This window comes from Nannobrachium achirus, assembly GCF_963921795.1.
Source record: "Nannobrachium achirus genome assembly, chromosome: 15".
Classification (NCBI taxonomy): Eukaryota; Metazoa; Chordata; class Actinopteri; order Myctophiformes; family Myctophidae; genus Nannobrachium; species Nannobrachium achirus.
Genome location: NC_137822.1, coordinates 48,065,501 through 48,137,589, shown reverse-complemented (window position 1 = coordinate 48,137,589; position 72,089 = coordinate 48,065,501). Strand labels below are relative to the sequence as shown.

Here is a 72,089-nt window from a genome sequence, read left to right as displayed (position 1 = left end):
CCGTCTGCCTGTTCCTTCCTACACGCTTTACGTGTCTCACATGGCATCCATGCCCAGTGGCGTCAGTTCAGCAAAGGCTAGGGTATGGCAAAGATGGGAGTCCTCATGGAAAATAGGCATTACATTTTGGATAACACGGTTCTATTGTGAAAATAGCAGATCTACATGCTCACAACGCCGATCGGCTATTTTCACAATGTCTGAAAAAGAAAAAAAGTTTTTTTTAAGTTTTTTACACAGGTTTCTACGGTTTCTTGGGCTGGATATGGCAGCCTGGAACGGTTGTTCAAGTGCAGCTAAACTTAGCATGTTAGTAAACGTGCCACAATTAACAATAATGCATTGCACCTGTGCAGCTGACCTGCGGAACCTGGGAATATACCATTTTGTCAAGATGGGGTTGTCAAGATGGGGAGAATATAATTATACTACTTTGATAAAGTGACCATTTTGTTAAATTTAACATTTTACTGTTATTTAACAACTTAATAACCAGCACAGATAGACAAAGAGACATTCATGGATTTATATTTAAAAGTAACTTTTATTTCCCCCCCCTGGACCCAGGGTATGGCAGCTGCATACCCCTGCCATACCCAATTGACGCCCCTGTCCATGCCACTGTCACAATGCCCACCCTTCCTGTAGCGCTGGCCGCTGTGCAAATGAAACCAAACGGACCCTTCTTCCCTCTGGGTACACACAGGCTGTGTGTGTACTGGTGGCGTACACAACAGGTTGTGCATACATCTGGAGCACACAGTCCCTTTATCCTGCAGATGCTCGCTGATACGTCCATGTGGACCTATCCAGGGACGTGCTGGCCATTGGGAAAAGCGGGACAACTCCCGAACGGCCGGTTCATTCCCGACCGGTCCAGGCCGGCCATTTGGAAAAAAAATAAAAATAAAATGTCGGCCTTCGTTCCATTTTGGGGGCTGGGTGGCCATCAAAGTAAATCGTCACTGTCAGGCAGAAACCTCGTATCTCCCAAGTTTCAAATTTATACATTTTTTCGTCATACAAGGGCCATTGCACAAAAGTAGTGAAAACAGCAGATCTACAAGCACACAACGCCTCGCGTTGTGTGCTTGTAGATCGGCTGTTTTCACTAGTTTAAATCATTTTTAAAATGATAAAAACAAAACAAACGGTTTTGGACATACAAGGTTTCCACCCAACAACAACAAAATATAGGCCTAATTCATGTAATTGGCCCACTGGCTTGTCACTTGTCATGATCTGCAATGGGAAATCTTTCAGTAGCAGCAGCGCTAGAGAGAGATCTCTCTCTATAGCGCGCAATGAGGGCCTCTCCAACTCTTTGCTGAATCAGGGGCCCAGCACGTCCCTGGACCTATCACACGATGACAGGAGAAATCTGGACTTAGCACATGAGTGGAGGAGGCACTTCTAGTCTGGGATTCTCAAAGTGGGGCCAAAAACGCAAAAGAGAAGAAAGGCTGAAACTTTGACACGGAATACTTGGTGTATTTCTTACAGCTCACATAACCTCGCCTACCACGCTTTCTGGGGGAAAGCCTGGTGTTCGTTCACTACAGGCCGTTTCGCTTTGATTTGGTTCCCTCCGTTTGTTTCCCCAATCCCTATGAAAATGCTGGAGTAGCCTAGTGTAGTCTTGCCAGTCGCTACGAGTTGGACTAAAAGATGCATATACCAAACACATTTTTCAAAAGCAAAACTACTCCGCATCAAGGAGTTTATTGGCCCTAAAAGTATGTCCTTGAGCGCAGGGTAATTATTTTGGGTTAAAACTGAATCCGGTTTGATAGTTCCGGCAAATTGTAGTCCTTTGGGTACTACAACATGACGTATTGTGGTTTCCGCTCCAGACCGGTTACAACCCCGAAAAGTGAAGTGATCCCAGACTACAGCTCACAAGAGTTTTGATTGAGTGAATACTTTATTAGCATTTAGCAGGGGGAAAAAGCACAAGAAGGCCTTCAAACCCTTCAAAGCCTGATTGAAACCTACAACCCCACCCGTTCACTCAGATCAGCCAACACAGGTGCTTGGTCTGCCTGTTTTCTTAGATTTGCCGACTATTTCTTTCCATGTGATGTATTGATGTTGATGTATTGATGTTGTACCTTGCTTATTGTAAGTCGCTCTGTATTAACTCTTCCCACGCTTTGAACGTTCACGTTCGCCCGATTGCGCAAGACCTTACCGCCAATACGGCGCTCGTTCGGTTCGTTCGTCTGATGACTGTAAGCTGATGAGGGGTCGCGCGGCCGTCTACTGTAAACACATTTTCCGCGGTGATGGTGTAAAAAAATCCATTATGCGTTAGATCAACGGAGAACAATTCACTTCCTTGTTGATTTCCTCTGGCTGTAAGGCTCTGGGGCCAGTGACTGGTCTTCTTCTTCTTCAACACATAACAGGCAAATTCACATTCATTCTCGCATGACGCCGCCCTCTGCTGCCTGGCAGACCAAAGTGCACTATTGCACAACCAAAAAAAATAAAAATAAATAAATAAATGTCTGTCTGTCTATCTACTATAACGTCGCAAAGGTAAGCCGCTTTTTGATGGCGCCAGACCCAATAAATAAATAAATGATCTGGCAGTAGGAGAGTTAAGAGCGTCTGCTAAATGCTTAAACTGTACATTGTGATGTGCAGATTGACATTCACGCTGCGTGGACCCCTGATAGGAATATATGAATACCAAGGACCCCAATGGAAACAAGACCGGAAGGACTTTTTGGGTGTAATCCTTTTAGATAAAGCGTTCTGACTAATACTCGTGCTGTTTTACATTTCTGTCTAATAAAAATATACAATCAATCAATCAATCAATACAGATTGTAATGATAGTTGTCCACTTTTTGGAAGTATAGTCTATTAGTTTTTATTTTACTCCGTTTTAATCTAAAGCTTGCTGTTGTTTTTACATCAAAAACGATGTCTCTCTGTCGCTGCATGATATTGTCTCTCTGTGTGAACTGTAACAGTTCAAACATGGTTTCAGGTGAATTATTCCCACGGTGAAAACTGTTTAAAGACCTTTTGTCTTTGTTTTCCTTATACATACACACATCCCCTCCTCCTCTGTTATTCCACTCCACTAACAGAACACACACACACACGCACACGCACACGCACGCACACGTACACGCACACGCACACGCACACGCACGCACGCACGCACACACACACACACACACACACACACACACACACACACACACACACACACACACACACACACACATGCAGCATTTCCTTGTAAAAGCTTTGCTGTGTGAGTGTGATGTCACAAAAGTAGTCCTTTCTTTGTTTCATTTATTATTTGGTCAATTCACTATTTGCTTTTTGCAGCATGGATTTGAAGAAATCATGAAAAGATATTTCATGAACAAAAACTCGAGTGCGGGCGTTTTTGTTCATGAAATATCTTGAACATGAATCCAATGGATGTGTGAATACTTCCCCTACATGCAGCATGGATTTGACACCCTATAATATAATCATTATATGTCAACTATGTTGGCTAATTATTATCAGTAATCATGTCTCGATAATCAGGTATAATCGGGCCTATTTCAACTGTGTTGCCGATTTCTTTTTTATGTTACTGCAATTGTGTCAATTGTAATACAAATATCATGCAGGCCAAATGTGTTGGCTAATTGTTTTTAAATGGTGTTAGAAACACATTAGTGGCGTTTCCATAAACTTAATCGAATTAGGGAAGCGAATTATCATAAATACGCATTAAGACAAAGCGAATTTAGCATGTTTCCATTTGCGGGTGTCATTCGAATTAGCGACGTCGCAAGAGTTGATCGGGCTGATTTTTTTCAGACCGAACCTGAGCACTGCACCGTCTGCACGTCTGACTGCTGTGACTCGGTCGCTGTCTAGTAGTGGGAAGAAGGGATTATCAGTCGTCATCATCATGGCCCCAAATAACTTTTAAATATATTACAATTGGCGACGAGTCTCTTACGAAATTGGCAAGAGTTCCTCTCAATACATAAAGCTACCGATTCACCGGGAAAACCGCAGTCACGTCGTTGCACAGTGGAAGTTTTAGCGTCCTCTGGAAGGTCAGGTGGCCGATCTGCAAGCTCTCAACGCGGCGCGGAGACGTGGATGCCAGCTGCTGTGCCTGTGAGCTTGTAGATTGGGCACTTCAGGCACGCAACACCGTGGGATGAGGAAGGGTTCGCTCGCCACCGATGGCTTGAGGTGAAAACGGGAGGAATTTACACATGGTCCGTGTCACTCCGTGTGTAACAAACAACAGGTTTGTTTTGTGGGCTAACGCTATACCATGGACAAAGCGGCAGGGGAAATGGACCTAGAACGTCATACTTTATTCGAATGTATTGTCTGATCCGTTTCCATTCACTTTTGCGCATTTAGTTTATTCGATTAAGCCTCAAAATCCTCCTCCTCCAAGCGGATAATCTTTTTTGCGGATAATGAAAGTTTATTTGCATTTTGAAGTGTTTCCATAAAAACATTTTGCGACTAAGCTGTTAATGCGCAAAAAGTGGCTTTATGGAAACGCCACTATTGACTGCCAGGCATATCATTCATTAATTCAGTCTCCTCTGACAGGGTTTTTCTGGTAAAATCATGCTCTTTCGACCGGAGGGTTAGCGACTCACTCCACGGAGCTGAGGGTTAGAGTCGGGTGTCGAAAAGATGACATGTAGTAGCAGCAACACGCTCCCGTTTTTTTACACCTTTATTTTCCACGGCTCCATGAACGTACCATGTGATGCATAAACAGAAGCTACCGGTCGCGGCAAACTACGTCCTTTTCTTTCACCCGGAAAATAAAATATATAACCGCGATCTTCTGTGCTTTTGTTACGGTCCGTAGAAAAGGGCTTGTTTTGACCAAGAACCAAAGAACACCATCTGGGAGAAGATTTTCCTGAATTTCATGACATTAGAACAGGGATTTATTTATTTCCTTATTTTTTTGGATGATGTCATTTCCAGATGCATCATGGGTAGCATTTATTTCCATTTGCATTTTGGACCGGAAATAGACCTGATATAAAATCTCTCCTCTCCCCTCCCTTCCCCTCCCTTCCCCTCCCCTCCCCTCCTCTCCTCTCCTCTCCTCTCCTCTCCTCTCCTCTCCTCTCCTCCCCTCTCTCCTCTCCTCTCCTCTCCTCTCCTCCTCTGACTAAGCAGAGTATTTAACTAAAGCCTCCTGCCTCCATCCATAGGGCCGGTCCATTAGTGCCTCCCAGATGGGGGGGTCTGACCCTCCTCTGATTAATAGAGTAGGTGAGGGCACCCACCAGCCGGCTGTGTTCTTCTTCGTGTGCTGTATTGCGGGAGGCTCCGACCACATTCTCCCATGTATCCCTGCGGTTGCACGTGACCGTTGGCAGCCAATAGCATCCTCTGGTGCCTTTACAATCTATGATGGCAACACCCATGCCAAGGACCCATATTGTGTCATTTGCACTGCATAGAAACCAATGGCTTGGCTTTGTCCATATCTTTTATACAGTCTATGGTCTGCTGCCAAGACATCCACTGTACCTGTCTTACTTCCCACCAGGAGTCCAGTTGTCCCCATTTAAAATGAAGCAAACACAGAACTAAAGGTTCCTATGATTGGCCGCTAGTTGCGCTGTTGTTCTGGCACCAGAGGCAACATGTTCTCCATAGGATTCCATTCATTTCCCCCGAACTTTTACAATTGATTTTCTTACCTTAATAAACATTGTCATAAATACTTTATGGTTCCTGTAGCTAGTTTAAAGCCCTCGTTTCAATCACCGTGATATGCGTTTGGTCAAAATATGGTCCAATTTATGTTATATTTGATGTTATAGCAGGGTATGCTGTAGGAGGGGCTTGTGATCATAGGCTTGTGATGATTCTTCTTCATGTGCTTTATTTTCGGCAAAGCTCAATAGCATTCCTTGGGTACCATTAAAATAATGATGGCGGTCTTGGCAGACACCCATATGAGGGCAAAACAAGCTTTGTGGCGGTCAGTGACACGTTCCCACCGTCCATATTTGTTATGGTCTATGTGTCTTCCGTCCATATTTGTTATGGTCTATGTGTCTTACATTCACAGACTGCAGCCAGAAAGCCACTCATTCCATCCACAACCTGTCATAGCCTACTTTCATTTGAAATGTGATATCAAACTATTGGTGTTACAATTGCATGATATTAAATTTAGGAGTTGTATTTAAGCAATATTACACGAGAGGGTGTGCCTTATCACGGTTATCTGCATGGCACGACAGTCTTGCTGCAGGAACGAGCCGAAGGCAAGTTCCGTAGGCAGGACTGAAGGGACAAATAACCGTGGTATGGCACACCCTGGAGTGTAATATTGCGATTATACAACTGTTGCCCTTAAAAAAAATCCTCGGTTCGAAGTGAAGCGGTGAATTCTTATTCTATGTGTTCTAGAGCTATAAAATCTGTGTTCTAGATCTATACATTCTATCTTCTAGATCTATACTTTCTATGTGCTTTAGTTCTATATTTTCATGAATTCTGAATGAATGAATGATTTTGTCTGGAGGGACAAATTGTCATGTGAAGCTTGACCAATCCTCAATTCTGCATGCATGGGACAGACAAAGCGACACATTGGAAGCGGCTTTCACCGCTTAAAAAACATGTCAACTTCATTTCATTGTATTTAAGATATACAATAGGAATTTGTAATTTTTTAATGCCACATTTAGCTACTATGTCCCTGAACTTCACATGAAAACCGCTAGCCTAGCCGCCTAGCATAGATAGTGTGGGGAGAGAGGAGCGCTTGCTCTCTTTTATGACCAACGCAGCTGATTTCTTTATTTGAAAAGACAGTGCAGTAGTGCTCATTATATGCACGGTTGGAGAGCCTGTTTTTCATTGAGAGGCTGACTACCTGTTGTATAAATAGATCATATATTTCATTCGTTATTGTGGGCTCACTGAAATGTGAGACCATAAGTTCTCACAAATCTTTATATACGGTTATTCTCCTAAAAATAACTTTGGCCTTTAGCCAACGAGGAGCAGCGCTCTTGGTGACATCACCACCAACAAGTGTGACCTGATATAAATAACAACAACACCCACGTGAAATCTTTTGTTGTTTTTTCTCTCAAATCTTTAGATCGGGAATCTGAGGGATTGGATGTAGGAGATAGCCTGCTTCCAGACCATAGACCCCGCCCACTCTCAGAGTGGAATCTTTCTCTGGTCTGGAGCTGAGTACATGAATCGGGATTTATTTTCGGCTGCTCCAATGAGCACGGGGGGTGGGGGTGGGTCTAACGAATATCCAATCCACGCAGCAGTTGAAACGATTCTAACGAAGTTCACACACACAGGCAGGCTGAGGAAGGCGCACACACACACACAAACGCGGGCGCGTTGATTTCACCAAGCTGTTAATGTTGATTACGTGTTTCTGGTCGCAGTTCTGTGTGGAAGCAGTCACTGGCACAGACAGAGACACACACACAATCACACACACACTCCGCGACCGGTGGTCTCGATCACCGTGCGTCGCGGTCACTCGCGCGCGTGCACGCTCGCAAAAAAGTCCCTCCCCTGTAAATCGCTCAGAATAGGGCCAGGTTCAGACTACTGCGTGAGCTGAGTCTGAGATCAGGCTATGTAGGAGAAGTAATGTTTGGAGTGAGATCTTTATGCCCATATATGTATGTTGGAGTGAGATCTTTATGCCCATATACTATGTTGGAGTGAGATCTTTATGCCCATATACTGTATGTTGGAGTGAGACCTTTATGTCCATATACTGTATGTTGGAGTGAGATCCTTATGCCCATATACTGTATGTTGGAGTGAGATCTTTATGCCCATATATGTATGTTAGAGTGAGATCTTTATGCCCATATATGTATGTTAGAGTGAGATCTTTATGCCCATATATGTATGTTTGGCAGATCAATTGTGCCCATATATGGTGTTCCATGTGAGCCCACACTGTTTCGTAGGAACAGTATTTCTATTTTATTCTGATTCCTCCCACCTTGTCTATGAAACAATATGAACATAGATATCCCACAACCTATTAGAATTAGAATCGCCCCAAAAAATAGTGTGTATGCTGGTTGGTCCGACCGTCCATCTGTAACTCCACGTTCAGCAGTTGCTCAATTGTCTAAAAAACACAATACAAAAATCAATAACGCATGTACCTTGCCCAACATCAACTTTATCACCTTCAGATGTGTCTCTACTTCTCATAATCCCCAAATGTTTAAAATATTTTCCCAAATTTTGGCCTGTAGGCGGCTGTCCTGTGATGCGATTTACATCACAAATGGGCGTCAACATCACAGTCTGTCTGCTTCACACCAAGGGGCTGTAGGCTAGTATTCATATAACGGTAAACATACCAATCGTATAATGGCAAACATATTCATTCATATCAGGCAAGCCTATTAATTCATAGCAAGGCAAACCCTTGTTTGATTGATTGAAATCTTTATTAGTCAGAAATGTAAACAGTATGTGTGGTAAGCTATTCATTCTTATAAACGCAAACATAATTATGAATCATAATATGTTCCTATGATGGCAAACATATTATTTCTTGTGAGGGTGAACAACATATGTATTCATGTAAAGGTATTTTTTACAGTAAAAAAAGAAGTGTTTTTCGTGATTATAAATGATGAGTGAAGTTGAGGTGTGGGTGCTATGAAACAAATCAGCACAAATAAGCTTTTGAGAAAAAAAAAACTAAACTAAACAATGCATACATTTAGTAGGCTAATTATGGGCTTACGCTGACTTAAATATAGAACATAATTCAATCTGATTTAAAGATTAGGAATTGGTGTTTTATATTTGAATCGGTGTGTAGGGGAACTTACAGAGGAATTCTGGTGAGCTAAATAACTGTAATTGGTTGCTTGCATGCATGCATGCATGCCTATGTATCGTATGCTCGTGAATGTGTGTGTGCACATTTGTGTTTACGTGTTTGTGTGTGCGTGCTTGCTTACTTTTTTCTGATTCATTTAAAATTAGTGAAAATAGCCGAATGCCAGAGAGCGGACCCTACTGAGCATGTGCAAAAGAAGTCTCATCCCTTGTTGCGACCGCAGGTCGCATTTACTATGAAAACCTGCAGCTCATGTGCGTCAGTCAGTCAGTCACACGTGCATGTCACACTCCATATATGGCCAAGACAGAATGAATGTGCAAGTGTGACTCGCGTCTCGGCAACCACCCTTGTAGATTAATTTTGTCCTTGTCCCTTTTATGCCCATATATGGAGATCGCTGATGTCATCAATGTTACCCATTTAGGGCCTAGAATTATTGAATGCTTTAACCAGTGAAAAATAGCAGATATACAAGCTCGTGCCACGCTGCCAGCTTGTAGATCTGCTATTTTTGAAAAAGTCGTGAAAATGTGTGCAAGTCTTTGAATATATGTATTTTCAAAGCGAACGATTGTAACTCAAATTTTGCTTCTGGGTGGTCCCTGGAACTAAATATTTTGAGATGGGGGTCCGTGGCCAAATACATATCATTTTGGGGGTCCTTCACATTAAAACCACTGACATAGTAGTCTCGAACAGACTAACTGAGCTCTATTAAGTGAAAAGGACCTTTTCTTTGACGATGGCTGGCCAGATTGCTGACATAGAAACATAGGGTTTTTCAAAAAACCTTAGAAGGATTCAAAAGACACTTATAGAATCTGGTCAAAATTCAAATGTTCACGATTTTTCAAAAATAGCAGATCTACAAGCTCGCAGTGCTGCACTCAGTGCCGCGCTGTGAGCTTGTATATCAATAGTTAAAGCATAAAATAATGATACACAATAATGTGTACCCGTTCTGAATGGGTTAAGCTAGGGTGACCATTTTTTCAGCCACTCAAACCGGGATGCAAAACACTGTTGCCTAAAACTGGGACCCTAAAAGCAATGCGCACGTTACCGCGCACGCGCGTGCCCATTCTCTAACGTTCGTGCACGCGCACACACGCACCGCAGGGTTGCATACAGGCAGTGAGTGATTGACAAACAGGCTCAGTGTTGAATTCAGACACGCAATGAATTTGTTCCTTTTTTCTGATTGGTTAGGTGAGCATGTTTTCATGAAAAGAACATGATAAATGTCTATGCAACCACTGAAAACAGCTACTATTATTTTAATTCTGGCGAAAACCGGGACAATTATGTAGTGAATGTTGAAAACCGGGACATATTAGTGTTTTAGAGATATTTGTCGGGACACCGGGACACGTAGCTTGAAAACGGGACTGTCCCGGGTAAAACGGGACGTCTGGTCACCCTAGGTTAAGCCCATATGTGGGAATGCCCATACATGGACTTATTGTGTCAGTCTCTGTTGTTTTCAGCGCAACCTTGCCCTTTCTAAGTCTAAAGGCCCATTCCCACTGGGCCAGATAACAGATACAAAAATCTCTTTCTCCAGATATGTTTCCATTCAAAGTGGATGGTAGATACAGGTAAAAAAAAATATCTACCACAGATATTTGCCACAGATACTTTTGTCTGTGGTAGATATTTTTTTTTATCTGTATCTACCATCCACTTTGAATGGAAAAATATCTGGAGAAAGAGATTCTTTTATCTGTTATCTGGCCCAGTGGGAATGGGCCTTAATCGTTTCTGCCGCCAGGCGTGGTGAGCTTGTAGATCTGCTATTTTCAGTATACTTTTGTAGGAAAGCGTGGTGTTATTTTACGAAAGAAAACGACATATAAAAATGTGAATCTTGGAGATAACACGATATGTTTCAATCTGATAGAAGTGTGTGTGTGTGTGTGTGTGTGTGTGTGTGTGTGTGTGTGTGTGTGTGTGTGTGTGTGTGTGTGTGTGTGTGTGTGTGTGTGTGTGTGTGTGTGTGTGTGTGTGTGTGTGGTGGGCCGCATCCAGTGAGGAGAGGAGGGTTCTGGGGAGGCAGCGACTCTCTCAAGCGTGTCCAGAGCTTGATGGCTCCCCTGACATGCTCTCTCTCTCTCTCTCTCTCTCTCTCTCTCTCTCTCTCCTCTCTCTCTCTCTCTCTCTCTCTCTCTCTCTCTCTCTCTCTCTCTGAGTGCTGTGAAATTGCGCTGCTCTCTCTACAGCTGAGGACTCGCCCGAGACAAACGGCCTTTTAATTCACACCACAAACACACACACACACACACACACACACACACACACACACACACACACACACACAGAGGTGAGGGCCAGGCAGCCCCCCCCCCCCCCCCCCCCCGAGGGAGGGCCCACCAATCAGCCATCCATCATAGTAACCTCTCCCCTGGGACCCCCCCACCCCCACCCCCCACCTCACCACTGCCCTGCGCGTGCGTGCGTGCGTGCGTGCGTGCGTGCGTGCGTGCGTGCGTGCGTGCGTGCGTGCGTGCGTGCGTGCGTGCGTGCGTCCATGCTCTCATGGTATGGCTGTAGATGTGTGGAAGCGACAGAGAAGTAGGCATGGAACGATAGGAAAAATATCAGATCACGGTTATTGTGACAAAAGAAATCACGATTTACGATATTATCGCGATAACCAAAATCCATTATCCTGGGGCGGAACATTTGCCAAAGAAATAGCAGATCTACAAGCTCACAACGCGCCGCAACGCATGTGCACACTCTCAGGGCTCTATTTTGATTGTCTTAAGTAGCAGCTCTTATGCCTTAACTTAAAGGTCTGTCCATACTGTCTCCGACCACCAAACCTAACGTCGTAAAGTTCTGGTTCAACTACAGAATGACGTCACTCGCATCTTCTGAAAAGCATTACCCCGAATTAGAGTTCGGAAAGCTGTACGTCGGAGAGTCTGAACTCTCAGACGAAACATTGGTGGTCGGAGACAGTATGGACAGACCTTTAACTTAAAGCATAAGAGCTGGTACTTAAGGCAATCAAAATAGAGCCCAAGAGTTATGGTGGTCTTTGAAATAAAATAAACTGTGCTACATGAAATAGAACAGAGCCTTCATGGATATCATTGGTAACACCTTTTGAGAGAAGTGAGAAGAGACCCAGCTTCTCTCCAAGATGGCTGCTGTGCACAGAACCTGTTCTTCCGCGTGAATCAAAACAGCATCCCGGTTTCGACAATGGAACAAGGGGGGATCACTTGTTTTCGGTGGAGATGACGGAGGCACACGTTATATTATAAACACAATCTGATCTAGCAATCATGATGACATACGCTATTTATTATAATCACTAATTCACTATGAAGTGTCTTTAATTATAATTAAAGTAAAAATAGTCAAATAACAAACGAGGACAAATTGTTCTGCCCACAACCTTATCAAACCAAAATGCCTAAACTACTGTAAATGTAGGCCTAATATATGATAATGGTTCTTAATTAGTCCCAATTATTAAGTATAATACTTGACCTTATAAATATAGAATGTTTATGATTATATATGTTATGAATTATGAAACATCGCATAGTCGAGCGTTGCGACGGTCGTATGAGCCGACTCAGCGCCGTTACCGACTTATGTGCCGTCTGCCGTTACGGACAGAATAGTAAATCCTCATCCCCCCCGAATTTCGTCACCTCCACGCGGTCCAGGGGAACTCCGGTTCAGCCAATCACAAGCTTCCACTGCCGATACCGGGTTGCTGTTTTGATACACGCTCTTCTTCCCTGTCCTGATCTGGGTGATCCTGGCACTTCAGCACTCTGGACAGCTCCTCATAAGGAGACGCTTGTTTCCATTCGGCAACTGATTGAGGAACAGCAAACAAGGCGTTGCATGGCCGTACAATGGAAGGAGAACAGGATCAAAGCAGGTTGTTTAGACTCACATGCTGCCTTTCCCACCACAGGCCCTTTGTCTGTCCCTCACAATCCATCCTGTATGACTGGGTTGATATGGACGCAGATAGACAGCTGTTAGAACAACCAACATGCAGGGTAAAATACATCCGCCTAATATACCTGGCGGAGATTATTTTTAATGCTGTACTTAGGCTGTATTTACATTTCTGTCCAAAACAGGCATGCCAAGTTCAAAGTGGTTTAATAGTCTGGCCAACAATCTAGCTATGCATTGACACTGGCAGGCCAACAACAAGAGTTTATAGTGTCCAAATAAATATAGCAATCTGTTAAATTGGTTAATTTGCTCAATATTGTAAGACGCCAATTGTTTGTCATGAAGGTCTGTCCAGCATGCTATGTTGTTCAATGTCTACATTTTAACTTGGATCTTGCTGTAGCTATCCACATATTTCCAACGTCCCATTTGTGCAGAAGGTGAGCGGCAGTTCCGGTGTCGCAGCCGAGAGTTGATCTACAAGCTCACAACGGTTGCATCTGCAACGCAACGTGAGCTTGTATGTCAGCTGTTCTCTCGATGTGTCCCACACATAATGCAATGATAAAACATTGACAGTCTTTATGTGAACCTGCTCATCTGTAAATTGTTAAACCAAATTACATTAATATAGTACAACTGTTATTGAATAGAAAACAATGTTTATTTGCCATTATGTTGTTTTATTTTTGACATAATGGCATTGGAACTGTACTTTTGATAATCTTTTGAAAATGCTGTAGTTGGGGCTTCAGAAATCAGGGAGAACTACAGCCCCCAAAAAGTTTGAGAACCACTGGTGTAGAAGATGCGGCATCAGTATAGATCAGGTTTCCCCAATTCGTTTTCCCCAAGGGCCGAATCATGTCTAGGGTACCAAGCCGAGGGCCACAACATTGAATCATGTCTAGGGTACCAAGCCGAGGGCCACAACATTGAATCATGTCTAGGGTACCAAGCCGAGGGTCACAACATTGAATCATGTCTAGGGTACCAAGCCGAGGGCCACAACATTGCAGGGGGGCGAAAGTGGCGTTCCCACTACTCCAGTGACAGTTCAGATATCGTCATTGTCGGGTGAAAACCCTGTATGTCCAAAACCGTTCGTTTTGCATTCATCATTTTAAAAATGATTTACACTAGTGAAAACAGCCAATCTACAAGCACACAACTGCGAGGCGTTGTGTGCTTGTAGATCTGCTGTTTTCACTACTTTTCTGAGACGGCCTTGAATGATGAAGCAGGGCTTTACTTTGCGAAAGAACGTACACATTTGGAGATACGAGGTTTCCACCTGACGACGACGATATACTAGTGTTGTTGCTGCTCTTATACCACCATTATTACTGGGGTTGGTGGGGGCCTGACAGTAGCCCCCCGCGGGCCGCAAATGGCCCGCGGGCCGCCTATTGGGGAACCCTGGTATAGATCATAGGTGTGACATGGAGGATGAAGGCTTCTTTAGGGGTTCCAGGTGACGTGGTCCCCAGCTAAATGATGGACAGCTGGAAACCAAATGGACCCTTACATATAGATCTGTAAATCTTGAGAGTGTAAAATGAAACCAAATGGACCCTTACATATAGATCTGTAAATCTTGAGAGTGTAAAATGAAACCAAATGGACTCTTATCTTTGACTCTTGAGAGTGTAACATGGAACCAAATGTTTGGTTTAATTTTACACTCAAGAGTTCAGTTGTTGTTGCATTGCATGCACTTAGTTTACAACAGGGGTGCCCACACTTTTTTGACTTGAGAGCTACTTTTAAAATGACCAGTTCAACATGATCTACCCAGCCCAAAAATGATTTACTTTAGGGGCTTTGGAATAGTGGCACTGGCGTTATAAGACAAACTCACTTGGAAATGGAAATAGTGGAGGTAAACGTCTTCATTGCGTTCTGTATGGAAGTGGTAGGTTTTCAGGTTCTTTGTAATGCTACTGACTGTTGAAAACAAAACATTGTATTGGGGGTTTGCCGACTTTAGAAACCATGAAGGGAGCTGACAGGCCCTTCTTGATTTCAATCTATCAAGACACCTTAATGCCAAAAAAAGAGGGGTTTTGTGAACTTATTTATATTTTTCTTTATATTTTAATTATATATGTTTAGGGGCATGTAATTAGTCAGGAAAAATTAGCAGAATACCTGTCAAATCTGTGAATAAATTCCTTACCAAACAATGTCTTCACCAATGTGTTGGTAAAGGTGTCTAGTAACATATCTAACAAAGATTGAAATTCAACATCCCTAGCAAAATGTTTGACAGCTAGGGTAATTCTGGGTCTCATTCACTTACTATACACTGTACTATAAGGGAAAAAATCACTCCCAAAAATATGCTTCAAGTGGGATGTGAGGGGTCTAACTAGGTGTTTTTAATTATTCTGAATCCATTGCAAGCATTTGTTTTGCGTTTTATTACAATTCCCTGACTAAATCTACCTTTTGGGCACTCCTGTTTTACAAGAAGTCTACACGAGAATTGTTGTTTTGATCATGGTATATTGCGTGTTATCTCTCCTATGGTATAACATCAATACAGCATGGAATTGTGGTCAACATCTTATCCAATGATAACATTTTAGTTCTGAGAGGCTAAATGTCATCAAATGATGGTCTGTGGCTCAAATGTAAATAATGGACCATGATATGAAAATGGTTGAAAACCACTGAGCTAAAGAACTGGTTCTCGGTCCAGGGACCCCCAGGGGTCCTCGAGGTTCCATGCATGGGGTACCCAGTAAAATGGCTTAATTAATATTGCATCAATTCAGTTTTTATCAACTTTAACCCTATGATATACTTTGGGGAAAATAAGGGGGGGAAATGGGGGTCTGCAGATGGGGTCCGTAGCCAAATCAATTTGGGGGTCCTTGAAATTAAAATGTTTGAGAACACCTGAGCTATGAAGCGTTACAGTCAGTATATGCTCCCTATATATTTATTGTTCTCATGCATAAATATTGTATTTGTATTGGTGATATCTGGGAATGATGTAAACAATGCTGTAGATTTAACAACATCAAGTGATGCACAATATTGTACTGTTTGACCAAACATCACTGGCTTTGTAGAATAATGTCACTAATTGCTTGTCTGAACATTGTACAAAATGTTGACTTGAAAAGTGAGGACCATTGTGTTAGATTAATCGAGGATTTATTTACTTACGTTGACGCATGTTAATGCTTTAAAGAGATGTCAATAGAAAGGTTTATGTTTCAAATGTAGGATTTACATATTATGAGCCTATAACAGGGGTCTTCAACGTTTTCAGGCCGGGGACCCCCAAACTTATGGGGAGATGGAGCAGGGACCCCCTACCACCTCGTAGGGTGGGGGGGTCGGGGCTACGACATATTTTTTATTTTAAACATGTACAAGTTACAGCGAGCAGGGTGGGCCGTACCACTACCATTTCTAAACATACTACTTATTAACTGAGAACCAATGTCAATAATATCAACAATCTGTCAATTGCATAGTAATCATGTATTCAAGCTATTCAAAATGGATAGAATCATGATTTATTTTTTAACATAAATGTGAAAAAACAAAAAAAAACATTTTTTGAAATCTTTTTTTTTTTTTTTTTTTTTTGCAATAATTTCGCGGACCCCCTGCAGTGCCTCCGCGGACCCCCTGGGGGTCGCGGACCCCCTGTTGAAGACCCCTGGCCTATAATAACATGCCTTTTTGTCCTTAATTTGTAGACTAATCTGTGTGGCATTTCCAGCTGTTATCAGCTATCTGGAGGCGTTTAACAGCCTATTGACAACATTCCCATTTCTCTAGCCAGGGACGTGCTGGCCATTGGGAAAAGCGGGACAACTCCCGAACGGCCGGTTCATTCCCGGCCGGTCCAGGCCGGCCATTAGGAAAGAAATAAAAATAAAATGTCGGCCTTCGTTCCATGTTGGGGGCTGGGCGGTCAACAAAGTAAATCGTCACTGTTGGGCAGAAACCTCGTATCTCCAAGTTTCAAATTTGTAATTTTTTTCGCAAAGCAAAGCCCTGCTTCATCATACAAGGCTGTTGCACAAAAGTAGTGAAAACAGCAGATCTACAAGCACACAACGCCTCGCGGTGCGAGGCGTTGTGTGCTTGTAGATCGGCTGTTTTCACTAGTTTAAATCATTTTTAAAATGATAAATACAAAACAAACGTTTTTTGGACATAACAAGGCTTCCACCCGACAACGACGAAATATAACTCATGTAATTGGCCCACTGGCTTGTCACTTTGTCATGATCTGAAACGGCAAATCTTTGAGTAGATCTCTCTCTCTATAGCGCGCAATGAGGGCCTCTCCAACACTTTTTCCCGGGCTGAATCAGGTGCCCAGCACGTCCCAAAACAGTCTATTGAGCAACATAGCATCATGCTATTGAACATAGAATCATTATTATGTGCTGAAAGAAGCGTGCTTTGTTTTAACCATGAAGTCCCTCCTCTCTGCAAACAAACACAAATTAGGAGGAGTAGAGCTCAGTGTTTGCTTTTTATGTTGCTGCTGTCAGGGGCGTCACAAAGGGAGGGAGGGGGGGGGGGGGGGGCCGGGGGGAGTGGGACTGAGTTACCAGGGCCCAAGGTGGAGGGGCCTGGAATAAATGTATACTTTAGCTATTGGAAAATAGCAGATATACATACACGTCTGCTAAATGCCTAGATTGTAAACTACTGAACTCATACTCAAGTGCTACAGTCTTGTAGTAAATCAGTATCATACATATCCTGAAGCTGGAGACATAATGTTCAAAATGAGAACATTATAATGGTGTAAAGAATCTATAAAAAAAACTAAACATTTCCACGCTGTAAGGCCTGTAAGGCTGAATACAACTTTGCTGAGAGTGTAGCCTACAAATGGAACCAAATGGACCCTATAGTGTTCATTTGGTTCCACTCTCAGTTATACAGGCTGCATATTCGGTTCCTATAATAACTATCAATCATTCTAGCGAGTAGGACTGAGTTACCAGGGCCCAAGGTGGAGGGGCCTGGAATAATTTTATTATACTTTAGCTATTGGAAAATAGCAGATATACAAGCTCGCTCACAGCGCTGCTGCAAGCTTGTAGATCAGCTATGTTTGAAAACCAGTGAAAATGTATGCACATTTGTAATTCAAATTTTTATTCTGGGGCAGTGGGGTGGGCGGGTCCCTGGAAGGCTGGAACTAAATATTTTTAGATGGGGGTCCGTGGCCAAATACATATCATTTTGAGGGTCCTTCACGTGAAAAAGTTTGAGCACCACTGACATAGAAACATGTTTTTCTTTCTTTTTTTTTTCTTTAAAAAAAACCCAGAAGGATTTGAAATATTCAAAGACTCGCACAAATTGTCCACGATTTTTAGCAGATCTACAAGCTCGCAGCGCTGCTGTGAGCTTGTATATCTGCTATTTTTCAACAGTTAAAGCACACAATGTGGGTGAATCCTTGTACCCAGGGCCCAGAATATGGTGCGACACCCTTGCAGCTGCTGCTGCTGCTTCTACTGCCGCAACTCAACCCAAACCCTGGTGGTTGTGAGTAAATATTGAAATGCTGTGGGCTTGTAGAGCAGCGGGGAGTCCACAGTGTGTTGTTGTATCGATGAGAGCAGAGTTAATCCATGCATTTCCCTGTAAATAGATCTCTGCATGAGAAAGGAACAGCCATGACCCCCCCCCCCCCCCCCCCCTTCCACCTTCCTACCCTCCTACCCTCCTCCCCTCAGCCCGCAGGCACGGAGCCAAGGGATTTTTGTTGTTTTGTCGCCAGATAAGGCAGTGGTTCTCAAACGTTTTCGTTTTGAGGACCCCCTACTAGTTTTGGTATCCATTATAGGCCACGCCACGGACGGTAACGGACCCCCATTAAAGGTATATTCAGTGATTGTATTTCATTCAAATAACAATATATTTGGTACATTTTCCATTCATTCTCCTCAAGAATGTTATGTATGCTGACCATAGGACTTGCCTGTGTTGTGTTCGGTTTTCAGAGGTGGCCAGCCAGTCCTCGACCAATCAGGGTAGAGTATGGCCGTAGTTATGACTTATGACATTTAGTTATGATGGTCAAAATAAACGTTTTGAGAACCACAGTCGCTCTGAATTAAGAACGTCTGCTAAATGCCTAGATTGTAAACTACTGAACTCATAAAATGCCACAGTCTTGTAGTAAATCAGTATCATACATATCCTGAAGCTGGAGACATAATGTTCAAAACGAGAACATTATAATGGTGTAAAGAATCTATAAAAAACTAAACATTTCCACGCTGTAAGGCCTGTAAGGCTGAATACAACTTTGCTGAGAGTGTAGCCTACAAATGGAACCAAATGGACCCTATAGTGTTCATTTGGTTCCACTCTCAGTTATACAGGCTGCATATTCGGTTCCTATAATAACTATCAATCATTCTAGCTGGGGACCCCCTGGAAACCCCCCTCGAGGAGGAGCCCTGGGGGTCCCCGGACCCAACTTGTTATATACGTCGTCGTACAAAGGCGTTGCGCCGCCCCGAAGCTTGTAGATCTGCTCTATGGGCGTGACAGCCGTTATAAAGGCAGCTGACAGCTTTCACATAGAGTCCTTTATTATTATGACACACTGACTGAGAGGTAGACATGATGACATCCCTCCCTGATACAGACCCAGCTGGATGATCAGAAACTTAGGTGGAGAGAAATCAAAACATTATTATTTATGCATTTATTTATTTATTCATTTATTTTGCGCTACATTTTGGCTATGAAACCACCTTGGTCTCATTAACACCCTGCTATAAATAAACACATTCAGATTCACTTTATTGTCACTTAGACCAGTGGTTCTCTTCTCAATCTTGTCAGGCTGTGACCCCCAAACTAATCATGTTTTAACTGGGGACCCCCCCCCCCACCCTGACAAGCACTAAGAGTTGAGGCATTACATTTTGTATAACACGGTTCTATTGTGAAAATAGCAGTTCTACGAGCATGTAGATCTGCTCTATTGTAGATCTGCTATTTTCACAATTTCTGCCTCTGTAATATTTGACAATTTAGCCACTGTTTAATTTGTCATTTAAAAAGTCCTTGAATTGTCACTTTATAAATGTGCAGTTTCCATTGGTTTGTTTGCCGTTGAGTGAGAAAACAACTTAAAGTTTCACATTAAGTTAATTATCTGGGGACCCCCCAAAATAATTTGTGGACCCCCATGGGGGTCCCGACCCACATGTTGAGAACCACTTAGATGCACTGTTTAGGTACATAGGCCTATAGAAAAACGTACATGGAGTTTATATGAAAGTGCATAACGAATACATTGCCTAAAAGACGGAAAAAAAAATACATCGATGAAGATGCTGCTCTATAAGAAATCTTGAATCTATTGAATGAACGTGAAAAACGTTTAATATGTAACAAAGTCTATCTTGTATTGTAGGGGTCCCACTGTCTGTGTGTCTGCAGGCAAATACACAGTGGTGAGAAAAGTAGTTATTTATTTTACTCAAGTAAAAGTATCAATACTGCAATATAAGAAATACTCATCATTATTCAAATATTTTTGAAAATAGCCGATCTACAAGCTCATAATGCTGAAGTGGTCACTGCACATTTTGTAATAATATTCAAAATCTACAAAGTCACTTAGGTTTTCAAATAAATGTAGTGGAGTAAAGTAAAAGTACAATATTTGGACCCGAGATTTATAGTGGAGTCAAAGTAAAAGTAATGGAAATTGGACATAACTCAAGTAAAATACAAATGGGCCTATACCTAAAAAAAAAAACCGTTTAAGTACAGTATAAGTAAATGTACTTAGTTACTTTACACGAATGCTCCCTAGCTGTCACAGAATATGTTCAGATGGCTGTCTGCAGATAAATATCATCATTCATTTCCTTTTCATATTTCAGATCATATCATGCTCTAAATTATTATTATTCTTTTTGGTATTATTATTACCCTTATGGTATTTTGTATTTATTATTATTCCAGTCCTTCCTAGCCAGTGTTAGGTTCAGTCTTACAGCTGCTAAAGCTAGGCTTGCACTTGGAGGAAAGATACGGCCATAAAAAAAACTGTAACCATGGTTACGGGCCTCCGATTGGCTGCCGGGCCGCGGGAATTAACGGCCGCGTCATCATCCAATCTGAATACGAGATGACTGACTGTCCCCTCCCTCCTCCACGCGCACGCACGCACACAGACACACACACACACACACACACACACACACACACACACACACACACACACACACACACACACACACACACACACACGCACGCACGCGCGCACACACACACACACACACACACACACACACACACACACACACACACGCACACACACACGGTGTGGATTGGATTGCTGGTTGACTGGTTGACAACAAGCCATCGAACACCGAAAAAGAAAAAAACACGACCCCAAAAGCCAGCTTGGACGGACGGACCCCCAAAGTGGCGACGCCGCGGACCACCTTGATGGCACCCAGAGATCCATGAAGAGCATTATATTATGTTTTTATAATTTATAATATTCTGTAGGGTTTTACAATAAGGAACAGATATTCAATAAGATGCGGTGCCTTTCATAGGATGCTGAGAAGAACCATCAACTGGACCTGAATATTAGGAATCATCACAAGGATTTATTCTTTTTTTTTATTTTTTTAAAGAGGACCTTTTTTATCCTTTCTTTTCCACTTTGTGTGATTTTTTTGGTTCTTTGGTTTTTCCTCCCCCCGGAGCTATAATAATAATAATCAGCGGGTCCTCATCGCTGTCCCAGGCCGGGCGTCGGTGCGTGCTTTGCGGGGAGCATTTCATCCATTCATCGGTGTTGTTGGTGTTGGAGCAACAGTGTGCGTGCTTATTGGGAGGTTTTGTCTAAATCGGGAGTTCCCATCGCTCCATCTCAGTCAGCGGGTGTTCCTCGCTGCCGGTCCCCGCAGAGCAGAGCCCCAGTGTGGGGGTTGTCTGGGTGGTCTCCCCGGAGGTCCGGTGGTCTCCCCGCGGCTCCCCGGCTCCCCTCTCCCCGCCTCAGGGTGGGGTTCCCGGGGGTCATGATGGTCCAGTGCGCGGGCTGCGAGCGGCCCATCACGGAGCGCTGGATGCTGAACGTGCTGGACCGGGCCTGGCACGCGCACTGCGTGCAGTGCGCGGACTGCGCGCAGAGGCTGACCGACCGCTGCTTTAGCAGGGATGGAAAACTATACTGCAAGGTGGATTTCTTCAGGTGAGAGAGACCGTTTCTGATTCATTTATTGATTGAAGACTTTATTAGAAGTTTGCATAGGAACAAATAAGGTGCTTTAATGCCGTGGTTCTCAACCTTTTAAGGCCGCGGACCCCCAAAAGAATCATATTTTAACTGGGGGGACCCCTCCTCACCCTGGCGGCCTGTGACGAGCACTATAGAGTTGAGGCATTGCATTTTGTATAACACAGAAATTGTGAAAATACAGCAGATCAGCATGCTCACAGCATGTAGATCGGCTATATTTTCACAATTTCTGCCTCTAATATTTGACAATTTGGCCCGTGTTTTTGGCTGTTTTGGGTTTTGACTTCTGGGCCGAATATATTTTTGGTGTGTTTTATAATAGGGTGAAATAAGTCCTAAATTAATATCAACTCAGGAGTTGTTTTGAGTGACTATGAGAAATATAGCATCTGTGGGATGTGCTCAAGTTTAATCCATTAATTATATTGATTGCTTTGTCTGTCAATAATTATTAGACGATCTTTATCCGCGGGGTGACTCGCAAAATAAGCAAGGTTTATCATCAAATGCAGAGAGACAGTGTAGTGTCTCAGTAAATCTATAGGGTCACAATTTACACCATGCAAAAACAATCTAAGCAATATTATACCAAAAAATACTAATCTGCGCATTGTAACTGTATGAGAGCAAGTGAACAATGAACCTTACCTAACAACATCTTGTCTATAAACAATTATTCAATTGAAATAACAATCTGTAGGCCTGCGTTGAAAGCAGTAAGGAGCCATCAGTCAAACACAGGCCTGCATATCGAAATATCAATCTGTGTGATATTAATTGAATGTGTCGATGCGTGGTGGCAGTGAATTAATGGCTATACGGCTGTGACTTAGGGAAAAAAATAAATCTACATGCAAATGATATAGGCCTCAATCTATGTGCGTCTTATAGATAATAGTGTGCATTTAATTAATGTGTTTATTCATAGTTTATGTTCATATAAATAGGAAGATATTAATGTGAATAAAATGTTCATGTAAAAAGATCATTTTTGAGGCACTGTCTAGAAAAAAAAACACAATTTTCAGAATATTTTTACGATTAATTGTCTATATTTTTTTCTTGTCTTTTTTCCCCATCACAACATGTATCAATCCATAAACATAACAAGGTCATATATAGATTGTATATTTTTATAAGAGAATATTCCGGAATTTGGCCTTGGCTTTCATTCGAAGGCTTCACTTATAATTGTATTTCATTTTTGAATTTATGTATGTTTCGTTTTCACCAAGCATAAATTAAATGATCTAAAAAAACAACCTAACTCCTCAACATAAAAAGGTTTTTTTTTAACACAACTCGAATAATTTAAAACAAATTGTTGTTGTTTTTCACACCGTGAATTATCACGTATTTCCCTGATATATCATTCTAGTTGTGTTGTGTGTGTGTAAATAGTTTAATGACATGCACGCTGTTGGGTCTTTGTGAGGACACATAGCCTGCTATTAAAGCCACTGATATTTAAATTGCTAAAAGCCCCATTAACAGTAATCACTCTAATGTGTCCATTTGTTGTGTAAGTAGAATGAGAGGGGGGGGGGGTCCGTGGGGGGGGGGGGGGGGGGTGGTCCGCCGTGCATGTGAAAAGGAGACACAGTGAAGTGAGATATTCTACCATTTCTAATTCTGGCATGTTTACATGTCGGCTGCAGACCTCACAATGCTCACGTGTATGAAAATAATACATACTTTTCAGGCTAAATAGCTTTAAAAAAAAAATAGCTGATCTACAAGCTCAAAACGCATCGCATTTACACGTTTTGAGCTTGTATATCAGCTATTTTTTTTTTGTTCCTTTGCAGTTTTGATTGATTGCCTTTATTAGCAGTTTGCAGAGTGGGAAAAAATAAAGGAAAGTAGAGTTCAAATTGCAATGACATTTTCAATTCAAATGAGCTTTATTGGCATGAGAAAACATACTTGTACATTATTACCAAAGCAAAGCAATGTTCGATATTTAAACCCAAGAAAGCACTGGCCATGGCTTGTTCACATTGGGGTCCTTTGTACTCAATTCATCGAAACAACTGCTGACACTGTATATCTATCACTATGACCAATTAATTAGCGTGCTTTTCATTCAAAACACCAAAAAGGTTACAATAAATGGAGATGCGAGCTTTCTCGCCGACAGCGAACCAAACCTGTGTGCCATTATAATGACGTTGTAAACATTTACATGAGTGTTAAGCAGCCCATTAACATTAACATTAGTGTTGTGTAGGATAACAAGTGTAACTAAATACAGCAGCCCCCCCCACCTCGACCCCACCATGGCCCTGTTGGAAGCAGACATGGATGGTAGAAAACTACTCTAATAATATTTGTTCAAATAGAAAGCCCTCTCCTGTTGACAGAGAATGAACGATCAATGCTGAATTTACTGTAATAAAAACAAAAACTAAGCTAGCTGTTTATGGTGCGATTTTTGAGTTAAATTGTTTTAGCTTTTGGGAGGCTATAGCTGTTGTTATTGCAACATAAATAAATGAAAAATAAACAGCCCATCAGTGCCAGAGCCTTTCTCTATATAGGCCTACCAACAAACAGGCCAATATGAAGGGATGAATTTAATACACAATGGAAACATTTAACCCATAGGCCTATGGCTTTTTGTGTTATCCTTTTAGCAACATTGTATACTGTTAATTAAGGCAGTCAATGCATCAATCATCAATATCGTTGCTGTTCGGTTAGCCCTAACCCGTTTATGTCCGAAATTCTGTTCCCTTTTTTCAATTATTATTTAAAACAAAAGTATATATAAAAAAATGAAAATGGCAGATCTACAAGCTCACAAAGCGTCGCATCGCGACGCGTTGTGAGCTTGTAGATTGCCTATTTTCACTCATTTTTGTGTGGCACTCTTGTATACGGTCGGTGCATGCCTGGCTGCTACGATTGTGAGTTGAAATGGGGAGATATGGGTGATTAAAATAATATCCCATTAGATTCGTATGCATAAATAATATAATATGACTGTAACAGACTGAAGGCTATCATTTTTACCCATACAGATTGCATTTAGGATATAAACTAAAGCGTATTTGTCTAATCAAACAGTGGAGTCATCCATGGAGCGCTAAGCGGCTGAAAGTGGATTATAAACGCATAGATGTAGTTTAATCCGTACATTATAAAGTATAATAAGGATGACATGTCTTTATGCTGGGGATGTGTTGATTGTGTCACTGTAATGCGTTCTGTGTGGGCTTGTTGTCATCAGAGCCGCCATCACAATGACACGCACGCACGCGTGCATGTAGGCCTACGCACACATACATGCATATGTGCGTGCACGTACACACACACACACACACACACACACACACACACACACACACACACACACACACACACACACACACACACACACACACACAACGCGCGCGCTGCTTAAGTGGCTTGGCAAGGCCGAATCATAAAAAAAAAAGAAAAAAATAATAATTGAGGAAATGAAAATAAATAGGCGTTAGGCTAATTCTTCTTCTTCTATACTACTACTTCTTTATTGTTATTATATTGTATATAACCCTAATCTCACAGACACACAACAATGACACATCTTAAACATGTCATTTTTCCAGGGGTTGTTTTTAGATTGATATCATATAATATTATGTCTGTCTATACATTTCCAGTGAATCGTGTTTCATTTAATTTCATTAACGCAAGTTATGTATTTTGTTCATTCTGTGAGTTCTGGCCATCATCACACAATCCTCACTTTGTTAAAGTATATCCAATTTATAACTGTGAAATTGTAAATGATGCAACCAAGTCCAACCAAATAGACTCTGGATGGGTGTCCATTTGGTTACAGAGTTAAAGTAACACAGATGAGCCTGACTTTACATGTTAGTGTAAAACTGTCATGTTTAAGATATAGTTTAGGCTATCGTTCTGCTTTGTATTTGTACAGATTTCTTCTATGTAGGCCTATTATAATTCTGTTTTATTATATTATCCAGACTCACCTCTTCAGACTGCAGTAGTTCACCCCAAAATGACCTTTTTTTTCCTATTGATTACTCATGCCATGGATAATTGAGTTCAATAATATTTTTTTGTATTTGTCGCATTCCTAAGACAAAAAAAAATTATTACAGTAAATTTATCCCCATTGATTCTGGATGGGGACCCAGAATCAATGGGGGTAAATTTAGGGTCATGGGTCAAGTAAATTTACCCCCATTGATTTTGGGGCCCCATCCAAGGCCTTGCATTTGGGTCCTCATTCAGAATCAAATTGACTATAATACCTTTTTTTTGTCTTAAGAATGAGACAAATACAAAATGATATTATTGAACTCAAGTCTCCATGGTGTGACTAATCAATAGGAAAAAAAAAGTCATTTTGTGGGTGAACTACTCCTTTAACCCATAGCACTTGCCAACGCTCAATGACCATACATGTTTTTAGATTACACTTTTTATCTGTTCTTTCTATCGTTCTTCTTATAACGTTTTTTTACTGAATAGGTGCTTGGTCTGCCTTATATATGTTTTTCTTAGATTACTATTTCTATGCATTTGATGTATTGCTATTGATGTATTATCTTGTTTATTGTAAAGCTCTGCATTAAGAGCGTCTGTTAAATGCCTAAATTGTAAATTGCAGACCCACCATATATGATATCTAACTGTATCTTCAGAAGCAGTCTGGCACTGGCAAAAACAAGTCATTTTGTGTCACATTAGTTTGTCATTTAAGCAGCAGCAGCAGCAGCAAAGCAGAGGTGTGTGTGTGTGTGTGTGTGTGTGTGTGTGTGTGTGTGTGTGTGTGTGTGTGTGTGTGTGTGTGTGTGTGTGTGTGTGTGTGTGTGTGTGTGTGTGTGTGTGTGTGTGTGTGTGTGTGTGTGTGTGTGTGTGTGTGTGTGTGTGTGTGTGTGTGCGTGCGTGCGTGCGTGCGTGCGTGCGTGCGTGCGTGCGTGCGTGCGTGCGTGCGTGCGTGCGTGCGTGCGTGTAAAAGCAAAGAGAAACCGGAGGCGTTCCAGTTCCTCCTTCTCGTCATAATTCATCAGAGGTTGTTGTGATGGCCTTGGAGAAGAGGATCTGGAACGCCTCCCGTTTCCATTCAGAATGCTGCTGCTGCTGCTGCTGCTCAATTAACACGTTGCATGTGTGAACTGGAACGCTTCCATCATCACACTGTTGCTGCAGCCGTCATTCCATATATGGGCCTAAAAATAGTATATGTTCATTTTATCCATTTTTTTTCCTATCATTTTTATCCCACGATTTTGTACCCCAATTTCACCCAGTGCCAATTGCCTATGTAATCCTGGGCTCTGCTCTCCCTCTGCCGCGCCTGGGGAGACAACGGACTGATCGCGACCTCATGCTTCCTTCTATGCATGAGGAGTCCAAGTTGTTTCTTTTCACCTGACAGTGGAGATTTCTCCGCTTTGGACGTAGCGCGTAGAAGGAACACGTTATTCCACCCAGTTCCTTTCCCCTCCATCAGGCGCTGGCCAGGGGGAGGCCGTATAGTTTTTGTGAGGGTACCTACCCTTGGAGACACGGGGAGAACATGCAAACTCCACACAGATTTCTTATCCATTTGTAACTCTGAGAGTGTACAAATGGAACCAAATGGACCCTTACGGGTCTGTAACTCTGAGAGTGTACAAAAGGAACCAAATGGACCCTTACGGGTCTGTAACTCTGAGAGTGTACAAAAGGAACCAAATGGACCCTTACAGGTCTGTAACTCTGAGAGTGTACACATGGAACAAAATGCTGAGAGTGTACACATGGAACAAAATGGACCCTTACAGGTCTGTATTACAGGTTCTGAGAGTGTATAAAATGGAAGATAAGAGCTTATAGCTCGGGACTTAATTCATATGTATAGGATTTTTAATTATCTGTCATCCCTCCATTTTCATTCATGATTTCACCTCTCTCTCTCTCTCTCTCTCTCTCTCTCTCTCTCTCTCTCTCTCTCTCTGTGTGTGTGTGTGTGTGTGTGTGTGTGTGTGTGTGTGTGTGTGTGTGTGTGTGTGTGTGTGTGTGTGTGTGTGTGTGTGTGTGTGTGTGTGTGTGTGTGTGTGTGTGTGTGTGTGTGTGTGTTTCGGTGCAGATAAGAACATGCATAATATAACACGGGTCACATGTCCACAGCATATAAAACACATATCTAGAACACATGTCACAAGCTGTGGGTTGAGATGCACTCTGTGCTGATCTGAGGTCAGATTATAGCCTGCAAAAATAATAATGATAATAGAAAAAATACAAATAAAACCAGGGCTGAGGAGAATGGGCGTATATTAAAATAACTGAATAATTAATGGGTTGGATGTGAACGCTAGGGGGTGCCAAATCACCCCCTGGTGTTTAATTTTTCATATTTCATAATTAGGCTAATGCTTTATTTCAGGAACTATCTTGAGCTCAATATTGGGCTCATAATACGAATATTATTATGCATGGCCATCATCTTCAGTTTAAAACTGTATATATATATATTAATATTGCGATATATCGCGGGCGATTGTCAATATTCAGAAGTGTCCTATAGGTTGTTTAAGGCAGTGGTTTTCAACCAGTGGTCCGGGGACCACCAGTGGTTCTTGAGGGGGTTCCAGGTGGTCCCCATGCAGCTAAATGATGGAGCCTTATAGGTCTTTATCTCTTGGGAGTTTAAAATGAAACCAAATGGACCCTTACAGGTCCAAAATCGTCGGAGAGACTTTCCGACGTGCTTTCCCAATTCTAATTCGGGGTAATGCTTTTCAGAAGATGCTGAGTGACATCATTTTGTAGTTGAACCAGACCTTTACGACCAAAGGTTTGGTGGTCGGAGACAGAATGGACAGACCTTTAAGTACAATCAAAATACAGCACATAACATAAGTGTGCTTGGTTCTTTAAGGGTTTATCCACGGCTTTCCAACGCCCCATAGTGCATTGCACAGACGTTGTACCGAGCTTCCGGCACCGCAGCAGAGTGTGATTTACAAGCTCACAACGGGCTGCATCTGCGACGCGACGTGAGCTTGTATGTCTGCTGTTAACCGGAAGTGTGGTCCAAATAATCTCCAGTAAACTCCCGCGGAAAGAGGTGGATATAGTTTTATAATCTTTTATTGCGACCAAAGGTCGCAGTTTAGTATGAGAAACGGCACATCATGTATCTGTCCGGACGTCTGTCCGGGTACACTTTTTTAGGTTTTACTGCTCTGACATCACAGTGATGTCAGGGGAACCACACTAACAGAATCCCTTTTATGCCCATATATGTAGATCCCTGATGTCACCAATATTAAGTCCATATCTAACAGGACTTCATGTGGGAATGCCCATATATGGAGGCCACATCGGCCACATACAACACTAACGGAATCCATAATATGGCCAAGACAGATGGCCAAGACAGCCCATATCTCTGTGTGGCTGGTTCTACAGACAGGGCTCTCCATATATGGGCATACAAGGGATTGTATGTATGATGTCAGAATCAGATGTCATAGACATCATAGGACTTTCACATCACAAATAACTGAGTAAGCATGTTTGGGCTCTCACAGCATATCTCCATATACAGTACATGGATCTCCATATATGGGTACCGGGGGCCCCAATATATGGGTTACTGGTCAGATATACATCACTGGCCAGATGACCAAGACATGGTGCGACCAAGGTCGCTTGTCGCCCTGAGGCGTCTTACTGGTTGTGTATGTTTCAGAGGTATGGTGCTAAGTGTGCAGGCTGTCTAGAGCAGTGTTTCTCAACCACTGTGCCTGGGGACCTTTGGTGTGCCCCTGAGAAGGGTCAAGTGTGCCCCTTGAAACCTGCTTGAAAGCCAGTATTGTATTTATTATTTTAAAAATGATTTAAACTAGTGAAAACAGCCGATCTACAAGCACACTACGCCTGGCACCGCGAGGCGTTGTGTGCTTGTAGATCTGCTGTTTTCACTACTGTTGTGCGACATCCTTGTGTGATGAAGCAGGGCTTTACTTTGTGGAGAAACGTACACATTCGAAACTTGGAGATACAAGGTTTCTTCCCGACAGTGACGATATTTACACACCCGTATTATGTTGGTGTGCCCATGGATTCTTGGGACATGAAAAGTGTGCCCATGCAGAAAAAAGGTTGAGAAACACTGGTCTAGACTAGAAGGCATCTCTCTAATGTTTTACAATGTTTTATTTCAGGCGGTATGGAACTAAGTGTGCAGGCTGTCTAGAAGGCATCTCTCCCATGGTGTAATGTTATATATTATGTATATTTCAGGAGGTATGGAACTAAGTGTGCAGGCTGTCTAGAAGGCATCTCTCTAATGTTTTATAATGTATATTACAGGAGGTATGGAACTAAGTGTGCAGGCTGTCTAGAAGGCATCTCTCCCATGGTGTAATGTTATTAATGTATATTACAGGCGGTATGGAACTAAGTGTGCAGGCTGTCTAGAAGGCATCTCTCCTATGGTGTAATGTTAATGTATATTACAGGAGGTATGGGACTAAGTGTGCAGGCTGTCTAGAAGGCATCTCTCCCATGGTGTAATGTTATATATTAATGTATGTTTCAGGAGGTATGGAACTAAGTGTGCAGGCTGTCTAGAGGGCATCTCTCCCATGGTGTAATGTTATATATTAATGTATGTTTCAGGAGGTATGGAACTAAGTGTGCAGGCTGTCTAGAAGGCATCTCTCCCATGGTGTAATATTATATATTAATGTATGTTTCAGGAGGTATGGAACTAAGTGTGCAGGCTGTCTAGAAGCCATGGTGTAATGTTATATATTAATGTATGTTACAGGAGGTATGGAACTAAGTGTGCAGGCTGTCTAGAGGGCATCTCTCCCATGGTGTAATGTTATATATTAATGTATGTTTCAGGAGGTATGGAACTAAGTGTGCAGGCTGTCTAGAAGCCATGGTGTAATGTTATATATTAATGTATGTTACAGGAGGTATGGAACTAAGTGTGCAGGCTGTCTAGAAGGCATCTCTCCCATGGTGTAATGTTATATATTAATGTATGTTTCAGGAGGTATGGAACTAAGTGTGCAGGCTGTCTAGAAGCCATGGTGTAATGTTATATATTAATGTATGTTTCAGGAGGTATGGAACTAAGTGTGCAGGCTGTCTAGAGGGCATCTCTCCCATGGTGTAATGTTATATATTAATGTATGTTTCAGGAGGTATGGAACTAAGTGTGCAGGCTGTCTAGAAGCCATGGTGTAATGTTATATATTAATGTATGTTTCAGGAGGTATGGAACTAAGTGTGCAGGCTGTCTAGAGGGCATCTCTCCCATGGTGTAATGTTATATATTAATGTATGTTTCAGGAGGTATAGAATGCATGGTGTAATGTTATATATTAATGTATGTTTCAGGAGGTATGGGACTAAGTGTGCAGGCTGTCTAGAGGGCATCTCTCCCAACGATCTGGTCCGTAAGGCGCGCAGTGCGGTCTTCCACCTGAACTGCTTTACCTGCATGGTGTGTCACAAACAGCTGAGCACGGGGGAGGAGCTCTACGTCATCGACGACAACAAGTTCGTCTGTAAAGAAGATTACATCAGCTCCGGGGCCATTAAAGAGGTCAACCTTAACTCAGGTAAAAAACACACAAAATGAGAGAGAGAGAGAGAGAGAGAGAGAGAGAGAGAGAGAGAGAGAGAGAGAGAGAGAGAGAGAGAGAGAGAGAGAGAGAGAGAGAGGGCTTGACTGTGTGTGTGTGTGTGTGTGTGTGTGAGAGAGAGAGAGAGAGAGAGAGAGAGAGGAGAGAGAGAGGGCTTGACTGTGTGTGTGTGTGTGTGTGTGTGTGTGTGTGTGTGTGTGTGTGTGTGTGTGTGTGTGTGTGTGTGTGTGTGTGTGTGTGTGTGTGTGTGTGTGCGTGTGCGTGCGTGTGCCTGAGAGAGAGAGAGAGAGAGAGAGAGAGAGAGAGAGAGAGAGAGAGAGAGAGAGAGAGAGAGGGCTTGACTGTGTGTGAGAGAGAGAGAGAGAGAGAGAGAGAGAGAGAGAGAGAGAGAGAGGAGAGAGAGAGGGCTTGACTGTGTGTGTGTGTGTGTGTGTGTGTGTGTGTGTGTGTGTGTGTGTGTGTGTGTGCGTGCGTATGCCTGTGCGTGTTTGTGCGCTGCATTTGTGAGCTTTTACTTAAGCCGGTTTTCCACAGGCCCAACTCCACACCACTCCACACCACACCGCCCACTTCTGTCAGGTTTTCCACTACAAGGAACTGGGTAGAGTGGTGTGAAAGTGGTACTTAACGGGGTACCAAAACGGCTCCACTCTCGAGTGGAGCCGTTTTAGTACCCCTATGCCAAGTGAGGCCAAATCAGTGACGTATACACGCTGCTGATACTGATTGGTCAGAGACAGAGTCTCACGGCTGAGCTGTGTCTTTCAACACAACAACTTGAGACAGATTTTAGTATGCAGTCACGGCTGCAAATCAAATATAAAAGCAAAGCCTGTTTGTTTTATATATCTGTTTTTAAAAGAGGACGATTAGGCAGAATTGTGTTCCCCAGCCCTGCAGTTGAGATACCACGAAGCACCAAGAACATTAAAAACACAAACAGTGGACATACACATAGGCTATATCGTCGCGAGTTGCAATTATCAACGGCAAATGCGTCGGCAATCCGTTATTTTATATAGATCTCAATGAGATGTCTCCTGTTTGTATTTGTAACTGCGTGTGTTGAATGGGGGAACGGATCTACAGTAGCCTACATGTACTGTACTGTACTGTTGCTGCGCTAGCATAGCCTCTACATTAGCTTACTTCTTTGTGTAGTTTGGTCAATAAAGTTATTATTTGACCATGAACATCCCAACGTTAGTCGTCGCTATAGTTGTAAAGACTTGATGAAGACCTGTGTGAGTGTGTGGCATCTAAAACATTGTCCACCACATCTCCGTGTTGAATGGGGAAAAGAATCTACAGTAGCCTACATGTACTGTACTGTAGCTTAGCATGTATGCTAGCGCAACTAGCCTCTACTCTTCTTTGTGTAGTTTGGCCAATAAAGTTATTATTTGACTATGTTCACTCCGACGTTAGTCGTCGCTATAGTTGTAAAGGCTCGATGAAGACCTGTGTGAGTGTGTGGCATCTAAAACATTGTCCACCACATCTCTAAAAATAATTAGCGCAAGTTAGCATCTCCGTTGTGTTTACAGACTGAGGAGAGTATCCATATGTTGAAAGGGGCGTCGATTTCTTTCGGGAGCGGAGGGGAGGAGGGGGAGAGTTGAGGAGGAGAGGAGGGGGGGGGTACTGTAGTGGAAAACCTACATAAAAAATGCGGTGCGGTGCGGTGTCGTGCCGTGTCGTGTAGTGTCGGGCTAAAAAGTGGTATGGAAAGCCGGCTTTAGATAATTTTCTTGACCATGGTTTTCAAAGGTCTGTGTGGCCTGTCCGTCATGTGGCTCTGGACACGCCTCTGAAAATCTAACACGTTATCAATGTGTTTCCTGATAGTCAGCCATGTTTGTAGTCTGCTGTAGTTTGTTTTAGCAAGTGAAAAACAAACTACAAAACCATCCTTGGGTGTTGTTCCCCTTTAATGTATCAGTCTCATGTTTATTAATGCAATAGATGAATATGCATTATTATAGGATAACATAGGCCTACAGAAAGGAATGTATTCATTAATGTAATACATCTCATGTTTATTAACCCATTAAGACCTGGAACACATGCACCTAGTTGCATCTGGTTAGTGTCACTAACCACTTAAACAAATATTCTTTTATACTTTAGCTTTTCAAAAATAGCAGATACAAGCTCATAGCGCGGCACCGAGTGCAAATCTTTGAATATGTATTCTTTTAAAGCAAACATTTGTAACTCAAATATTTGCTTCTGGGTGGTCTCTGGAACAACATATTTTGAGATGGGGGTCACGAGGCCAAATGCATGTAATTTTGGGGGTCCTTGACATGAAAAGGTTTGAGCACCCCTGATTTAGGAGAAGGATTAAGAAGACATTCATAGAATCGGGTAAAAAATATTCAAAGATATTTCAATATTTTAATAGCATAAAATAACGGAAAAAGTAATAACGCGTTCCTGGTCTCAATGGGATTTAAAGGTAGGGTAAGTGATTTAATTTAATTCAAATAATAACAACATGGGTCTGTGTTCTGATAGTACTAGTTAAGTGGAGCACACACTGGACGCGGGCGGCTGCATCGCGGTATCGACGCACATGAAGTGCTGCACGGTAACCCCAACTGGACGCGGCGCGCTGCCACACAGCACATCCATTTCCCCCGGTGGGGAGAACCATGGGAGAACATGTTCACTGCGAGGCAACGCTGGAAAAATAGAACAGCTGCGTATCGAATCGGCAGGCGAGGCGGCAGACCCGCGGCTGCACGCGTCTGACGCCGCCGGTGTGGGATAGTTCATTGAAAATAATGGGGCCGTATGTTTTGACGCGCCGCTTCCGCACAGCCTCTGCGCCGCCTCCGCGTCCGGTCTGTGTTCCCCTTTACTATATAGAGTGTTTGGTCCATATTTGGACTTCAGCCTCATCCCCTGTGAGGAGAAAGAAAGCAGTTTCAAAAACTGTTGGGTGACACGTTTTCCTCCAATCAGGATAGAGTGGGGCCTTCCTCCAATCATGGTCGAGTGGGGGGGGGTGGGCCAAGGCCTGCCCTCTCTCGACTATGATTGGAGGAAGGCCACCGCCTGTCATCTACATGAAAACTGGTACTGAAACTTGAGTGAAATCACCTAAGTTTCCCTACCTTTAATGTAACAACTAAACATGTGTGTGTGTAGATAGATAGATAGATAGATAGATACCTTTATTATCCCAAGGGGGAAATTCAGTTGTCCAGTAGAAGCACAGCAGTATACAGTTATTTACAAAGTTACAGAGACGTAAGAAAAGATAGATAAGAGGGAAAAAAACAAAACAAAGACAAGAGCAGTACAGTACCAATAAAGAGAAGGTGCATCAATAGAGGGGGCGAATAATATATATTAAGTATATATACATAAAGTGTCTTGCAAAAGAGACCATAGCAGTCAATGCTAGTTAGTGCAAACAAGTATCTCACTGTCATTGTTAAACAAAGCAAAAATACTCCAACACAACCTAATAGTGCAATGTCAAAAATCAGTGCGAAAAAAGAAGAAACTAGGAAGCGTGTCACCGCAAGACGCACATGAGCACTCTTCCTGGACGGTCCTTAGAGGTCAAAGTCAATACAGCAATAGTTCCTTAGAGGTCAAAGTCAATACAGCAATGGTTCCGTGCAGTGTCTTTAATGTAACAACTAAACACATGTGTATTTCCAGTGTCTTCGTGCACAGACAGGAGTCTCTCTCCAGACCTCCAGGACTCGGGCTCTCTGCAGGACGACCTCAAGGAGACGCTGGACGACACCTCCAACCCCTCGTCGGACAAGGAGACCCCCGGGGCCGAGGCCGAGGAGCAGAACGGGGGCACCAAGCGCAGGGGGCCCCGGACCACCATCAAAGCCAAGCAGCTGGAGACGCTGAAGGCTGCCTTCGTGGCCACGCCCAAACCTACCAGACACATCAGGGAACAGCTGGCCCAGGAGACTGGACTCAATATGAGAGTCATACAGGTAACCATAACAGAGCTACAAGACCACACCACTCTTAATTATGATAGACATACAAACCTACCAGACACATCAGGGAACAGCTGGCACAGGAGACTGGACTCAATATGAGAGTTATACAGGTAACCATAACAGAGCTACAAGACCACACCACTCTTAATTATGATAGACATACAAACCTACCAGACACATCAGGGAACAGCTGGCCCAGGAGACTGGACTCAATATGAGAGTTATACAGGTAACTAAGGGTGTAACGATACATTTTAATAGCGATACGATACATATCACAATACATGGTTGACGATACGATACATGGACGATATTGGTTCATTCATGGCGATACGATACGATTCAATTCAATGATTTAAAATTGATATAGTAACTATTTAGCAAAGAAATTAAATCTGTGTGAAAGGTGTGGATAGTGCAGGTTTTTAAGGGAAACATGTATTATTATGGATATAAATAAGTAAACACAGTGATTATCTGCCAAATGGACATTGTATATTAACCTGCACCTTGACATGAACCCAGAGATTACACACAATTATCGATAGACCAGTGTAGCTATATGGAAAGGAAAGTAATTAAACCCCTACTTTTAATTTTTTCTTCTTAAAAATGCAAAATACAATGCACAAGTAGGTAGTATCGATACAATCAATTCTTTGCACTGCCGATTCGATACGATACAAAATAAAAAGATACGATTACGATGTTAGCTGTTTTCATTTCGATATACTTCGATTTTTTAAGTTAAAAACGGTATTTCGATACAGTTACTATATTGTTACACCCCTACAGGTAACCATAACAGAGATACAAGACCACACCACTCTTAACTATGATAGACATACAAACCTACAAGACACATCAGGGAACATCTGGCCCAGGAGACGGGTCTTAAAGGACAACTCCGTCCCAAATCACATCTAGGCTCATTTTCCTACTTATATTGATCCCAAAAGACTGTCCATGGGGTCTATTAGGCAGAAATGCCCCTGTTGTCCAGTTTCCCCAGCAGAACCCAGCAGCTCTCATAGCATAGATTGGAGCCTATAAGCCTATCGCTTTTACACTATTTGTTGTGGTCAAAAGTGTTTTTATTTTTCATGAATGTGTTACTAGTTGTCATTACAAACACATCCATGCCATCGTTGTCCCACACAAGCCCTCACTCTCTGCTAAACAGATGTTATTCTCTTATGTGTTTTGCTAAGTCCCGGAAAAGATGCCCTGTGATTGGCCAGTACAGTTACTTTGATTGGCAGTTGTGCCGAATGCTCACCCCAAAACATGATTTATGAGATTGTGATGCTAGATCTGCAAGACCACATACCGTACACCATGGATCACTATAGATCTTTAAGACCACATCCTCGTATTGCGAGCTTAAAGATCGGATGTTACCGTCGCAGTTCATGCGTGCCGATTGAAAACACGAGTCTAGCTCTGGAAAAAGAAAAAGGATTTTAATCTTAATGAATGACACATCTAATTAAAAAATGTTAAATTGGTCTGAACACCTGAAGGAGAAGTCACCTTAAATCACGATACGATCAATCATACGGGTTCTTAAGGACAGCAAATGTCATCGCGCAACATTTCTGCATATTCCTTTAGCTCCAAAACAAAGAAATTGTCCTTAAAAAGACAGTAATGACGGTCGTCCATAATGCTTATGGCCGATATAACTGACAGGGGAACGAATGCTCGTTGAACGTGTTTTGTGTAATTGCCTATTGATTGATTAATTAATATTAATAATTCAAAGAGAAAAAGAAAATGATGGAAATCTACCAAGGGAACCATTTCAACCATTGTCATTCTATAGATCAAGGGTCTTCAACAGGGGGTCCGGGACACCTAGGGGGTCTTCAGAGTTACTACAGGGGGTCCTCCAAATCTTTGTGTGATAGAGACTTTTTTTCTCCTTTTCTATATTAACCACTTGAACCCTAGTGTCCATATTCTGAGAATTCTAGCTAAAAAATAGCAGATCTACAAGCTCACAGCCCCTTGCGCTGCGAGGCGTTGTGAGCTTGTAGATCGGCTATTTTCGGATAAGCGTTTTGGTGTAGAGGGGGAAAAAGAGCAGACTAAGTACAGAGTGAAAGGTCAAGTTTATTAAGTATTGACGGTTCAAGTGGTTAAATATCTGAAAACACACATTGACATGAATCCAAAAATATACTGATGATTGTGCTGTCAAACAATGAAACTATATGGAATCTATGAACAGGTTGTGGGGGTCCCTGCTTCATCTCTCCCTCTCAACTAAGGGGTCCTTGGCCTGAAAACGTTGAAGACCCCTTGCTGTAGATGTTACATAGCAGTGATACGCTAGCGGTAAAAATGCTAATAGGCCTACAGTACGGTACAAAAATACCCGCACGCCTTTTTACACTTCAACACAAACATATGCTTTACTCTGGCACTGTGTTTGGAGTCGACACATCGCACACACACGTGCACACACACACACGTGCGCGCGCGCGCGGTGGGTGTTATCTGGGTGGAGATGATTAGCACCATCTCTGCCAGCTGTGATTTGGCTTTTTGTGCGCTGAGTGTAATTATCACTGATTTCACTGATTTACATATAACGCCCCCCCGCCCTACACACACACGCACGCACGCACGCACACACGCACGTACGCACGCACGCACAGACACACACACGCACGCACACACGTACGTATGCACGCACGCACAGACACACGCACGTACGTACGCACGCACGCACACACACACGCACGCACACACACACACACACACACACACACACACACACACACACACACACACACACACACACACACACGTGCGCGTCTACTTACACACTCTAAGCCCATCAAAGCCTTATCAGTCCGCACCAGAACATCACTGACTGATAAACATCTCTCTCTCTCTTGCACACATAAGCGCGCGCGTGCGTGCATGTGTGTGTGTGTGTGTGTGTGTGCACTCGTACATACATGCGTGCACGTGCATGTGTGTGTGTGTGTGTGTGTGCACTCGTGCACATGCGTGCACGTGTCTGCATGTCTCGTCTGGAAAAATACAAATAAAACCTATTAATTAATCAACCCATTCCTCCAATCAGTGCAGCCGTCATCAGTCCCTCTCTGTATGAATTAAATATAATCTGTTAATTGTTTTACTGTTACATGTAGCAGAGACTCCTGGAGACAACATGGACGCTCTGTGGTGTGTGTGTGTGTGTGTGTGTGTGTGTGTGTGTGTGTGTGTGTGTGTGTGTGTGTGTGTGTGTGTAATCCCTGTATGTGACAGACAGACAGTCACACACACACACACACACACACACACACACACACACACACACACACACACACACACACACACACACACACACACACACACACACACAATCAAAACATAATAAAAACAGTTGAGGATGAGGAACATATATTAATAGGCCTACAGTTGGAGATGGTACAGCATTGTGTAAACAGAGCTATGATGGTATATATTTTTTCCCAATACAATTTCAATAGCATACAAATGAAGGAGAGGAAAAAAGGCTCAAAATGAAAACGTAGCAGCAGCACTGTTTAATACTGTATGTGCAGTAGGTCTGGATGCCGTTCAATGGTTTGTAGACACACAGACACACAGACAGACAGACAGACAGACAGACAGACAGACAGACAGACAGACAGACAGACAGACAGACAGACAGACAGACAGACAGACATTGTTGTCAGTAAAGCAGGTGTCTCTCCTTTAGCTGTTCAAGTACTGACTGAGCCATGCATGAGTGCTTTTAGCTGTGCATGTGCGTGTGTGCGTGCATGTGTGTGCGCGACGCGTGCCTGCATCTCAGTGGGTTCTCTCTGCCTGTGGTCTGCTGCTGCTGTTCTAAGTTAATTATGTAGCAGCCATGCAAAACCTCCCTGTGTGCGTGCGTGCACACGCGTGTGTGTGTGTTTATTTTGCTATGCTTTTGAGGACCACATGTCACCACCAGTATCAGTAGAACATCACAAATATGTCTAGTGCTGACATCATTCTGATGGTGTCTGATGTCACAAGCTTGTGATGTCAGAAGAGTGACAAAGAAGAAAAGAGGCGTTTTGAGGATCTGGTGGCTTCCATACTAAGTAGCGGCCTGCGGTCCCAATAAATAGACATTCTGCTATAGGTGTTGTGAGCTTATAGATCTGCTATAGGTGTTATGAGCTTATAGATCTGCTAAAGGCGTTGTGAGCTTATAGATCTGCTATAGGTGTTATGAGCTTATAGATCTGCTAAAGGCGTTGTGAGCTTATAGATCTGCTATAGGTGTTGTTAGGTTATAGATCTCCAAGGAGTTGCGAGTTTATAGATCAGCTTACGGTTACATATTGCTACATTTATATTTGTTTATTGTGTCCCAATATGTCTGAGTCATATTTCCGGGAGCTTTGTCAGAATATCTGTACCAATCTGTCTGTGTCCCTTTTATGGGCATGTATCTGTCAGGCCTTGTCACTTTTAAGCCCATTATGTGGAGATTGCTGATGTCATCAGTATATGACCATGCTATATATGGGCATGCCCCCTTTCAGGCGTGCCCATATATGGAGCTGACAGATTTGTTTGCGCCTGATGCCATGACGACACATTGAGGTTAGACAACGCACTCCGTATTTGGGCGCAGCTGCATCGTCATAACATAAGCCCCTTTTCCACTATGGGCAGCACTGGCTCAGGGGTAGAGAAACCGTCATTAGAATACAGAGGGTTCCCAGTTCAATCCTGGGCTCCCCCAGAGTTAGTGTGGAAGAGTCCTTGAGCAAGACTCTGAACCCCTAACTGCTCCTGATGAGCAGGTTGGTGCCTTGCATGGTTTCCTCTGCCATCGGTGTATGAATGTGTGAATGGGTGAATGTAATGGACAATCTCTGTGAAGCACCTTGGATAAAGGCGCTTTATAAATGCACCATTTACCATTTACTACGAGGTGGAACCAGAACTTTCCAGAACCGGAACCTATTTTTTATTTTATTTATTTTTTTGGTTCTGGTTTTGTTTCCATAGTGCATGGCCCGGTTTCTTACAAGGTTCTGGGAACCTTTTTAAGTCCTGCTCTTGCTGTAGTATAAACTTGAGTTCTGGGAACCTGTGGGCGGGGCCAGTAGCGCTGCTGCTCTTTTTTTGGGACCTTACCGGTTAGTTCTGGTTAAATGGAAACGTAAGCAGAACTTGGTCCTGGAACTTCACGGGTTCTTGAAAGTTCTTGGTTGTGGAAAGTTCTGGTTCTAGGTCTGGTTCGGCCCTGTAGTGGAGAAGGTGCTACAGTGACGTGGCCGTGGTTTGTTTATGGATATGTCTAGCCTCGCGTAGCCAGGCTTACTCATCTGCCAAGAGAAAAGCCTGCTCAAGATATGAAGCAGAAAGAGTTCTTGGAGGTGGGGCTGAATTTTTTCCTGGAATGAAACCGCATGACATAACTTCCGTTAAACGCATCACTTCCGCCACTTCCGCTAGAACCAACAGGAAGTCATATCTTGCCCAGGGTGGGATATGTCAGAGTGACGTGGCTGTGGTGTAAAGGTGGTTGCACACTGCTGCGTGTTTCGTTGCGAAATGCGTTTTTCAGGGCAAGGAGAGAGAGAGAGATAGAGAGAGCAAGAGACCGAGTGGTGCGCGAAACGGGCAGCAGTGTGCAAACGTGACTGACATAACGTGAGGTTGATTTTTTTTTATTCACGCTCTCAGAAATTTCACTCCGATATTCGGCCCGAAAAACGCAGCAGTGTGCAACCAGCTTTAGGCTGGGTGATATTAGGAAAACCTTTGATATTCAATAACGTTGTTGAATACCTCAATATCGATATTACTCACAATATTAGTAAAAGTAATTGCATTATATTGTTTTTTATGTTTTTCTGCTTTACCGTAGGTCCACTGCCTGCCTAACCCAGATAATGAATAGCATATCCAATATCCATGCATGCACACTGCACAGTACACATAGAAGGGTTAGCTAGGTTTTATTGAGATAACCACAGCTGGTTACAGATGGACTGCTTACGTGCATGCATAATAGTATGTCTGTTAATTCATTAGACACATACACCAATACCTCATTTCAAGCCGTCTTTGTCGATACATACATTTTCCATATATTGCCCAGCCTTACTGTGGTGTGCTATGATGTTATGATGCTAAACTATTCCCACCCATTGATACTTTCATGTATATCTCTGTGTTCCTCTTCAAAGACAATGCTGAGCTACAATCAAAGATTTACTTTAATACAATTCAACCCTATTATTACAATAAAAACCTTCTCACACACGCACGCACGCACGCACGCACGCACGCACGCACGCACGCACGCACGCACGCACGCACGCACGCACGCACGCACGCACGCACGCACGCACACACACACACACACACACACACACACACACACACACACACACAGAAGAGCTCTCTGGTTGCCATTTAAGAATGTACCTGTTCTGTTCTGCCCAGCAGAACATTGTGCTAATGGAATGGAAATGACTCTCCCTCTGCCCTTCCTTAAATACTGAAGTTCATCATTATTTATTCATTAAACCTGGGCTGATGTTCTGAAGCCATCTCTTCATTTATTTATAAAACACCTATTTCTTTTCTTCCTAAAAACCAATACCCTACCTACCCTAAGAAGAGCTGATCTACAAGCCTACCACTGACATCATTGTCATGGGATTCCCAGCTGTTGGAAACTACAGCCTTGCACTTCCTGTCTTGCACGCGGAAATATAAAGAAAGATAGAAGGATTTTAATGAGGTCCAAATAAAACAGGAAAGGAAAATCACACCCAGTGTGAAGTGAGCGTTGCTATTTATGAGTTAATTCTGTTAAGCGTCCTGCAAAGCTTGGCCAATGTGACCCTGGCCGTACAACAAACGTTGTACTTTGCGCTTTGTGCCAAGATGTAGGCCAGATGTAGGCCAGATGTAGACCAGATGTAGGCCAGATGTAGACCAGATGTAGGCCAGATGTAGACCAGATGTAGACTTGATGTAGACCAGATGTAGACCAGATGTAGACCAGATGTAGACTTGATGTAGACCAGATGTAGACCAGATGTAGGCCACATGTAGACCACATGTAGACCAGATGTTGACCAGATGTAGACCAGATGTAGGCCAGATGTAGGCCAGATGTAAGCCAGATGTAGGCCAGATGTAAGCCAGATGTAAGCCAGATGTAGACCAGATGTAGACCAGATGTAGGCCAGATGTTGCACAATTCAAAAATGAAGGTTGTCAAATTCAAATTCTCAGAATGAAAACCGTTATATTTGTATTTTATTTCCATAGGTTCCAGAACATAAACAACATATTGTTTATATTTATAGGTGTGGTTCCAGAACATAAACAACATATTGTTTATATTTCCATAGGTGTGGTTCCAGAACATAAACAACATATTGTTTATATTTTATAGGTGTGGTTCCAGAACATAAACAACATATTGTTTATATTTTATAGGTGTGGTTCCAGAACATAAACAACATATTGTTTATATTTATAGGTGTGGTTCCAGAACAGACGGTCTAAAGAGCATATTGTTTATATTTTACAGGTGTGGTTCCAGAACAGACGGTCTAAAGAGCATATTGTTTATATATTTATAGGTGTGGTTCCAGAACAGACGGTCTAAAGAGCATATTGTTTATATTTTACAGGTGTGGTTCCAGAACAGACGGTCTAAAGAGAATATTGTTTATATATTTATAGGTGTGGTTCCAGAACAGACGGTCTAAAGAGCATATTGTTTATATTTTATAGGTGTGGTTCAGAACATAAACAACATATTGTTTATATTTATAGGTGTGGTTCCAGAACAGACGGTCTAAAGAGCATATTGTTTATATTTATAGGTGTGGTTCCAGAACAGGCGGTCTAAAGAGCATATTGTTTATATTTATAGGTGTGGTTCATAACATATTGTTTATATATATGTTTATAGGTGTGGTTCCAGAACAGGCGGTCTAAACAACATATTGTTTATATTTATAGGTGTGGTTCCAGAACATAAACAACATATTGTTTATATTTATAGGTGTGGTTCCAGAACATAAACAACATATTGTTTATAGTTCCATAGGTGTGGTTCCAGAACAGGCGGTCTAAACAACATATTGTTTATATTTATAGGTGTGGTTCATAACATATTGTTTATATTTTATAGGTGTGGTTCATAACATATTGTTTATATTTTATAGGTGTGGTTCATAACATATTGTTTATATTTTATAGGTGTGGTTCATAACATATTGTTTATATATTTATAGGTGTGGTTCCAGAACAGACGGTCTAAAGAGCATATTGTTTATATTTATAGGTGTGGTTCCAGAACAGACGGTCTAAAGAGCATATTGTTTATATTTATAGGTGTGGTTCCAGAACAGACGGTCTAAAGAGCATATTGTTTATATTTATAGGTGTGGTTCATAACATATTGTTTATATTTTTATAGGTGTGGTTCCAGAACAGACGGTCTAAAGAACGTATTGTTTATATTTTTATTGGTGTGGTTCATAACATATTGTTTATATTTTTATAGGTGTGGTTCATAACATATTGTTTATATATTTATAGGTGTGGTTCCAGAACAGACGGTCTAAAGAGCATATTGTTTATATTTATAGGTGTGGTTCCAGAACAGACGGTCTAAAGAGCATATTGTTTATATTTATAGGTGTGGTTCCAGAACAGACGGTCTAAAGAGCATATTGTTTATATTTATAGGTGTGGTTCCAGAACAGACGGTCTAAAGAGCATATTGTTTATATTTATAGGTGTGGTTCCAGAACAGACGGTCTAAAGAGCATATTGTTTATATTTTATAGGTGTGGTTCCAGAACAGACGGTCTAAAGAGCGTCGCATGAAGCAGCTGAGCGTGCTGGGGAACCGCCGCCACGCCTTCTTCAGGGGTCCCCGGAGGATGAGGCCCCTGGGGGCCCGCCTGGAGGACGCCGACATCCTGGGGCCCGGGGCCTACGGGTACTATGGAGGTACGGGTTCTGTTTATTACTGGGTCTAGCATATGGGTACAGGACCTGTTTATTGCGACCAAAGGTCGCAGTTTAGTATATAAACCACTTGCCTGGCTCCAGCCCATAGACCCACCCACTCTCTTGAGCGGACTGGTTCTCTTGGTCTGGTGTTGTTATATGACGCTAAAGTTTATCTGGTTTAGGCAGAACCAAGCCAATGAGAGTCGAAGCCTCGGAGGAGGGGGTGGGTCTAACTTTTGAAAATCAACAGAAACAGTGGAGGGAGGGGGGAGCTCAGCCAAAGCTCTTAATTGCTCCCTTTGAACTTCAAAGGGGGGTTGTGCAGACCTCGTTAGCATCAAAGACAACGACCTGTTTGATGCCTGTCATAGAGGGGAGGTGGAGGGGGAATGTTTTTGTGTAACACAACCCCTCCCACCAGATCTCTTGTGATTGGGAATTTCAAATTTCAAATCCCCTCCCCTTTGAAATCTCTTGTCAGACTCAAGCTCAGCGCAGAGTCTGAAATCAGGCTAGGGAACCACACTAACAGAATCCCTTTTATGCCCATGGAGATCCCTGATGTCATTCTTATTAAGCCCATATTTAACAGGACTTCAGATGCGAATGCCCATTTATGGAGGCCACATCGGCCACATACCACAGAATCCACATATGCCCAAGACAGATGGCCAAGACAGCCCATATCTGTGTGGCTGGTTCTACAGACAGGGATCTCCATGTATGGGCATAAAAGGGATTGTATATATGATGTCAGATGTCATAGACGTCATAGGACTTTCACAGCATATCTCCATATACAGTACATGGATCTCCATATATGGGTACCAGGGGTCTCCATATATGGGTAACTGGTCCGATATACATCCCTGGCCAGATGGCCAAGACATATCGCCTATTACTAGTTATTAGATATACTGGAGCCTAGCAATACGGATGCTATGGAGGTACAGGTTATGTTTAGTAGATATACAGTACTGGAGATAAACTACAAAATCTAAATTTGCTGTCATTTGAGTACCTGAGATGAATAACAGTATAAGTCCATATTTGATTTATATATATATATATATATATATATATATATATATATATATATATATATATATATATATATATATATATATATATATGGATTTACCAGACTGTAAACCACAAACTAGTCATTTTTAATCTGTTAAATTGTTAATGCAATCCCCCCTCATTTTGTTTAATTGTCTGTTTTAATGTTATCTGCTCCCTTTGTCTGCTGAATATTGCTTGTACGGACTTAGACTGTTGTTCCACAAACTGCTGGAGATATACTGTTTTTCCACTTTCCATAAGTATATTATTCGATGCATTGCAAAGACATGCCGTCCATGACACACATCACACATACAACTGAAGACAGAAATATTTACCCATAAAAAGGCAAGAATAACCCTAACCTTAACCCAGGCTTTATGCCTGTCTTCACTGTGTCTTCTTTCACATGCACTGTTATAGTGCTACAACACTGCGCTGTTATAGCAATACAACACTGTACTGTTATAGCAATACAACAGCACACAACGCTTTGAATTCACTCCTCATGTTCAGCACGTTTCTGCTTGGAAATGATGTGTGTATGTGTGGGTGCGTGCGCGTGCACATGAGATTTCTGTCTACAAAGGTTATTCACACCCACCCACCCTCTCTCTCTCTCTCTCTCTCTCTCTCTCTCTCTCTCTCTCTCTCTCTCTCACGCAGCAACACTGCCATACACGTCTCCTTCTCAAGGTCGATGAAACCATCAAGGTTTTGTTTGTGAGAGTCGGTAATGAGCTTGTTTGTGTCAGCCTCATTATTCATTATACGTTATAAACACTCACGCACGCACGCACGCACGCACGCACGCACGCACGCACGCACGCACGCACGCACGCACGCACGCACGCACGCACACACACACACACACACACACACACACAGGCCCGCGGTGGAGTGAACGCACTGCAGTGTGTCTGCTTTGTATTATGCTTCCTGTTAGGTACAATGACGTGGTTCCCCTCCCCCCCCCAAAAAAAACAGGTACAATCACGTGGTTTCCCCCAAAAACTTTCTGTCAGGTACAGTCACATGGTTTCCCCCAAACCTTTTCACTTCCACATGCAAAAGAGCCATGTTGATGTCTCACCAGCACCCGCGCATACCAAAATACACCATGAATAAACAAGACCTATTTCACAGTTTAAAATAAAAAATAAAAAAAGGAAACGAAAATATGTTTCCCCTTTGTTTTCAACCCGGTGGCACCGCCTCATTCTTTGTGTCGGAAACAGATGGGTTTGGCTCCTCCCCTTTCTTAGCTGCGGCGTTTATTCCTAATATAATGGTTCATCAAATATACATCGTAATTGGATCGCACACAGTGGCAAGAGTTGCTTGTCTTTTTTGCTTTATTGCATAATTTGGATGAGAAACAGACGTTTCGGCTACCCAGCCTTCTTCAGTGTATCTGAGCCAGGGCCGGATTTAGCCTTCAGCACCAGGTGGGGGCAGGAAGAAATTACAGGGGGGTAACCTCCAGGAAACATCCGGGAAAAAAATGGGGGGACAAACCCCCTAAAACACCTATGCCTAGATCCGGCCCTGATTTGAGCAGTGGTGCTCTTTGTTATTTTTGAAAAAATCTCCAGCGCATGAAGAGATGCAGTCAAATCGTATATTCTGACAAAATACATAAACATTATATTGAGAGCAAAATGGCTCTGATTGATTGAGAAAACATCAGTTCAGCCCTATTTTAACTTGGCTATTTGAAAATAGCAGATCTACTCACAGCTCACATGCTGTTGCTATGCAACATGCAGTGACGTGTAGATCTGCTATTTTCAAAAGATTTTTTTTTTTACACACGATGACTTGTGAAACGAGACATTCTGCATATTGAGTACTTTTACTTTTGGTACCTTTGATGCCAATACTTTTCACTCAAGTACATTTTGATTAGCCTACCCGACTTAAACTTGTAACTCGTATAGTGTTTCGACATTGCAGTACTGATATTTTTACTTTGAGTATTTATTACCCTGAATCCTGTTTCCGGCACAGGGGACCTGATTTACACGTTGTCGTAAGACGTTTTCACACTTTGGAAAAAATAGCAGATGTGATCTGGTGGTGGAAGTGCTATTTTCTCCGCCGTGCGATACGGCGGTACAGGCGAGGCGTTGTCAGAATTATGAACCTAGCGTACCGTACTCAGAGGCGTCACAAGGGGTAGGAAAGTGGGACTGAGTTACTAGGGCCCAAGGTGGTGGAGGGGCCCTAGTAACTTTAGCTATTGAAAAATTCACAGCGCTGCACCGAGTGCCGCACTGCAAGCTTGTAGATCTGCTATTTTTGAAAAGTCGTGAAAATGTGTGCAAATCTTTGAATATGTATTTTTGAAGCGAACATTTGTAACTCAGATTTTGCTTCCGGGGTAGTCCCTGGAACTAAATATTTTGAGATGGGGGTCCGTGGCCAAATTCATATCATTTTGGGGGTCCTTCACATGAAAAAGTTTGAGACAATCACTGACATAGAAACATGGGTTTCTTGCACACATTTTCACAATTTTTCAAAAATAGCAGATCTACAAGCTTGCAGCGCGGCACTCGGTGCCGCGCTGTGAGCTTGTAGATCTGCTATTTTTCAATAGTTAACATTCATGGGGGGCCCGCAGTGAATCCTTGTACCCAGGGCCCAGAGTTTGGTGTGACGCCCCTGACCGTACTGTATGTGTTGTTGACAATATGGGAACGAGGAGCAACGCACAATGATTAACACATTAATATCAGGAACGCATCTGCGTCGCGTTAGATTTGAACCACTTTTACCATTATTTTAAACTTTGGCTATTGGAAAATAGCAGATCTACAAGCTCATAGCGCGGCACCGAGTGCCGCGCTATGAGCTTGTAGATCTGCTATTATTTTTTTGAACAATCGTGACAATTTGTGCAAGTCTTTGAATATATCAACCCGATTCTATAAATGTCTTATAAAAGTTTTTTTTTCATTTTTTTTAGAAAAACTCATGTTTCTCTCATCAGTGGTGCTCAAACCTTTTCATGTCAAGGACCCCAAAATTATAGGTATTTGGCCGCGGACCCCCATCTCAAAATATGTAGTTCCATGGACCCCATAAGACATATTTAAGTTACAAATGTTTCAAAAATATATACGGTATATTCAAAGATTTGCACACATTTTCAAGATTTTTCCAAAAAAATAGCAGATCTACAAGCTCGCAGCTGCGCTGTGAGCTTGTAGATCTGCTATTTTTTCAATAGTTAAAGAATAACATAATGGTCAAAGTGATGAAACTCTAGATTTCCACGGATCTAAATGGGTTAAAAAGAGACAAAGCTGCGTGTGATTTGTGCCTCTGTTGGCAGCGTGTGAGAGGCAGGGTTTCAGCTGTGGTGAAAGAACTGTTATCTCACCGTATCATCTCACTGGATGGCTCTCTTCCAGGCTTAGAAGAATTTATACAAATGACATTATAGATGTTTATTTCTATCACTTTTTGTGGTCACATGTTCAGATACTGGATTCTGATTGGCTTAAAACAGTGGTAAATCAGTCAACAACCTTGAGTTGAGGCTCATGGAACCCAGCCCACTGTTGTGTTGCAGTTGTAACATTTCCAATAACCTTGCAAGTTACAACTGTGTTTTCTTTCATTTATATGGTAGAAGTGGTAGCAAAGCAATTTACCATTCGAGGGTCGTGGGTTGAAACAGTGGTAAATCAGCCAACAACCCACTCCCTCTCATGGTAAATGGCTTACTTTAATGATCGATAAATCTGATCGTGTTCCGGCCTGGATCAATAGAGAATTATTTATGCAGCAGGGGTCAGCAACCCCTTTGAAATGAAGTGCCATGTTTTTTTTTCTTTCTTTTTCTACATAGTCAGTGTGCCATGTCAACATGAATTTGAATGACACCCCATCCAACATTCTGATATTTTTGATTGGCATATTGTTATAACGATCATTAGACTCCCCACAGTGGTAAATGAGTTGACCTCATTTAATTGACCACGTTTAAAAAAGATATTTGATATTAAAATAAAAATCCTCTCTCTCACACTTCTGCCAGTGTACCAGTGATCACCCTCCCCTGTGCCAATGTTGGATTGATTGATTGATTGATTGATTGATTGATTGAGTGATTGATTGGTTGATTAATTGATTGATTGATTGATTTATGACTATATTGTCAGTTTGCATAAGAAAAAGTACAGTTTCATGAGTTCACTGGTACGATTTCCCCCATAACCAATCACCATAGAGATCAACACACCCGGTGCTCCTGGGTAAACTGTGTGGTTTGGGCCATTCGTCAATTAAACAATCATGTTTACGCTGTTGAAGTATGAGGCACGTTTTAGAGCGCCTGGTGTTTAGATCCCATAGCCTGAGGGGAACTGGTGATTGATCCAGTCAGGGACCGGCTCTGGCTGGCTGGCTGTTTCAGCTCAGTGAGTGACGACGCAACGCAGGCAGAATTCCATGCAGCCAAAAGCACTTAACAAACTGATGAAGGAATACTTAGAATGAAACATGTTTAGTTGTATTGCTCCTAAACCAGTCATCTCTCAGCCGTCAGCTCCCTGTGAACAGTTCGCTTCTATCCTTCCTGACAACGGTCTATGGGTGGCACTGATTGGCTGTTTGTTCTAGACCCTCCCCTCAACCAGGTGCGTCACAATTGGGGGGGTAAAAGTGGGACTGAGTTACCAGGGCCCAAGGTGGAGGGACCTTAATTATTTTATACTTCAGCTATTGAAAAAAAGCAGATCTACAAGCTCACAGCGCGGAGCTTGTAGATCTGCTATTTTTTAAAAGTCGTGAAAATGTGTGCAAATCTTTGAATATATGTATTTCTTTAAGCGAACATTTGTACTATAAATTTGCTTCTGGGGGGGTCCCCAGAACTATATTTTGAGATGGGGGTCCGTGGCCAAATACATATCATTTTGGGGGTCCTTGACATGAAAAAGTTAAAAGATAAAAAAAAAACCTTAGGATTTGAAAGACTTGCACAAATGTTGTGTGTGCCACGCTGTGAGCTTGTATATCTGCTATTTCTCAATAGTTAAAGCACAAAATAATTGTGCGGGGCCCCGCAGTGAATACTTGTCCCCAGGGCCCAGAATTTGGTGTGACACCCCTGCATCCTCCACATGCATTCTTTGGAGAATCTCTTTTATTCAAAAGCCAATGCCAGCGCGTGGCTCCGTCCTTTCATCTTAGAACACACTTGAAGATCCTCAAAGTGTTCACAGTCAAAGCATCAGTAAAGCCAAAAGAAAAGAATATATACTGTATATTGTACATACAATGCATCAGGGCAGGAATTTTATAAAGGCCATGCATGGTCGTCGTTGCCCCTCAGTTTGGCCTTGAGCCCCTCAAACCAATGGCATGACCTGAGGCCACAGTGGCCTTAATGCCCCTCAAACCAATGGCATGACCTGAGGCCACAGTGGCCTTAATGCCCCTCAAACCAATGGCATGACCTGAGACCACAGTGGCCTTAATGCCCCTCAAACCAATGGCATGACCTGAGACCACAGTGGCCTTAATGCCCCTCAAACCAATGGCATGACCTGAGACCACAGTGGCCTTAATGCCCCTCAAACCAATGGCATGACCTGAGGCCACAGTGGCCTTAATGCCCCTCAAACCAATGGCATGACCTGAGACCACAGTGGCCTTAATGCCCCTCAAACCAATGGCATGACCTGAGGCCACAGTGGCCTTAATGCCCCTCAAACCAATGGCATGACCTGAGTCCACAGTGGCCTTAATGACCCAGCTGACTGGACCACTTTCTGCTCTGTCTCTTTCTGGTCAATATGTAGACAGTAGACACCGGTGTCTCTTCCTTGAGATTCTGAAATCTCAACTCCCCCGAGTCCCCATCTTTAAACCAATCCAGTGACTTTGATTGGTGCAGGGCTGAGCATGGATCAGATTGTAAATACCATCATTTATCTATTTCACTGCAGATTAGGTTATCATCCCTAACCGTTAAATTCAGCAAATTATTTAAATGAACTAAAGTCTTGTTTTATTTGATGGCCTTCCTGCCCTGGCATTTGGCCTTTGTGCCCTCAAGGAAATTGACAACGCCAAAGGCCAAGTGGCCTTGCCCTTATAATGATGACATTCCAATCCTGCCATGCATACAATATGCAACACTATACACCCTTGTGCTTTAATGCTGTGGTTCTCAAACTTATTTTGGTTGCAGAATACTGATGTCTGTAGCCAAGTACCCTCTTCCCCTGACTACAGCATTTTACTTATAAAATGTACATCAACAGTCCAGTTCCAATGCCAATATGTTGAAAATAAAACAGCATAATGGCAAATAAACATTGCTTTCTACTCAATAATACTTGTACTAGTTAAGGTATCGATGTAATTTGGTTTAACAATTGACAAATGAGAAGGTTCACACAAAGACTGTCAATGTAGGCCTACAGTACCCCCATTTGAGAAACAGTGCTTTAGTGGCGGTCCTTGGCATGAGAAAGTTCAAGGACCACTGTCAGTGGCGTCAGTTCAGAAAAAGCTAAGGTATGGCAACATGACTGGTGTCTTCGCACATGTGCAAGACACCAGTCATGTGGCCATACCTTAGCAACTTACAGGCATGATACATTCATTTTAAGAAGTTTCTTGGGCTGGATATGGCAGCCTGGAACGGTTGTTCAAGTGCAGCTAAACTTGGCATGTTAGTAAACGTGCCACAATTAACAATAATGCATTGCACCTGTGCAGCTGACCTGCGGCACCTGGGAATATACCATTCTGTCAAGATTGGGAGAATACAAGTGTGGAGAATATAGGCCTAAGTGACCATTTTGTTAAATTTAGCATTTGTAGTTATTTTACTGTAATTTAACAACATAATAACCAGCACGCCGCAGATAGACAAAGACACATTCATGGATTTATATAAAAGTTACTTTTATCTTCCCCCCCTGGACCCAGGGTATGACAGCTGCATATCCTTGCCATACCCAACTGACGCCCCTGACCACCGTGTTCTGTTCTAAAACCCTAACTGTTGTGAACGCTGTGTGTTTCCCTCCACAGACTACCAGGGTGACTACTACGGCCCGGCCGGCACCTACGACTTCTTCCCCCACGGACCCCCGTCGTCGCAGGCCGTGTCCCCGTCCGACTCCCCCTACCTGCTGGGGGAGGGGGGCTCCGTGTCCCACCACCCCTCCTCGGACGACCAGCGCTTCACGGACATGATCTCCCATGCCGAGACGCCCAGCCCCGAGCCCCCCGGCTCCCTGCAGCCCCTCCCCCCAGGCGGGGGAGGTGGGGGAGGTGGCGGCGGGGGGGAGGCGTACGGCGGGGGTCCCAGCCCCCCCTTCTCCCTGGCCAGTAACTCCAGCTACGGCAACGCCCCCATGTCCCACCAGGGGGCCGACATGGGGGGCGAGACCGCCGTGTGGTAGACTGGACACAGTGTTTCTCAAACCTTTATATTTATCAAGGTTTCCCCTTAACTCTGACAGAGTACAAATGGAACCAAACGGACCCGCTAGGGTCCGTTTGGTTCCATTTGTACTCTGTCAGAGTTACAGACTTGTACGGGTCCATTTAGACCCCCCTAAAGGAACCCACAGAGTCCATGGAATCCACTTTGAGAACCACTGGACACAGCACTCAGAGACTCGGAGACAGAGTTTTGGGTTGACGTTTTGCGTTTCAATCCGATGGACTACCGGAGACGGATCGGACAGAAATCGCCGTTCAGACTTCTTTCTGGGATGTGCGTGTGTGTTTTTTTAATTTCTTTTCTCTTAAGCCACGGACTGGATTTCAGCGGGTTTCAGTGGTTTTAGCGAAACTGGAACTGGACTCCGAGACGGGGAGTCGGTGCGAGACCCGCGGTGGAGAGTCGTGGCGGCTCGCCGGAAAATTGAGACTTATAAAACGCTCGATTTATAATTCGATGCGAGCCGGTGTCGCTCGCCGGGAAATCGACGATCTGTGAGCTCATGGCGCGATGTGTCGTGAGCTTGTAGATCGTCTATTTTTCAGGCGAGCGTCACCGTCCTGTGACGGAATAGGACTTTTGTCATGAGTAATACTTGATGCCTCCATTATTCTCCTGGAACAATAGATAACATACAGAAAGTATTGTCAATGGAAACACATTCCAGACAGGCAGAGTCTGCAAGTCAAAAGGGAAAACTTAAAATCCTTTACATTTCTTACATTTCTTACTTTGTTTTCTTTCTTTTTTTTTGACATCTTGAAAGCATTTAATTTCCGTTCAATATTTCAGTTCCCTTGTTCTACCCGAGGCTACCTGGCGTACAGTATGTGAAGTGCAAGGAAGAGGTCCGGATTTAAAACATTTAGTGATTTCATGTCCGTAAACAACTATCACATTGTAATCAGAAGAATTCAACTTCTCACCCTCACCGTCAACCTATCTTCATGTAACTGGTCTTCACTAAATTATCTATATTTAATTATATTATAAGATGACAGCATTCCGGTCTACCCAGTAGCAGGGCGATTTGTGTTGCGACCGCAGGTCGCATTTACTATGAAAACCTGCAGCTCATATGCGTCAGTCCCTCAGTCAGTCACACCTCATGTCACGCTCCATATACGGCCAAGACAGCATTCATTTCCTCGCGCCACAGCAACTACACTTACAAGTTAATTCTGTTCTGTACAAGATTAAATGCGAGAACAATGGCCACTATATTTCAGCCCGCTAACCTTCCAGGAATGGAAAGGCTGTATCTTCTGTTTGTTGATGATGTCACTGTCTCTGCAGCGACTTTATAAAAAAGCATTCTCTATCATAGGGCACATAGCAGTGGTTCCACTTATAGGAAACTCATTCATGTTTTCCCCGTAGAGATTTCAAATACAAAATATTCACGTAAATAATTTTACCCCTGAGACCACAAGCCATCCGGGATCCATGAAACATTTGATTCTGCATTCGTCAACACAAACAATATGAATATTTGTATAATATACAATTTAATTTAACAAATATCCTTTTGTTTTTCAGTTTTCAAAATGTGGTTTTGGACACAGAATCAAAGGTTTTATGGTCATTCCCCATCAGGATCCGGGATGGTTTGATTCTATAGGAGTAAAATAATAATAATAATAATTATTATTATTAGATGAATGCTTCCAAAATCTCTATGTTATGCCCTATAATTCCTTAAAATTATTCTCTCTCTTCCTCGTTTCAATCACGCACTCACTCATACACACACACACGCACACGCACACGCACACACACACACACACACACACACACACACACACACACACACACACACACACACACACACACACACACACACACACACACACACAAACACACACACACACACACACACACACACAGTCTTTCTCTCCAGTTCGCTGCTTCAACCTGACCTTCTCCTTTGTGTCCCTTTAAAAAAAAGAAAAAAAGAAAAACATGTTTTAATGGAAATGATTTTCTAAAAAGAACACTGGAGCCATAATGGAGAATCTCCTTCAACAGCTGAGGTCTCTGCCTCCCTTTCTATGGAGGCAAAACAAAAGGACACATCTGTGACTTCTATAGCAGCCTGTTGGCGTCACTGCCATCTAGTGGCGGAGCGTTGAAATGCAAAGCTATTGTATGGTAGTTGGCATTTGTGGAAGCTAATGTTATGGGGGACCGTACCTATGTTCCCCAAAAAAGGTTCTATGTTCCTTCCCCGCTTACCCAAAAAAAGTCCTATGTTCCCCAGGTTCTATGTTCCCCACTTACCCCCACAAAACAGGTTCTATGTTCCCCACTTACCCCCACAAAAAAGGTTCTATGTTCCCCACTTACCCCCACAAAAAAGGTTCTATGTTCCCCATTACCCCCACAAAAAAGGTTCTATGTTCCCCACTTACCCCCACAAAAAAGCTTCTATGTTCCCCACTCATCCAAAAATGCAGGAAACATTCATTTCTAATTTTAATAACAATTCAAAACACCCAATAATGGGGGGAAATTACGAATACTAGTGGGACAGGGGGCACTAGGGACATCTGGGTACCATTCTTTGGTTATGACTGGGCATCTGGACAAGTGGGCACCTGGACATCTGGGCACTAGGGACATGTAGGCATTTGGACGAGTGGGCACTTAGGGGTGGAGACATCTGGGCACCTGGGCAACTGAGCACCTAAATTAGGATTGCCCACTTGTTGCCCCATGAGAGGGGAATATAGAACCTTTTTGTGGGGAGGGTGGGTGGGGAACATAGAACCTGGGGAATATAGAACCTTTTTGTGGGGGGAGTGGGGAACATAGAACCTGGGGAACATAGAACCTTTTTGTGGGGGGAGTGGGGAACATAGAACCTGGGGAATATAGAACCTTTTTGTGGGGGGAGTGGGGAACATAGAACCTGGGGAATATAGAACCTTTTTGTGGGGGGAGTGGGGAACATAGAACCTTTTTGTGGGGGGAGTGGGGAACATAGAACCTTTTTGTGGGGGGAGTGGGGAACATAGAACCTGGGGAACAGGGTGGACCCCTGTTAGGGTTGCCTCCCTGGTGCAAAGTAAGAAAACCTCATACTATGTCCGAATGGTTCCTTATCAGGTTTTAAATCAAAAGATTGACGATCTGCAAGTTTAAAACATACAGTGATGAGCTTGTAGATCGGCTATTTTTGTTACTTTGGTGTGTAACACTGTAGTATGAGAAATTACGGCGCGTTCATTTACAAAAGAAAAAACATATTGTTGTTGCCTGGTGGAAACCTTGTATGTCCAAAAGCGTTCGTTTTGTATTTATCATCTAAAAAAAGTACTAGACTAGTGAAAACAGCCGATCTACAAGCACACAACGCCTGGCATTGCGAGGCGTTGCGTGCTTGTAGATCTGCTGTTTTCACTACTTTTGTGCGATTGTCTGTCTTGTATGATGAAGCAGGGCTTTACTTCTCGAAAAGAATTACACATTTGAAACTTGGAGATACGAGGTTTCTGCCCGACAGTGACGATATATAATAAAACATACACGTTTACAATATGGAGATTTAGCACTTATAATATCAGAGACAGAACAAAGGTGCAAAAGGAAGAAAAAAATCGACATCACTGGAATAAAGATGAAAAATGTCAAATTTTTTTTTATAATGAATTCTCTGGGCTCAAGTATTTCACTGCAACGAACGCATCCATGTTTCTCCATGTTTAAATGCTTTTTGTAAATCAATGACCTACCTTGTCGTATTGCAGTGTCACCAAAATGTAGCAAAAAATAACAGATCTACAAGCTCACGTTAACGCCTCGCCTGACATTTTTTGAAAAATAATAGTTTTGGACATACAAGGTTTCCACCCAACAGTGACAATATAGATCAGTGGTTCTCAACCTGGGGGTCAGGACCCCCAGGGGAGTCCCCACATTATTCTGGGGGGTCCACCAGATGATTAACTTAACTTGCAACATTGTTTTCTCACTCAACAGTAAACAAACCAACATAAAGTTTAAGTGTATAGAGGGTATCTGCACATTTCTAAAGTGACAATTTAAGGACTTTTTAATACCTCTAAAATGGCAAATTAAACATTGGCCAAATTGTCAAATATTAGAGAGGCAGAAATTGTGAAAATAGCAGATTAAAATGCTCACAACGCCTCGCGTTTCACAATAGAACCGAGTTATACAAAATGTTAACTAAAACTCTTAGTGCTCATCAGGGTGGGGGGTCCCCAGTTAAAATGTGATTATTTTGGGGGTCCCCAATTATTTTAACTCAAATGGACCTACACTCTCAAGACTTAAAGATCCATAAGGCTCCATTTGGTTACCACCTCTCCATCATTTAGCTGAGGACCACCTGGAACCCCCTCAAGGACCACTGGTGGTCCCCGGACCACTGGTTGAGAACGACTGCTTTACAGTGTCTTGCACCCCCTCCACAATCTGTTAAAACAAAAGAAACAACACATAATTCATTAACTATAATTAATTCAATCATAATTAGGGTCAATTTATCCCATCCATCCATCTTCAACCGAGGCGTTCCCATCAATTTATCCCACCCATCCATCCATCCATCCATCCATCCATCTTCAACCGCTTATCCGTAATCGGGTCGCGGGGGTAACATTTCCAACTGAGACCTCCAGATTTCCTTATCCCGAGCAACTTCCTCCACTCCCTCAGGGAGTATACCGAGGCGTTCCCAAGCCCGTTTGGAGATATAATCCTTCCATCTGGTATCGAGGACCTTCCTAGGAAGGCGCTCGGGGGGCATCCCTACTAGATGCCCGAACCACCTAAGCTGACTCCTTTCCAAGTGAAGGAGCAGCGGTTCTACTCCAAGTCTCTCTCGGGTGACTGAACTTCTCACCCTATATCTTTAAAGGGAGAAACCAGCCACCCGTCTGAGGAAACCCATTTCGGCCGTTTGCACCTGCGACCTTATACTTTCGGTCATGACCCACACTTCATGATCATAGGTGAGAGTAGGAACGAAGATTGCTCGGTAGACAGAGAGCTTTGCCTTCCGGCTCAACTCTCTTTTTTTCACCACAGTGCGATTTAGCGACTGCAAAACCGCTCCTGCTGCTCCGATTCTACGGCTGATCTCCTTCTCCGTCTTCCCCTTTCTCTCATTCGTGAACAAGACCCCGAGATACTTAAACTCCTTCACCTGGAGTAAAGCCTCATTCCCTACTTGGACTGCAGTGAATGAAAAATGTCCACAAATATTCCAGGCATTCTTATGATGAATTAATTTAGTACTTTGCTCTGTCGGATCCATCTCTAGGGCACACGTGTCATTTATTACACGTGACATACATTTTAACCTTTTGAAATTCATGCGCTTTGTTCCCAGGCCACTTTTTAGTTTCACTTGAAATATTCTTTTTCACAATGAGTTGTTGTTTTCTTCTTCTGGACGTTGTATAAGATCTAGAAAGAATGTATCTTTATTTTATCTTCATGTACCGAGGTATTCTCCTGTGTGTGTGTGTGTGTGTGTGTGTGTGTGTGTGTGTGTGTGTGTGTGTGTGTGTGTGTGTGTGTGTGCGTGTGTGTGCGTGTACGTGTGTGCGCACGTGCGCGTGCACATGTAAGGATAGAGGAGTGACTATATTATTTCACTGTAAATAAAACTGTAATAAAAACATACAAAAAGAATGGCAATGAGAAATTAATTTCTGTTTGAATCAACCTTGCTGGAACCTGGCCTGGGATGTCTTAGTCCTCAAAGGACTACACTTTGTCCAGAACTATCAAACCCAAAACACTTTTAACCCAAATCAATTCCCCCGCGCTCAAGGACACAATAGTACCTATGGGACATCATTTTGTAGTCAGACCTCAAAGCAGATTTATTGTCAATATGTGTCCCTTGCTATATTCAACAGATCCGAGACAAAAATAACGACTAAAGTATAATTTTTCCACTTTCTTCTATTTTTCAATAGTTAAAGCATTTTCAGCTGCAGTACCACTTTTGGCCTGAACTTAAAAAAAAAACGAAAAAAAAAAACTGCCGTTTATGACATCACAAACGGCAGCAAATCTGGACAGCCTGTTTTGAGAACCCATGGGATGCTTTTAACCTCCACCTTCCCAAAACCAGAGAAAGACACAACGGATATGTATCACCTTTAGAGCACAAAATAATGTGTAATAATGCATTCCCAGTCTAAATGGGTTAAACCCCCCCCCCCACCCCACCCTATGAAGAACATTCATGGGGGGCCCGCACGCCCCGCAGTGAATCCTTGTACCCAGGGCCCAGAATGTGGTGTGACACCCCTGCCAGTGGGGTTATATGGCCCTAGCCCAGGGGTCTTCAACAGGGGGTCCGGGACCCCTAGGGGGTCCTCAGAGTTACTACAGAGGGTCCTCCAAATCTTCCAATCCTTTTTATATTAACAACCTGAACCCTAGTGTCCATATTCTGAGAACTGTAGCCAAAAATAGCAAAAATCTACAAGATCTGCTGTTGTAGATCGGCTATTTTCAGCAAAGCAGCTTGGTGTAGAGGGGAAAAAGAGCAGACTAAGTACAGAGTGAAAGGTCAAGTTTATTAAGTATTGGCGGTTCAAGTGGTTAAATATCTGAAAACACAAATTGACATGAATCCAAAATACACTGATGATTGTGCTGTCAAACGTTGAAACAATGGAATCTATGAACAGGTTGTGGGGGTCCCTGCTTCATCTCTCTCTCCACTAAGGGGTCCTTGGCCTGAAAACGTTGAAGACCCCTACTCTAGCCCGTAGGAGCTCCTCTGGGAGCAGTGGAGGGCGAGATCCTAAACGGGTCTGGTGTCTCCTCCGCTGGGCCCATGATGATCTGGGATCACTTATTACATCCTCACACCACACGGCACGCCTTAGGCTGTGGGCCTGTGGGCCTGTGTGTGTGTGTGTGTGTGTGTGTGTGTGTGTGTGTGTGTGTGTGTGTGTGTGTGTGTGTGTGTGTGTGTGTGTGTGTGTGTGTGTGTGTGTGTGTGTGTGTGTGTGTGTCAGGTGGGCAGGGGGGTGGTCCGAGTTAGCTCTCATTTTCCTCATGACTGGTTTTAATGTAAAGATACCCCCCCCCCCCCCCCGCTGTCTGTCTTTCTGTCTGTCTGTCTGTCTGTCTGTCTGTCTGTCTGTCTGTTGGTCTGTCTGCCTGTCTGTCTGTCTGACTGTCTGACTCTCTCTCTCTCTCTCTCTCTCTCTCTCTCTCTCTCCCCCCCTCTCTCTCTCTCTCTCTCTCTCTCTCTCTCTCTCTCTCTCTCTCTCCCTCTCTCTCTCTCTCTCTCTCACCAGAGCCCATTAACGCCAGTACTTGTGTAATGGATGTGTTGTTGTCGTTGCTGTGCGTGCGTGCGTGCGTGCGTGCGTGTGTGCGTGCGTGCACTCCTGTGGATCATAGTCGCTGTTATAAATCACTCACTCTTTTCCCCTCCCCCCAACACTCAACACGCACACGCACACATGCACATGGACATGTACACGTGGGGGAAATCTTGATATTTCTACGTTTCATTCGTTCGACTAAGGGTTAGGGTTAGGTTTAGGCATAGTTTTACTGAGTTTAGGGTATGGGTTTAGGTTTAGGCATAGTCACCCATGCCAGCAGGTTAGCATTTCACCAGGTTAACGTTAACCCACGTCGAACCCATATATGTTATGCCCATATATGTAGATCCCTGATGTCATCAATATCAAGCCCATATCTAACAGCCTAGGACTTCAAATGGGAATGCCCATATATGGAGGCCACATCGGCCACACATACCACACTAACAGAATCCATATATGGCCAAGACAGATGGCCAAGACAGCCCATATCTGTGTGGCTGGTTCTACAGACAGGGATCTCCATATATGGGCATGAAACGGATCATATGTATGATGTCAGAAGTCAAAGTCATGAACGTCATAGGACTTTCACATAACCTACAACTGCGTAAGCATGTTTGGGCTCTCACAGCATATCTCCATATACAGTACATGGATCTCCATATATGGGTACCAGGGGTCTCCATAAATGGGTAACTGGCCGGATGGCCGAGACATGGTGCGACCTCGCCCTTTAGGTCGCTTGTCACCCTGTCTGACAAGGTATAAAACCATCAACTTTGATGAGGCAGAATTGTGCTTCTAAAACTTTTTAGCACAGCCCTAGTTTTTATATTGTTTCTATTGGGGCATTAACGAAAAAGTCGACAAGTCGACTAAGTCGACTCCATTACACAAGTCGACTCCCACCAGAGAAAGTTGAAAGTCGAAGTAAAAAAAAAAAAAAACCTTCTATTGTGAAAATAGCAGATCTACATGCTCACAACGCCTCGCATCACGAGGCGTTGCGAGCATGTAGATCTGCTATTTTCACAATTTCTGCCTCTATATATTTGACAATTTGGACAATGTTGAATTTGAGGTATTAAAAAGTCCTTAAATTGTCACTTTAGAAATGTGCAGATACCCTCTATACACTTAAACTTTATGTTGGTTTGTTTACAGTTGAGTGAGATTATTTTTAAGTTAATCATCTGGGGACCCCCCCAAAATAATTGGGGGGTCGTGTGTGATGTGATGACGTCATCAAACGATAAAGTCGACTTCAACTCAACTTCAAGTCGAGTCGACTTGCAAAAATCACAAGTCGTTAAAGCCCTATAGTTTTTATGTTTTTATTGTTGTTATGCAGCACCTTGGTCAACGTTGTTTTAATGTGTGCTCTGACTATGAATGCAGTTGGATTGGACTGGAAAAGCCTTGACAGAATCAAAGTTTACGCCTATTTCTTTCACGCCATGTGACCTCCAACTATTGTTCTTGGTGTTTTTGAGCGGTGGTAAACCGCTCCATAGAGTGGCTGTGCGTGCGTCTGTAGCCTTTTTCCTCAGCGTTTTGCCATAGTAAAACGTGTGTGTGTGTGTAGCATAGCCTGTACATCCTAGACTCAAATCCTAGTCTGAAGACTTTATGACCACCGCTCACTTCACATTGGGTGCGATTTTTACTCATCATCTGATGTAAAACTTCAGCCAATCAGACATCACGATACCTTGATATTGTGATGTCATCCTTTTCCCCCTCTCTGATTGGCTCCCCCAGTAGAGTCAACGGCAACCACACTTGCATCTTTCTAGTCTCTCATTGGTCAGTGTTTGACATCGTTCTAGTCTCTCATTGGTCAGTATTTGACAGGTCTTTCTAGTCTCTCATTGGTCAGTCCCGCGACGGCAAACTGCTCCATTTGCGGATACGGTTCCAAAGGCCATATTTGACGTTTTGAGTGTGAGAGTGTGTTGCAACAGGAGAGATGATCAGAGGAGCAGAGTTTTTACCACTACGGTTGTTTAATGGCCATGGACTGAAGTATGGATATAGTTTCTCAGTGAAGGAGCAGCCAGTGAAAGAGTAGAGGTGAACTCTGGCCTCCACATCATAAAAGGAGACCAGACCCTCCTCATAATCCACAAACACTCCCACTTTCTGGACCTCCTCTCTGACAGGGAGACGGACAGCAGGGTCAGCATTAGCCTGGTACTCATTTCCATTCCTCAACGATATAGACCAGTAACCATTGTTGGGGGTCAGTGTGATGTTTCCCTTCCTGTTGATGGACTCTCTGGCCACTCCTAAAGTCCAGGCAGTCTTCCCTCTAACCTGAACCTCATAGTAAAACCTTCCTGAGGAGAAGCTTTGTTTTCCTAAGACACTGACAACTGGATAGAATCTCTCTTTGTTCTCTGGGAGATTCCTGCTTCTGTTTCCAGTACTCACTTGTTTTCCATCATCAGACAGGATGAGCCAGTGATTTGCTGTATCAGGGTCCAGAGTCACATCCACCTCATATTGCTGCATCCTCCTCAGCTCATCATCCTTACACAGATTATCCATCTCTTGGCGGAGTGTCTTCTCCAGCTGAGCCACAGCTTTCCTGAGTTTCCTCACAGTCCCCTCACATGAGGATCGAGGGACGTTGATCTTTGTCCAGTCCTTGGTGGGTGGAGGGGTGTTGATGGATGTGGTGTTCTGGAGGAGGTGGAGGTGGTCTTCAGTTTGTGGCTGCCTCAGCTCAGAGATTCTCTTCTCTAACTGAGCGATTTCCAGTTGGAGCTCTTTAATGAAACCTTCAGCCCGTATCTCTGTTGTTTTCTGCTTCTCTTCGATGACATTAATGAGCTCAGCCAGGCTTCTCTCGATAGAGCTGATCAGAGCAGTGAAGACCTGCACACTGCCTGCTATCTCTCTGTCTGCATCTTTCTTACTGAGCTCTACAGAGTGTTGGACCTCCTGAATCTTCACTTGTCTCTCCTGGACCATCTGCTGAACTTCAGCCACGGTCTTTCTTTCATATTCTTCGTTCAACTTGTGAACCCTGAACTGATCGGCCATCTCTGCGAGAACTTTATTAACAGCGAATTCAGGTCTCTTGTGGAAGGCTTTGCTACACAGTGGACACCTGCACACATCCTTGGTGTTCCAGTAATGAGTGATGCAGGAGTTGCAGTAGTTGTGTCCACATGGAGTGGTGATTGGATCAGTGAACACATCCACACAGATGGAACACCGGAGCTGCTCTTCGGACAGGAGATTGCTGGCAGAAGCCATTTCTACAAATTGAGAATACAATTGTAGAAACGATAATAACTGGAACGAGGGCGTCCTTTTCAAGAGAGCGCAGTGGCTGTGTTTGATGACGAGGCTACAGTTCCAACGTTCCTTGGGTATCGTGTCAGCCTGGCGTTTCGCTCTAACAAGCTCAGCTCCTCTTCTAAGCGCTGAAGGTGTTTTGGAGGCTCAAGTGGTCTTCCAGCAGTTGGTGATGGCCAGTAGGGAGAGTGCTTCGTACCGGATGGTGTTCCCTCTGTCTGCGCTCTACTTTTATACCCAGGGCGCCTCAGTGCTTGCATCGTCACTGTGATGTCATCATGACGACGAGTTCCATCAGCCATGCCCAAATAAGGAGGTCCATGCATGTCAGACTGGCCTCCAAGTACACCGATCGATTGGCAATACTAGGTAAACATACAAACCAAAAACTAGAAATACTGTTCCTACGAAACAGTGTGGGCTCGCATGGAACACCATGTATGGTCTGTCAGTTGACGTCACAATGATGTCAGATACTCGGAGCAGGATCTCCATATATGGGCATAAAAGGCTGACACATCACTGTGACATCACAGTTGACGTCACAGTGATGTCAGATACTCAGAGCAGGGATCTCCATATATGGGCATAAAAGGGATTGTTGCGACCGTCAGGGAGCAGTTTACTATGAAAACCTCCACCGGCCGTCCGTCCGTCCGTCCGTCCGTCCGTCCGTCCGTCCGTCGGTCACACGTCACACGTCACACCTTTGCCCTGCTCATATCTCCGCATCAGTATGACATCACACCACATGTGTACACAAACCTTTGTGTACGTTGCTGTGGCAACAGTCTGTTGTTGCTGGTCTGTTAGTGTACGTTAGCAACCACCTTAGCAACCATGGTTTTACCCTAGCAACCAACTGTTTACCCTAGCAACCAACTGTTTACCATAGCAACCATGTTTTTTTACCCTAGCAACCAACTGTTTACCATAGCAACCAGATACGCAGAGCAGGGATCTCCATATATGGGCATAAACAGGTGACATCACACTGATGTCAGATACTCAGAGCAGGGATTTCTCCATAATATATGGGCATAAAAGGGATTCTGTTAGGGATCTCCATATATGGGCATAAAAGGGATTCTGTTAGGGATCTCCATATATGGGCATACAAGGGATTCTGTTAGGGATCTCCATATATGGGCATAAAAGGGATTCTGTTAGGGATCTCCATATATGGGCATAAAAGGGATTCTATTAGGGATCTCCATATATGGGCATAAAAGGGATTCTGTTAGGGATCTCCATATATGGGCATAAAAGGGATTCTGTAAGGGATCTCCATATATGGGCATAAAAGGGATTCTGTTAGCTGTTAGTGATCTCCATATATGGGCATAAAAGGGATGCTGTTAGGGATCTCCATATATGGGCATAAAAGGGATTCTGTTAGGGATCTCCATATATGGGCATGAAAGGGATTCTGTTAGGGATCTCCATATATGGGCATAAAAGGGATTGTATCCCAGATGATGCCCTGTTAGGAGATCCACACTAACAGAATCCATATATGGTCCTACCGACAGCTGCTATAAGCCAACCCTGGCGATAAGGTCTGAGTCGAAGAAATGCTTCTTTCCTGGCAAGAATTGCCCCTTTATACTGTAGGGCTCGTTTGTGTATTGTATGACATCACGCCACATCATCGGCTGAGGACTGTGTGATGTCATCATATCTCCATATATGGAGACATAAGTTGCTCATGCCCAAATATGGGCTGGTGAGGTCAGACTTAGTGTGATGCGTAGGTTATCTCCATATATGGAGATTCAACTTCAATGAGTAACCATGGCAAACTGTCAACTGCCCGTATGTCTTGATAATTGGTAAAACAAACGTTTGGCCTATTTGTGGAGATAACGGTCGCTTATCTCCCGATTAGGGAGTCTTACTGGTATTTATATGTTGTCAGACGACCAAATCCATATATGGCAGAGACAGATGGCGCGAGGTCGCTTTCGCCCTTGGGCGTCTTAGGGGTTGTTATTTATATCAAGTCGCGCTTATTGGTGGTGATGTCACCAAGAACGCTGCTCCCTCATTGGCCCCGTTATTTTCAATGAACTAACCCACACCGGCGGCGTCAGACGTGCACAACCGCGAATCTGACGCCTCGTCTGCCGTGCCGATACGCCACTGTTCTATTTGTCCAGCGTTGCCGCGCGGTGAACATGTTCTCCCATGGTTCTCCCCACCGGGGGAAATGAATGTGCTGTGTGGCAGCGCACCGCATCCAGTTGGCGTTACCGCGCGGCACTTCACGTGCGTCGATACCGCGATGCGATGCTGCACAGCTGCCCGCGTTCAGTGTGTGCTCCCCTTTAGATAATCACCCGCGAGCGTCGGCAGGTTAGATAATCACCCGCGAGCGTCGGCAGGTTAGATAATCACCCGCGAGCGTCGGCAGGTTAGATAATCACCCGCGAGCGTCGGCAGGTTAGATAATCACCCGCGTCACGGTTACTTTTACGGTTAGGTTTAGAGTTAGAGTTAGGCATAGTTTTACTGAGGTTAGGATTAGGGTTTGGGTTAGAGTTTGGTGGTCGATCCAAAGGGTGTTCGACCTAATGACATGTTACCGTTTTGAGGATATAAAGATTTGGGAGAACATACGTTTGCCAGCTTTCAGCGAGCCCACCATCAACAATGTTCTCATGCAAATCTATGGAAACTGCAGCTACGCCTAAGACTGCACCACCGCTGTGACCGTTCACATACTAAACTGCAGCTACGCCTAAGACTGCACCACCGCTGTGACCGTTCACATACTAAACTGCAACCCATAAACAATTTTAAGGGGTGTCCTTGGGTGCACTTGCACCCCCTGGCCACCAGGCCATGGCCATTATTATTATTATTTTATTTTTTTACTTTTTTTTTTGTAATGTAACTTTATTTTATAATTATTAAATAAAACAGTGATCGTGGTTTGTAAAATGTGCGCAAAAAGAGAGAAGGGGCAAGTATTTCTATTGTTAACTTGGCAGACTTGGCAGGCACTATGGGTGGTCTGTGAGATTAACACCATATAGGCATTTTACAGATTGAGAAAGAACACTAAATTAAACTGCAGCAAATAATTGATCAGTATGCAAGTGCCAAAAACCGGAGGCTGCAGTTCATTGTGTAATAAGGATGATTGCTTGATTGCTTGATGATTAACTTGATGTTTGGATTTATATGTCCTGTGCTGCCTCTGCCTGCAAAATATAAGTAAATGAATTTGCTAATGGTGTCTAGAAAAAGAAGCACCTGTTTTGCACTTTTTTTTGTTTATATTGTGTTACATTTGGGTAAAAAATAAACTGCAGAAACCTGTTAAAACAACAGGACAAAAGCGATTCTTTTTTCCGCACGCGCTGGACCTCTGCCTAAAGGGAACATCTCAAATAAGATCTTTTACCGTCTTTTTTAACGTTGAATGACTCCCATATCCGTGAATGCCAATATACAGTATAGCCTATATACTACATGTCAGTCTCACCAATATACCCATATCTCCATATACACGGATCTCCATCTATGGGTATCAGGGATCTCCATATATGGGTAACTGGTCCGATAGGCCGATTATTAATAAAGGATAAAATAAAATAAAGTCCACATATGGGTATTCCCAGATGTCGCCCTGTCTAACCAATATGCCCATATGTCCACACTAACATAATCCATGTACATGTTTTGGGTGAAATCATTAATAAATATCATATCGTCTTTTCTTTTTTCCTGAAAAAATGAACAAATGACTTGAGCCATTTAAGATGGTGATGACATGCAGAATGCTCACCCAAAACCTTGAAGTCGTTCCAGTCAAACCTTACCACAGGAGATGAAAGGCGGACATTTTATTTACCAGTAAGACTCCCTAATCGGGAGATAAGCGACCGTTGGTCGCTTATCTCCACAAATAGGCCAAAAGTTTGTTTTACCAATTATTACACTCTATGTGAACATTTACATCAACAAATCCCAAGTACTGGTTTTTAGGGGTGCTGAGTGTGGCGCAGCAGCGTGTCATGCATTTTCTGCAGGGCCTTGTCAAACCATAGCAACCGTGTTTTTTTACCCTAGCAACCAACTGTTTACCATAGCAACCATTTGTTTACCCTAGCAACCAACTGTTTACCATAGCAACCATGTTTTTTTACCTTAGCAACCAACTGTTTACCATAGCAACCATGTTTTTTACCCTAGCAACCATGTTTTTTACCCTAGCAACCAACTGTTTAACATATGGAGTTATATGTTGTTCGTGTCCAAATATGGGGCTTGTGAGGTCAGACTTAAGGGATATTCCACTTTCAAAAAAACTTTTTGTCATTGTACGGTCTAATCAGGCTTGTATGAACACCCTGAACAGTTTTTAATTTTCTTCATTCAGTATTTAGATATTTGATGTAAATGTTATCTGGCCCTCCAACACGCCCAGGCCCTCTCCCCACACACACTCATTGTAACTTCAAACTCCATTTTAACCATGATAGATTCATTAAAAACACCCTTATGTCTCCATATATGGAGATATGATGACATCACACAGTCCTCAGCCGATGATGTGGCGTGATGTCATACAATACACAAACGAGCCCTACAGTATAAAGGGGCAATTCTTGCCAGGAAAGAAGCATTTCTTCGACTCAGACCTTATCGCCAGGGTTGGCAGCTGTCGGTAGGACCATATATGGATTCTGTTAGTGTGGATCTCCTAACAGGGCATCATCTGGGATACAATCCCTTTTATGCCCATATATGGAGATCCCTAACAGAATCCCTTTCATGCCCATATATGGAGATCCCTAACAGAATCCCTTTTATGCCCATATATGGAGATCCCTAACAGCATCCCTTTTATGCCCATATATGGAGATCACTAACAGCTAACAGAATCCCTTTTATGCCCATATATGGAGATCCCTAACAGAATCCCTTTTATGCCCATATATGGAGATCCCTAACAGAATCCCTTTTATGCCCATATATGGAGATCCCTAACAGAATCCCTTTTATGCCCATATATGGAGATCCCTAACAGAATCCCTTTTATGCCCAGTTGGTTGCTAGGGTAAAAAAACATGGTTGCTATGGTAAACAGTTGGTTGCTAGGGTAAACAGTTGGTTGCTAGGGTAAAACCATGGTTGCTAAGGTGGTTGCTAACGTACACTAACAGACCAGCAACAACAGACTGTTGCCACAGCAACGTACACAAAGGTTTGTTTACACATGTGGTGTGATGTCATACTGAAGATATATGACATCACACCGTACACAAATATGATGACATCACACAGTCCTCAGCCGATGATGTGGCGTGATGTCATACAATACACAAACGAGCCCTACAGTATAAAGGGGCAATTCTTGCCAGGAAAGAAGCATTTCTTCGACTCAGACCTTATCGCCAGGGTTGGCTTATAGCAGCTGTCGGTAGGACCATATATGGATTCTGTTAGTGTGGATCTCCTAACAGGGCATCATCTGGGATACAATCCCTTTTATGCCCATATATGGAGATCCCTAACAGAATCCCTTTCATGCCCATATATGGAGATCCCTAACAGAATCCCTTTTATGCCCATATATGGAGATCCCTAACAGCATCCCTTTTATGCCCATATATGGAGATCACTAACAGCTAACAGAATCCCTTTTATGCCCATATATGGAGATCCCTAACAGAATCCCTTTTATGCCCATATATGGAGATCCCTAACAGAATCCCTTTTATGCCCATATATGGAGATTCCTAACAGAATCCCTTTTATGCCCATATATGGAGATCCCTAACAGAATCCCTTTTATGCAGTTGGTTGCTAGGGTAAAAAAACATGGTTGCTATGGTAAACAGTTGGTTGCTAGGGTAAACAGTTGGTTGCTAGGGTAAAACCATGGTTGCTAAGGTGGTTGCTAACGTACACTAACAGACCAGCAACAACAGACTGTTGCCACAGCAACGTACACAAAGGTTTGTTTACACATGTGGTGTGATGTCATACTGAAGATATATGACATCACACCGTACACAAACAAAGGTGTGACGTGTGACGTGACGGACGGACGGACGGACGGACGGACGGACGGCCGGTGGAGGTTTTCATAGTAAACTGCTCCCTAACGGTCGCAATTATACATCTTTAACCCCTTTGAGCTGCATATCTCAGTGAGTGTTGTCTGCCAAAACTATAGCATGTCTACAAGCTCACATGGGCCTGGTGTCAGATTGGAGATAGGCCTCTGCTGCCATCTGCTGTCTTCTATTGGAACAACAGGACAACCTATTTTAGAACATGGCACCAGGGGTCTTCAATGTTAGCTAATGGGGGTCTATTAGAGTAATGTTAACTCCATAGACACATATGGATGTGTGTGTGTGTGTGTGTGTGTGTGTGTGTGTGTGTGTGTGTGTGTGTGTGTGTATGTGTGTGTGTCTGTGTGTGTGTGTGTGTGTGTGTGTGTGTGTGTGTGTGTGAGAGAGAGAGAGACAAGCACAATCTTAGAACTATCACACAAAGCTTGGCCAATAAAATCCAGATGTTATGTTTGTGATGTTCAAAGGGGGCTTGAGCCCCTGCCCTTTTACCCATCTGTAAAAAAAATGCCCCCGTCCATGAATGTAGTTTTTACTGTCCACAACTTTCCAACATCCCATAATGCATTGCGCAGAAGTTGGACGGGGCTTCCGGCGCCGCAGCCGAGTGTGATCTACAAGCTCACAACGGCTGCATGTGCGACGCAACGTGAGCTTGTATGTCTGCTGTTAACCGGAAGTGTGGTGCAAAAAATTCTCCAGTAAATTCCCGCAGAATGAGGTGGATAGGCTGAAAGAAATGAAAACGCCCTCTTTCCATGCCATACCTGAAGGCAGCATTCAAGAGAATTGTCTTGTCCAAACTCTCCTGAACTTGAACGCAGCATCTTATATTGAAATAATTGCCCTCTCTGTGTAGAAATCCATGCTGAGTTCCGTGTGGTAGAGCTTGGAGCTCTGCTATTTTCAATATTTTCACCAAAAGGCCCTTTCATAAATGTCAGCCCCTGCCTCTCTAACATTCTCTGCACGTCCCTGCTCCTCATAGAAGACTCTACGAGGGTGCATGGAGTTGTTCAGGTGCACCTTTATGATATGATATCATCAACCACAGCCCACTGCATGGGCCCCATGCAGGTGCCCCACGGCTGTGTGAGGCATCTGTGTATTGTGGGAACATGGCCTTCTCGTACTTGCTGCCAAGACTCTCCAAGAATACTGATGCGTGCCTACGAGACAGAGAGAGAGAGAGAGAAAGGATTCAGGAGAGGGGTGACTTCATTACTGCCACGGCCCGAGTTTCACAGGACATCCCTGTTGGTCCAGGCCACCGCGCCCCAGTTTCCATAGTTCCCCGAGTTTAGCTCAGTGACACCAGCTCAGTGGCCTGGTGGTTAGAGTGTCTGCCCTGAGACAGGGAGGTCGGGGGTTCGATTCCCCGGTCAGGTCATACCAAAGACGGACGGTAAAACTGGGACCCAGTGCCTCCCTGCTTGGCACTCGGCACCAAGGATTGGGTTGGATTGCTGTACATGTATCTGACAAATAAATAAATTAATAAGGGACGATTTAATTCAAAACAATCCAAAATCTGTCCCCAAACCCAGGTTCCTAAGTGCCCTAAAAATAGTGCTTCCTGTATGGACCGGAAACAGGAACTGGAATCATTTCTGTTTCCTCTCCTTCCTATGTAAACACATCTAGCTAACACTGCTGCTAACTCAGGAACGGTAGCTTGGATTAAGATGCAGTCTTTTGTAATCACTAACGGGCCAAGGCGACGGAGTGCACGCGGATCGTGCTCGATCCATGCACCATCGTGCACGACGGACACGCATGCGCCCACATTGAAAGGTAAGAACATCGTGGCAGGCAACCCATAAATATGCTTTTTAATGAAAGCGCAGTGCAGTGAGTTAATGATGTGAACGGGCCCATAGGAGTGAGGAGGACAAGGCATGTGTCACTGCAAGTTACTTTGGACTGTGTTTTGTTCCTCTCTTCATCTCTGTAAGTTATTTTGCTCTCAGCCAATCATAGAACAGGGCCAAGGACCCCTTTAGTTGAGAGAGAGATGAAGCAGGGACCCCTGCATTGGCCCGCAACCTGTTCATAGATTCCCTATAGTTTCATTGTTTGACAGCACAATCATCAGCGTATTTTGGATTCATGTCAATTTGT

The 72,089-nt window shown here is 43.2% G+C and overlaps 2 protein-coding genes across 2 annotated transcripts; one reads left to right on the top strand and one right to left on the bottom strand.

Annotated features, from left to right (window-relative positions):
- Nucleotides 1-21,861: 21,861 nt before the first annotated feature.
- lhx5 (LIM homeobox 5) lies at nucleotides 21,862-53,195 on the top strand (the record flags this gene model as incomplete). The annotated part of the gene is made up of 5 exons (XM_080742588.1): nucleotides 21,862-22,034; nucleotides 31,449-31,672; nucleotides 35,375-35,667; nucleotides 44,529-44,694; nucleotides 52,822-53,195. The coding sequence occupies 5 exons, from the start codon at nucleotides 21,862-21,864 to the stop codon at nucleotides 53,193-53,195; spliced, it is 1,230 nt and encodes a 409-aa protein (XP_080598714.1).
- Nucleotides 53,196-62,445: 9,250 nt separating this feature from the next.
- LOC308299913 (pyrin-like) lies at nucleotides 62,446-63,834 on the bottom strand (the record flags this gene model as incomplete). The annotated part of the gene is made up of 2 exons (XM_080743691.1): nucleotides 62,446-63,430; nucleotides 63,794-63,834. 2 exons carry the CDS (start codon nucleotides 63,832-63,834, stop codon nucleotides 62,446-62,448), a joined length of 1,026 nt encoding a protein of 341 aa, XP_080599817.1.
- Between the last annotated feature and the right edge of the window lie 8,255 nt (nucleotides 63,835-72,089).